General features: G+C 43.9%; 1 protein-coding gene across 1 annotated transcript; it reads left to right on the forward strand.

Moving 5' to 3' along the window:
* Window positions 1-3,294: 3,294 nt before the first annotated feature.
* Window positions 3,295-43,569, forward strand: LOC133411694 (uncharacterized; the record flags this gene model as incomplete). The annotated part of the gene is made up of 5 exons (XM_061694347.1): window positions 3,295-3,886; window positions 4,103-4,452; window positions 4,627-4,777; window positions 4,892-5,031; window positions 42,238-43,569. Coding segments are annotated over exons 1-5 (2,565 nt in total), but the record flags the coding sequence as incomplete, so codon positions are not given.
* Between the last annotated feature and the right edge of the window lie 28,520 nt (window positions 43,570-72,089).

The raw sequence follows: 72,089 nt of genomic DNA on the forward strand, positions 1-72,089 counted from the left end.
TGCGTTAACTTGTCCAACTCGTCAATTTTTTTTGTTTGTGTTGGCCTGCTACGCCATTGTGCGCATGCCGATAAGCATCTGCCATCATTCCAGCGTTTTTTTGCTTGAGGCCTAGAAGCTTCCTGTGTGTTTGAAGGTATTTCATGGGTGTGTGGTAGGGGGGGTGCAGAATGATATTCAAATTATTGATATTGATGATGACATTTTTCTCTGATTTTCCTAAATAGGTGATGCAAATGACAGCATAATTTTTCAAGTCATCAACCATTAGAGTATAAGTGAAATGTTTTTGAACAAAACTCCCAATTATATATTTTTTCAAAAATAAAAAAAATAAAATAAAACTGCACTGTTCCAAATTATTATGTACACCAGAGTTTCAATACATTTTATTGGTAGTAAAGAATTGAAAATGGTCATTTGTTGATTTTTCAGCATGAGGTCATATTCACCAGATGGGAGTAAATCACAAGTCTCAAGTCGTAACCTTCAAGTCTCAAGCAAGAGCCAAGTTACTGCAGGAAAAAAAAGTGAGTCACCACCAAATTTCAAACAAGTCAAGTCATTGCTTTTTACAAGCAAATCATAAGTAAAATTCAAGGCATACAATCTTGCTCAGTCACAACATATATTGAAGTCAAAATAAAATGTTTTTTCACTGATCATGACAGAAAAAAGTACATTGACACCTCAAAAATGGAATGAACACACAAAAAATACCTCACATTACAGTATAGCTCAAAATTAAATGAGCAACAAGAGTATGAAATAAATGTATATACTATTATTATTATTACGATTAAGGATGATTTTTTTTAACGTTTCCATGAGTGTTCACAGCTACCAATATATCTAATACTGTTACTGTGATGATAAATATTGTTTGGCTTTGTTTTGTTTTTGTCCTGTTCGGCTGTTAGGTCAAGCAGAAAGGAAGATCTGTATCCACTTTTATGCCGGAACAGTTTTACTGTGAAGTGGACTTTTTAAGCTGCCACTCTGGTTTCTTTGTATGCTGATGGATATTGATTGAGAATTAGAGTCGGTCAGTAAAAAAGAACAAAGTTTTTAAAGGGGAGTGACAGAAAAAACAAAGGAGAGAGAGTGAAACGGTATCGAAATAATATCGGAAAAGAAGACAACAAAAGACAAAGCACTAGCTGGAAACACGATGAGGAAAGTAAAGCATTATGCAACTAGTACAATGACACATTTGATTTGAGTGTTGTATGGGTCAGTTGTGCTACACCCTGTGAGGGAAGGATAGGACACTATAGGACAGGACTGGACGGGACAGGGACAGGAGAGGCATGCAGGACAGGGGTCGTGGACCCGGTTTTACACCTGCAGTGTGGTGGGAGTGCCGATGTAAATTATAAACATCTGTAGGACCTGAAGGGATAGCCAAGAAATTCACATCGTTATAAATTATTGGTCACAATGAGTAAATGGCCCCTCACCCAGCGAATAAGTCCCAGGGTTGTGTGTCTGCAGACACATGCAATTGAATTGACACTGTTTTGCATGCACAATAACTGTCAGAAGTGTCCTGTAATTGTTGTGCCTGCAACACAGGAGCTGAGGACCCCACCCCACCCAATCGAGAGGCGGGGTAAGGCCCAGGAGTCCACCTGAGAGCAGCCTGGTGGACTGGACACCTCCCACACCAAGGGATCCAGGTTGGGCCACTGACCCCTCTGAGGTGCCCCGAAAACCGACCACCCGGAGGAGGCCACAGGGACCCCCCGAGCCAACCCCACCCGCCTAAAGATAATCTGTGAATACAAATGCAATCATTCTAGCCGTTTCCTCCATGATCCTCATCAGTGGCCAGGCCAATGGGGGGACTAGGTTGCCAAATTGGTGGCATGCACGACACAAATAAAGAACAACTTTTTAAAAAAAGAAATTAAGGGCACATTATATTGATAGTATGATATGACAATTCACGTAGTTAAAGTCCAAGTCAAGTTGGGTTTCATGAATGCCAAGTCTAAATTAAGTCTTTCATAAATTAAAGCCAAGCAGTGTCATGGCCCTGTGTTTCAAGTTGTTTTTCTTTGTGTTGCAGTGTCTGGGTGGGCGTGGACATCGGTGACGCACCTGTCATGCATTGTAATCATCAGCCTTTTTAGGGGGCACCCTGACAGTGTGTGGGCGTCGGAATATTCACTCGTTTTTGCCGCCCTTCTGACCTCTGTCCAAATTTAGGCTCAATACGTTTATACCACACGGACCGTTTGTCGTGTCTCCCTGCGTTATCTGTTTTTGATTCTCTATGGTGGTGAGTTCCTTTAGTTTCGTATGTCTCGCCATCACATGCTCTGCCATTTAATTAAAATTGTTCTACAATTGCCGGGTGAAGTATCGGGATTTGGCGGCAGTGTGAAGGTTTCCGCGTTAATTGACTCCGGAGCTGATGAGTGTTTTGTGGACTCCTGTGTGATAGAGACTCTAAATTGTCCACTGTACAGACTTAGCAAACCGAGAAAAGTTATTGATTTGGTTGGGCGTCTCCTGGCGGTTACAACACACATTACGGCTCCACTGTGTTTAAAGCTTTCGGGTAACCACATCGAACCGTGGCGATTTTTTGTAATGCCCTGTCAATCTGCTCCAGTTGTGCTGGGATTAACGTGGTTAAAATTTCATAATCCAGATATTAATTGGGATCAACTACAGATTGTGAATTGGAGCCTATTTTGTCATTCTCATTGTCTGCAGTCTGCCATGTTGACTACCACCCCCCGTGTTCAAGACGAGCACATCGATTTGGGTAAAGTACCGGCTGAGTACCATGATTTGCAACTCGTGTTCAGTAAGGATCGCGCCCAGTCTTTGCCTCGGCATCGTCCATACGACTGTTCCGTAGAGTTGATTCCCGAGGCTCCACTACCATGTGCGAGGCTGTATCAGATTTCCAAGCCTGAGCAAGAGGCATTAAAGAATTATATTTCCACTTCGCCAGCTGCTGGGTTGATTCGTCGCCAGTGGACGCCAGATTTTTTTTTATCGATAAGAAGGACGGGACCCTGCGACCCTGTGTCGATTTGTCGAAATGCCTATCACCTGGTGAGGATGAAGGAGGGAGATGAGCGGAAGACTGCGTTCAATACTCCATTAGGTCATTTGGAGTACTTAGTCATGCCTTTTGGACTCACGAATGCACCCGCTGTGTTTCAGTGTCTTATTAATGATGTGCTCCGGGACATGATAAATGTATTCTGTTTTGTGTACTTGGACGACATCTTAATCTTTTCCCATGATCTACGTGAACATCGCCAACATGTCCGCATGGTGTTGCAGCGCTTGATGGAAAAGCGTCTTTACGTCAAGGCTGAGAAGTGTGAGTTCCATGCAGAGTCGGTACAGTTTTTGGGGTTCATTGTGGAGAAGGGCCAGCTTCGGGCCGATCCAGCCAAGATCCAGGCTATGGTTGATTGGTCCCCGGTCAACCAGAGGCTGCACCCCTGCGCCTTCTTCTCTAGACGCCTGAGCCCTGCAGAGGCCAATTACGATGTGGGAAATAGAGAGCTGCTGGCTATTGTCCTGGCGCTGCAGGAGTGGAGGCATTGGCTGGAGGGTACGAAGGAGCCTTTTCAAGTTTTCACCGACCACAAGAACCTGTCTTACCTCCGGACTGCTAAAAGACTCAACCCCCGTCAAGCACGTTGGGCCCTGTTCCTTACCCGTTTCGACTTCAACATCACTTACCGCCCTGGGTTGAAGAACGGCAAACCTGACGCCTTGTCTAGGCTGCATGGCCCGGCTGCTGTTCAGCCTGTTGTGGAGACCATTCTACCTGGGACCCGGGTGGTGGGAGTGCTTCAGTGTGAGGTTGAGAAGAAGGTGGAGGAGGCGGGGAGGGACGTCCAGGCCCCGGGAGGTGTTCCTGATGGCAAATTGTTTGTTCCGGTCGTTTTACGTCCAGAAGTGTTGAAGTGGGGACACATTTCGAGAGTCGCTTGCCATCCTGGGGTCAGTCGGACACTTTTCCTCATTTCCCAACGGTTCTGGTGGCGGGGACTACGCAGGGACGTTAAAGAATATGTTGCGGCATGCTCAGTGTGTGCCCGTAGCAAGATGTCCCATCGTCCTCCAGCTGGTCTTCTTCGTCCACTGCCCATTCCTTCCAGCCCCTGGTCCCACGTCCCCTTGGACTTCATCACGGGCCTTCCGCTGTCTGGAGGGAACTCAGTCATCCTGAGTGTTGTCGACAGATTTTCCAAGATGGCCCATTTCGTTGCTCTGCCGAAGCTGCCGTCCTCCTTTGAGACTGCTCTTCTCCCTGTCGACCATGTCTTCCGAGTTCATGGTATTCCTGCTGATCTGGTGTCTGACAGGGGGCCGCAGTTCGTCTCTTGGGTCTGGAGGTTGTTCTGCAAAGCGCTGGGGGCGTCCTCCAGTTGTACATCCGGTTTCCACCCGCAGACCAACGGCCAGGCTGAGAGGGTGAATAAAGATGTGGAGGCTGCTCTTCGCTGTGTTTGCCATCAGCACCCCTCCTCGTGGTCTTCTCACCTGCCTTGGGTGGAATATGCGTATAACACCCTCGTTTGCTCTGCTACTCGACGGTCGCCTTTCATGACTGCATACGGTTTCCAGCCGCCGTTGTTCCCTTCTCAGGAGAGGGAGGTGGTCGTCCCGTCTGGACAGGTCCATCTCCGAAGGGCTCATCGGGTGTGGCGGGATGCAAGGGCGGCCTTGTCCCGTACTGAGGCTCGCAACAGGCAGTTAGCTGATCGTCATCGGATCTCAGCTCCTCCCTACCGTCCTGGTGAGAAGGTCTGGTTGTCCACACGAGATTTGCATTTGGCTGGGGGTTCTAAAAAACTGGGTCCTCGGTATATTGGTCCTTTCGAAATTGACTCTGTTGTCAACCCGGTGGCAGTTAAACTTCGGCTCCCTCCCACCATGAAAGTTCACCCGGTATTCCATATCTCCTTGCTCAAACCGGTTTCCTCCAGCCCCCTGTGTCCTCCAGCGGGGCCTCCTCCTCCGCGGATGGTTGATGGTGAGCCAGTGTACACGGTGGGTGAACTATTGGATTCCAGAAGGGGCAGGGGTGTGCAGTATTTGGTCGACTGGTAGGGTTATCGCCCTGAGGAGCGTTCCTGGGTTCCCCGCTCTTGGATCCTAGATCCGTCCCTTCTCCGGGCCTTCCACTCTCTCCACCCGCAGAAGCCGGGTGGTCCGCCAGGAGGCGTCCTTTGGGGGGGGGGGATACTGTCATGGCCCTGTGTTTCAAGTTGTTTTTCTTTGTGTTGCAGTGTCTGGGTGGGCGTGGACATTGGTGACGCACCTGTCATGCATTGTAACCATCAGCCTTTTTAGGGGGCACCATGACAGTGTGTGGGCGTCGGAATATTCACTCGTTTTTGCCGCCGTTCTGACCGCTGTCCAAATTTAGGCTCAATACAATTATACCACACGGACCGTTTGTCATGTCTCCCTGCGTTATCTGTTCTTGAGTCTCTCTGGTTGTGAGTTCCTTTAGTTTCGTATGTCTCACCATCACATGCTCTGCCATTTAATTAAAATTGTTCGGACCTCTGACCTGGAGTCTATTTTTTGGGATCTGCCCTTACGGCATTGCCGATCGTGACAAGCAGTCTCAAGTCATAAAACCAGCGACTCGAATCAACTCGAGTCCAAGTCACATGACTTGAGTCCCCTACCTCTGATATTTATTGAAATCACAGGATATTTAAACCAAAAACATCTTAACAGGTCAACTTACATTTTATTATACAACCCCAATTCCAATGAAGTTGGGACGTTGTGTTAAACATCAATAAAAACAGAATACAATGATTTGCAAATCATGTTCAAACTATATTTAATTGAATACACTACAAAGACAATATATTTAATGTTCAAACTGATAAACTTTATTGTTTTTAGCATATAATCATTAACTTCGAATTTTATGGCTCCAATGCGTTCCAAAAAAGCTGGGACAGGTGGCAAAAAAGACTGAGAAAGTTGAGGAATGCTCATCAAACACCTGTTTGGAACATCCCACAGGTGAACAGGCTAATTGGGAACAGGTGAGTGCCATGATTGGGTATAAAGTGATCTTCCCTGAATTTCTCAGTTATTCACAAGCAAAGATGGGGCGAGGTTCACCTCTTTGTGAACACGTGCGTGAGAAAATAGTCGAACAGTTTAATGACAATGTTCCTCAACGTACAATTGCAAGGAATTTAGGGATTTCATCATCTACGGTCCATAATATCATCAAAAGGTTCAGAGAATCTGGTGAAAACGCTGCATGTAAGCGGCAAGGCCGAAAACCAACATTGAATACCCGTGACCTTCGATCCTTCAAGCGCAAAAACCGACATCCATGTGTAAAGTATATCACCACATGGGCTCAGGTACACTTCAGAAAACCAGATAAGGTGTTGAGGGGGTCCGGTTTGGCGACATCAATATTACGCCTCTGCTTTTGATGTGCAGATGATGTGGTTCTGATGGCTGCATTAAACCGCCATCTTCAGCTCTCACTGGAGCGGTTCGCAGCCAATTGTGAAGCAGCTGGGATAAAAATCAGCACCTCCAAATCTGAGACCATGATCCAGAGTCGGAAAATGGTGGAGTGCAATCTCCGGGTCGAGGAAGAGATGCTGCCCCAAGTGGAGGACTTCAAGTATCTTCGGGGTCTTGTTCACGAGTGAGTGAAAAATGGAGCGGGAGATCGACAAGCGGATCGGTGCGGTGTCTGCATTGATGCAGACTTTGTATCGGTCTGTCATGGTAAAGAGCCGAAAGGTAAAGCTCTCAATTTACCGGTCGATCTACGTTCCTAACCCTCACCTATGGTCACGAGCTGTGGGCTGTGACCGACAGAACAAGATCACAGATACAAGCGACCGAAATGACTTTCCCTTGCAGGGTGTCCGGGCTCTCTCTTAGAGATGTGGTGAGAACTTTGGTCATCCGGGAAGGGCTCAGAGTCAAGCCGCCGCTCCTCCTCATAGAGAGGAACCAGATAAGGTGGCTCAGGTATCTGGTTAGGAGGCCCCCACAGACGCCTCCCTGGTGTGGTGTTCCGGGCACATCTCACCTGGAGGAGGCCCCGGAGACAATCCAGGGTACGCTGGAGAGACGATGTCCCCCCAGAAAAGCTGGACGAAGTGGTGGGGGAGAGGCAAGTCTGGGCTTCCCTGCTTCAGCTGCTGCCCACACGACCCGACCCCGGATAAGCAGCAGTAAGATGGATGGATGGATGGTTACGTGTGTGTGTGTGTGTGTGTGTGCGTGCGTGTGTGTGTGTGTGTGTGTGTGTATATATACAGTGGGTACGGAAAGTTTTCAGACCCCCTTAAATTTTTCACTCTTTGTTATATTGCAGCCATTTGTTAAAATCATTTAAGTATTTTTCTCCCTCATTAGTGTACACACATCACCCCATATTTACAGAAAAGCAAATTTATTTCTGAAATTGTTGCTCCTTTATTAAAAAAGAAAAACAGGAATATCACACAGCCATAAGTATTCAGACCCTTTGCGATGACACGCAGCCTATCCCATCTATCTTTGGGCGGGAGGCGGGGTACACCCTGAACCAGTGCCAGCCAATCGCAGGGCACATAGAAACAAACAACTATTCACACTCACATTCACACCTACGGGCAATTTAGAGTCTTCAGTCAACCTACCACGCATGTTTTGGGGATGTGGGAGGAAACTGGAGTGACCAGAGAAAACCCACCCAGGCACGGTGTGAACATGCAAACGCCACACAGGCGGGGGCGGGATTTGAACCCCGGTCCTCAGAACTGTGAGGCAGATGTGCTAACCAGTCGCCCAACGTGCCGCCCACTTTATATCACTTACTTCTTATGACACATTTTTGTTCAAATGACATTTAATTGTCTGTATTACATTCTTTATTACACGTTACACATTTATTTCCACACGCCTTTCTTTATTCCTTATTACAGCCTTAGATCCTTTTGTATACTGCACATTACATCCTATATTCTGCATTACAGTGTAGAACCAGACGTGTCCCCCTGCTTAAGCCAGTACATGTCCAGGCCCGTCTGAAGTTTGCCAGAGAGCATTTGGATGATCCAGAAGAGGATGGGGAGAATGTCATATGGTCAGATGAAACCAAAATTGAACCTTTTGGTAAAAACTCAACTTGTTGTGTTTGGAGGCGAACGAATGATAGTTGCATCCAAAGAACACCATACCTACTGTGAAACATGGGCGTGGAAACATCATGCTTTGGGGCTATTTTTCTGCAAAGGGACCAGGACGACTGAGCCGTGTAAAGGAAAGAATGAATGGGGCAATGTATCGTGAGATTTTGAGTGAAAACTTCCTTCCATCAGCAAGGGCATTGAAGATGAAACGTGGCTGGGTCTATCAGCATGACAATGATCCCAAACACACCGCCCGGGTAATGAAGGAGTGGCGAAGTATTTCAAGGTCCTGGAGTGGCCTAGCCAGTCTCCAGCTCTCAACCCCAAAGAAAATCTTTGAAGGGAGTTGAAAGTCTGTGTCCAGCGACAGCCCCAAAACAGCTCACAAGGAACATACATGTTACATTGGACATAAACGATAGATATAACATTAAAAATCATTAGTGTTCTTCCTCAGGTTTTTTTCCCCCCTCGCTAAATGAAGGTTTATACCTAGGCAGATATTCAGTTGTTCAGTCCACAGTTTATAGCTTTAAGAAATCATTAAAAGTACAAAGTGCGTGTGTAAAGTTTGTATGTGACACCCAGATTGTGTGACCGTGTGCCTTTTGTCTACACTGCCATCCTGTTTATTTTCCAGTGTGCAAAACCTGTTGCATGCAGCTACCTAATTAGCCCGTGCCACTGTTGCCAGCTATTCGGGCGACAGATGTTTGGGCTGTGCAATGGCTAATGAACGTACGCTGGAAGGCGTCCACGCTCACTATCCTCCCAGGATTCATTACGCCGCCGCTCGCGTGCCAGAGGCCAACCGCATCCACATTATCAGCCCGGTGCAGAGCGGCTACAACCAGCTAAGGGGATCCTTTTTGAGACCGCCACTGTGTTATTGACATATTGTGTATTATCTGGAAGCGGTATTGCCATTTAATTTTCCACAAATTCTGTGTTGCGGGTATTTTTTACGCTAAACGCCCCATGGCACTTTAATGACATTCATCTGTGGCAGCAGATTTATTTCTAGCTGAAAAAAAATATGCAAATTATCCCTTCACTGCTTCGGACTAAATACAGCAAAAACACATACTCTGTAAAACACTTCAGTTTCCTTTCATCTGCTTTTTAGCTTCATCCCAAAGTTACCAAAGTTGGCAAACGACCGGTACTCATGAAGACAATAAATATTTCAGACTGATAAACTTTCAATTCAATTTTCACAGAGAAAAATACTGCAAAACATGACTTCACTGCTGTGGACTACATACGCCAACAGAGACCTTGTAACCACTTAAACTGTCCTTTGTCCGAACAGTTCTGTGGACCGGGGTTCCAATGCCGGCTCCGCCTGTGTGGAGTTTGCATGTTCTCCTGTGCTTGCGTTGGTTTTCTCCAGGTGCTCCGGTTTCCTCCCACATTCCCAAAACATGCGTGGTAGGTTAATTGAAGACTCTAAATTGCCCATAAGTGTGAATGTGAGTGTGAATGTTGTTTGTTTATATGTGCTCTGCAATTGGCTGGCGACCAGTTCAGGGTGTGCCCCGCCTCTCATCCGAAGATAGCTGGGATAGGCTCTAGCACGCCCGTGACTCTAGTGAGGATAAGCGGGACAGAACATGGATGAATTATTATTATTAACAACTTCCCAATAGTTACTACCAAAGTTGGCCAATTAATATCCATCCATCCATCCATTTTCTGAGCCGCTTCTCCTCACTAGGGTCACGGGCGTGCTGGAGCCTATCCCAGTTATCATTGGGCAGAACTGGTTGCCAGCCAATCGCAGGGCACATACTAACAAACAACCATTCGCACTCACATTCACACCTACGGGCAATTTAGATTCTCCAATTAATGCATGTTTTTGGGATGTGGGAGGAAACCGGAGTGCCCGGAGAAAACCCACGCAGGCACGGGAAGAACATGCAAACTCCACACAGGCGGGGCCGGGGATTGAACCCAGGTCCTCAGAACTGTGAGGCTGACGCTCCAACCAGTCGCCCACTGTGCCGCCCCAATTAATATCAAGACAATCAATTATTTCAGAAAGAAATAAACTTTTATCTTCATTTCTAGTAGACAAAACAAAGCAGGTCATTATTTTGCTGTGTATTGATTACACTAACAACATACACCCTGTAAAACACTTAAACTTCCATTTGTCCACTTTTTATGAATAATACTAAACTTTCCATTGATTATTGCCAAAGTTGGCAAATTACTCATTAATATAATTAATAAGTGATCATTTCAAGCACTAAAAGCTTTCACAATTACAATTTTTGCAGAAAAGTTATTGCAGTCATTACATTACAGTCAAGCTATGTTAACAGATATAGAGATGTTAAAATGTGCATGTGGAAGTTGCATTATTCGAACCAAAAAACTTATTGCAGGTACCAAACAGCGTGGTTTTATTGAGGAGCAATGGGGATTTTTGATTAGTCAAAATGTTGTCACTCATGTGGGATTCGATCAATTTTGTTTATGTCAAACTAGATATATATATATTCTTAAAACATAATGCAGGTCACTTCTTCTAAAACTACTACTACTACTACTACTACTACTTGTGTCTTGAAGTAAAAGGAGATAACGGACTTCACTGACAGCAACTGGCAAAGTGCTCTTAATTCAGACCTGACTCGATAAAAAAAAAAATTGCTCATTAAATATGGTACCAATTGGGGATTTAAACCTTTCTAACAATCATGTCAATATGGTCATGTTATGTTGTTACTTTGTCTTGAATCCAGGGAGGCATAATTATGTCAAATAAATTAATTCAGCTCCGAACAGTTTACGCCTTCAATGTTCTGCTGTAGAAATCCAAATTTCAGATGGCTATCGTTGCTTTAAAGCAACACCAAGGTTATGTTTTTTTTTTGTTACTGTTGTGACTGAACCAAAAGTGGGGCAATAATGTATTTCAGTTTAATAATTAATTAATGCCTGAATGCAGCCCTATGGGGGGAACAAGTGAATGCAAACTGTAGGCCGGTCCCAAGCCCGGGTAAATGCAGAGGGTTGCGTCAGGAAGGGCATCCGGCTTAAAACCTTGCCAAACAAATATGAGCGTTCATCCAAAGAATTCCATACCGGATCGGTCGTGGCCCGGGTTAACAACATCCGCGTCAATCTGCGGGGCGCCGTTGGAAATTCAGCTACTGTGGGTCGAAGTCAAAGGAGGTGGAAAGCAGGTTCTTCGGCAGAAAGAGAAGAGGAAAGCACAGAGCCGAGAACTGAATGTGGGGACTTTGAATGTTGGGACTATGACAGGAAAATCTCGGGAGTTGGTTGACATGATGATTAGGAGAAAGGTTGATATATTGTGTGACCAGGAGACCAGGTGGAAAGGCAGTCAGGCTAGAAGTTTAGGGGCAGGGTTTAAATTATTTTACCATGGTGTCGATGGGAAGAGAAATGGAGTCGGGGTTATTTTAAAAGAAGAGTTGGCTAAGAATGTCTTGGAGGTGAAAAGAGTATCAGATCCAGTGATGAGGCTGAAACTTGAAATTGAGGGTGTTATGTGTAATGTGATTAGTGGCTATGCCCCACAGGTAGGATGTGACCTAGAGGTGAAAGAGAAATTCTGGAAGGAGCTAGATGATGTAGTTCTGAGCATCCCAGACAGAGAGAGAGAGTCGTAATTGGTGCAGATTGTAATGGACATGTTGGTGAAGGTAATAGGGGTGATGAAGAAGTGATGGGTAAGTACGGCATCCAGGAAAGGAACTTGGAGGGACAGATGGTGGTAGACTTTGCAACAACGATGCAAATGGTTGTAGTGAACAATTTTTTCCAGAAGAGGCACTGACATAGGGTGACCTACAAGAGCAGAGGTAGAAGCACGCAGGTGGATTACATCTTGTGCAGACGATGTAATCTGAAGGAGGTTACCAACTGTAAGGTAGTGGTAGGGGAGAGTGTGGGTAGACAGCATAGGATGGTGGTGTGTAAGATGACTCTGGTGGTGGGGAGGAAGATTAGGAAGACATAGGCAGAGAAGAGAACCATGTGGTGGAAGTTGAGACAGGACAAGTGTTGTGCATCTTTTCGGGAAGAGGTGATACAGGCTCTCGGTGGACGGGAGGAGCTTCCAGAAGACTGGACCACTGCAGCCAAGGTGATCAGAAAGGCAGGCAGGAGAGTACTTGGTGTATCTTCTGGCAGGAAAGGAGAGAAGGAGAATTGGTGGTGGAACATCACAGTACAGGAAATCATACAAGGAAAAAGGTTAGCTAAGAAGAAGTGGGACACTGAGAGGACCGAGGAGAGGCGAAAGGAATACATTGAGATGCGACACAGGGCAAAGGTAGAGGTGGCAAAGGCCAAACAAGAGGCATATGATGACATGTATGGCAAGTTGGACACTAAAGAAGGAGAAAAGGATCTATACAGGCTGGCCAGACGGAGGGATAGAGATGGCAAGGATGTGCAGCAGGTTAGGGTGATTAAGGATAGCGATGGAAATATGTTGACTGGTGCCAGCAGTGTGCAGGCTAGATGGAAAGAATACTTCAAGGAGTTGATGAATGAGGAAAATGAGAGAGAAGGGAGAGTAGAAGAGGCAAGTGTGGTGGACCAGGAAGTGGCAATGATTAGTAAGGGGGAAGTTAGAAAGGCATTAAAGAGGACGACAAATGGAAAGGCAGTGGGTCCTGATGACATTCCTGTGGAGGTATGGAAGCATCTAGGAGAGGTGGCTGTGGAGTTTTTGACCAGCTTGTTCAATAGAATTCTAGTGCGTGAGAAGATGCCTGAGGAATGGAGGAAAAGTGTACTGGTGCCCATTTTTAAGAGCAAAGGTGATGTGCAGAGCTGTGGCAACTATAAAGGAATAAAGTTGATGAGCCACACAATGAAGTTATGGGAAAGAGTAATGGAGGCTTGACTCAGGACAGAAGTGAGTATTTGCGAGCAACAGTGTGGTTTCATGCCTAGAAAGAGTACCACAGATGCATTATTTGCCTTGAGGATGTTGATGGAAAAGTACAGAGAAGGTCAGCTGGAGCTACATTGTGTCTTTGTAGATCTAGAGAAAGCCTATGACAGAGTACCCAGAGAGGAACTGTGGTACACCATGCGGAATCTGGAGTGGCAGAGAAGTATGTTAGAATAATACAGGACATGTACGAGGGCAGCAGAACAGTGGTGAGGTGTGCTGTAGGTGTGACAGACGAATTTAAGGTGGACGTGGGACTGCATCAGGGATCAGCCCTGAGCCCCTTCCTTTTTGCAGTGGTGATGGATAGGCTGACAGATGAGGCTAGACTGGAATCCCCGTGGACCATGATGTTTGCAGATGACATTGTGAGCTGCAGTGAAAGAAGGGAGCAGATGGAGGAACAGTTAGAAAGATGGAGGCATGCACTGGAAAGAAGAGGAATGAAGATTAGCCGAAGTAAAACAGAATATATGTGCATGAATGAGAGGAGTGGTGGGGGAAGAGTGAGGCTACAGGGAGAAGAGATAGCAAGGGTGGAGGACTTTATATACTTGGGGTCAACCGTCCAGAGCAATGGTGAGTGTGGTCAGGAAGTGAGGACAAGGGTCCAAGCAGGTTGGAACGGGTGGAGGAAGGTGTCAGGTGTGTCATGTGACAGAAGAGTCTCTGCTAGGATGAAGGGCAAACTTTATAAAACAGTGGTGAGGCCAGCCATGATGTACGGATTAGAGACAGTGGCACTGAAGAGACAACAGGAAGCAGAGTTGGAGGTGGCGGAAATTAAGATGTTGAGGTTCGCTCTCGGAGTGTCCAGGTTGGATAAAATTAGAAATGAGCTCATCAGAGGGACAGCCGAGGTTCGATGTTTTGGAGACAAAGTTAGAGAGAGCAGACTTCGATGGTTTGGACACGTCCAGAGGAGAGAGAGTGAGTATATTGGTCGAAAGATGATGAGGATGGAGCTGCCAGGCAAGAGAGCTTGAGGAAGAACAAAGAGAAGGTTGATGGATGTCGTGAGGGAAGACATGATGGCAGTTGGTGTTCGAGAGGAGGATGCAGGAGATAGGCTTACATGGAAAAGGATGCCGCGCTGTGGCGACCCCTAACGGGACAAGCCGAAAGGAAAAGAAGAAGAATTAATTCATGCCTGACTTGTAGATTTTGTCGTTTTACATGTTTTACATCTGGGAGTTTAACAACTCTAACATTCATATAAAGAAGGTTATGTGCAAGCGTGTCTTAATAATTTGTTTCAATTAATCATTGTATTCAGGCTTGATCAATTGCCTTTCTAAACTGGCAACTATAGAAATCTCTTTATATTAAAACTTGTCAGTCGATGAATTTAACCAGTCTAACATCAACTAAGCTATGTGTAAGTTATTCTTTGAATTAGTAATTTAATTCAGTGAATTTGTCAGGTGTGCAAAATTAACATTTGCCTAAACAGGTAGCCGGAGATTTTTTATTATTATTATTATTTGTGAATGTTGTCAGTCTGGGAATTTTAACACTCTAACATTTGGATCAAAAAGGTTATGTGCAAATAAGTCAGAATGATTTTATTGAATTATTCATATAAGTCATCCCCGGTCTGTCAACTGCCTAAATAGGCTGAAATCCAAATTAGACAGGAAGAAAAAAAAATAATAACAATCACAAAATAAATATGCGGAGACACTAGCACAGAGCGATGATGTAAAGTGAATGGAGCAAGTGGCTCCTAAGTGGTCATTAATTTTGGTGGCCTTTTGTCAAAAAAGTCTTTGAAGGTGCCATTCGCCTTAAAAAATTCACAATTTCAGTGTAAAATTGAAGGTACGCTTATGACTTTCCAGGCGGTAATCATATTTTATGCAGTTTTTCCCCCCATTGCAAATCAGCTTACTCGGTGTAGGTCGGTGTCACACAGCCCCTCTTCTTTAGCCAGCTCATTAGCGCCGCTTATTATCGCTCGGCCACAAAAGCAACGCTAGCCCTTCCCTCACTCCGGACAGCTTCAATAAGTGTCAGCCCCCCGAGAGTGCGACGTGTATGCTAATCACCCCAGAGAATAAGGCCAATTGGTTAGCTTCCAATGGTAGACTGGACGGGCGGGGGTGGGCGGTCGGCGGCTAATCCGACACACAATGATGCATGTGGGACTGTAGTGAGGAAAAAGCTTCTCTTCACTGGAGGGTCGTGGCTTGAATAACTGGGGAGGGGGTACGGGGGGTACAAGAGGGTTCTGCATAATGGACGTGCCGCACTCCTGCTCTTGTGTGACTCATGAATGATTTTATGACACAAAGCTAGAAGAGTTTCAGTGTGTCGAAGGACAAAGCCATTAACTCGATGTTTTTTTTCTATGAGCAGCTGCTCCTCTGTTAGGTTTTGCTAACCTAGCGTTTGACCTGTAACGTGACACAATAACGCAACAAAGCTAATAATGTTCAGTTCGTTGAGCCTGCTGTCGAAATCAAATTTTCTTAATGTTTGTATCAAGGTCCACCTCCCACACTCGGGGGGGCGGTTAGTGGGTGCTGGCTGGAATGTGGGGGGATTCCCGGGGTCGGTGCTGCGAGGCTGGGTAGGGCATCTCTCTCTGTCTGTGGTTGTCCTGCCTGATCACACTCACACCCTCCATCCATCCATCCATTTTCTGAGCCGCTTCTCCTCACGAGGGTCGCGGGCATGCCGGAGCCTATCCCAAGGCAGGAGGCAGTGTACACCCTCTACTGTTTGCCAGCCAATTGCAGGGCACATACAAACAAACAACATTCACACTCATATTCACACCTACGGGCAATTTAGAGTCGTCAATTAACCTACCATGCATGTTTTTGGGATGTGGGAGGAAACCAGAGTGCCACGCAGGCATGGGGAGAACATGCAAACTCCACACAGGCGGGGATACTCTAACCAGTCGTCCAACGTGCCGCCCACACTCACACCACTCACTGTAAATATTATTTTCACTAGTCACATCTGGGCATACATATTCCGGGTTTCCCGAGGGGCGGGTGTTGGGTCGGGAGTGTGCGGGTGCCAAACCGGGTTTCAGTACGTCAGTGCTGTTTCCCGGTCCAGGTCCCTCTGCCCTGCCAGGCCCCTCTGCCCTGCCTGCCCCCTAGGATTTTAATGCATTACACCCAATCATCCCCCTTTCTTTTAAACCTCCACATACACCCATCTCTGGGGGACAATGGGTCTTGGGTGGGGGGGATTTGGCTGTTAGGTAGCAGTGCCTGGCAGTCGGGAACCTGGGAGTCATAGTAACAGTGGGGAAGGTGGGTTTTCACTAGCTTCACGGTGGTGCTCCTGAGGCCGGGCCCCCCGGGCTGGAGGGCTGCTAGGCGTGGGGGCTCCCCTCTCACGTCCCGCGGCTGCACCCTGGTCCAATATCCTTGTTGGTAGCCCCTATCCACCCTCCTTTCCAACAAACAAGGGACACCGTCTCACCCTCGGGCTGGGCAGGGACTGGCTGCATTGCAATCAATGGCAGGGCACATATAGATAGAAACAACACCTTAATGTTAATAATGGTTAACTTGTTTTTAACCTTGTATGTTAAAACATCTGTCTTAATCATAATTGTATGATGGCAACAGTTTGACCCTATTGACCCGCTATTGCCATTATTTCCTGTGGGAAGAAATGCACCGAATGTGTTGTGTTCCCACTCGCACTACAAGATATTCTATTAAGTGCACTGTTTCCGTAGCAACATCTCTCACTGTCCTGATCTGTCACATTGGCCTTGAAAAGTTGCTCAACACAAAAAGTCGGTGGGTACCAGAGTGAAGCATTTAAGAACATTTCCTCCACTCTTGTGTCCGTACAGAGTTTCAAGCAAAACCCACAAAGCCTTCATTCATGCCCAGAGCAAAAGAGAAGCAAAGTTGATCCCCAGAGTTTGTCCGAGAGTACTCACTCTCTTTCTCGGCGCTCTGGTTTCCTGCTTCCATTTGAGGCCCGTGTATTGGCTTTCAGCGGCCGAGGCGCAGGTGCCCCCCGGGTTCAATTTCAGGCTTCTTTTTTTTTTAAATGCGCACCACTTGCCATCTGCTTGATCTGGCCATGTATGATAGTCGTCAGTGGAAAGCCTCTGCTCCACTTTCAGCTGCTTTGTGTAAAAGCAGACAGAAGAGGGAAACATTCCCGGGAGAATGTGTTTTTACTGCGGGAGACTGTGTTCTCATGGACGGGTGCTTTGTAAAAAGTGTCCAGTGACACAAAAGCATCAGACAAGAGCTCAGAGGAACATTTTTCAACACTTGTTCTTAAAAATGTAGAGATTCAGACAATGGTGTGAAAAAAAAAACTGTTGGTATAACGTGCTTACTTTATACTAAATTGTGACTACAAAATAGCTATAACGTAAGCAAGAAATACTAATTTCCAGAGGCGTGGAGTTGGGGCCTTCAGACCCTTCTCTGCTAGCCTAACCCTTATCAAAAGCACTGACCTGCATTTAGAACTGACATTAAATTGTAGGAATCGATTTCCTTCAGTCTCGTATTTATTTAATGGCATGTGTCATGGCAGAGCAACCTCCAGTCGTTTAAGGGTTAATTTTTTGTGGTCCAGTCAGAATTCAGCTTTATATGGCTTGTGTTGCCATATGAATGTAATCTTCCAAAGGCCTTCAGATTTAAGATTGCTAGCCGATGCCAAATACACACAGCAGAAATGTCTTCTTTTTTTTTTTTTAACCAATCTGAAGCAATCAGATTTCAGACTGAATGAACAGCGGTATGTAGCGGGCCCCCGGTGACGGAACCTTTCTGTTCTCTGATTGGTTTAAAGCTACTTGAGTGGAATTTCTCTGCATTACGTAAAGCCAGTGGATGAGCAAGGTGACGAAAATGACGGAAATATTGCTGAAGAATTCATTTTCAATGTGGACCTTTCAAGACAAACTGGACATTGTAACAATAAGTCAGACAATGCTTGTAGCTGGCTGGCATGTTTCAACCTTTGTAAAGGATTTATTCGCCACTTCAACAATGACGTAGCTGCCTCGATCGGTTCCAACACGCACAGTTGGCAAAAGAGGATGGAGTTTGTCTATAAGTAATACCCATGTCTGGTGAGTACGATGTGTTTTATTGAACGTCCAAATTGCACCGCCCGCAACTGCTAATTAGGTATAATGTGTGCACTAAACATTAAATTGTGACTGCAAAATAGGTATAATGTGCACATTAAATATTAATCGTGGCCACGAAATAGGTATAATGTGTGCACAAAACACACATTTCTGGTCACAATATACTAGCTTGTGGGTTGTGAAATCGTTATAATAGGCTAAATACTAAATTGTGGCCAAAAAATAGGTATAACGTGCACATAACGTACTCATCATGGTCATGAAATAGGTATAACGAGCACAAAACGCACATTTTTGGCCACAATATACAAATTTTTGGGTGGTAAAATAGGCATAAAAGGTTAACCTCTAAATTGTGCCTTAAATGCTAATTTGTGGCCAAGACACAGGTATAAAGCGTGAATGAAATGATAATTTGTTGGGACCAAATAAGTATCGCACACACAAAAGACAAATTTATAGCCACAAAATACATACAACATGTGCACGAAATACAAATATAATTAAATATAATGCTAATTTGTGTTCACAAAATACAAAATTTTGGCCTTAATAGACTATACTACTTTGTGGCCACAAAATAGATATAACATGCGTAGGTAATGTTACTTTGTGGCCTTAATATAGATATAATGTACGCACTGAACGCTAATTTGTGGCCAAGGAATGCGAATTTGTAGCCAAAAAATAGTGATAAGCTGGGCACTAAATTTTGATTTGTGGCCTCAAAATACTAATTTGTGTCCTCGAAATAGATGTTGTGGGTGTAATATTATTCCCATGAATAACTTTTTTTTTGTCTGGGTAAGCAAATGGAGTGCACCTCTGCTACAAACTGCAGTACACTATGTCCTTTCGCTAAGTATCTTTGCTTATTCTCTTTTTGTCATTACTTTCAATGTGTGCGTGATTTGCTTACCCAGAAATCCAAATTATTCGTGGGAATAATATTGAACCCACAAATGGAGTATTTTGTCAGCACGCTAAAACTATTTCATGAGCACAAATGATCATTTTGTGTGAACGTTTTATCTACATGTATATTGTGGCCACAATCGATATTTTTATTCCTTATTTCATGTCTGGAAAGCTGTCAAAAAACATCTCTCACCGCTCCTGTAGAAGAAGACGTCAAGAATCCAAATCATTCTTTGCGGAGTGGGAGACGCCAAACTTTTTTCCCCTGCGCTGTCACGCTGTGCTCTCCTGAACACGAATGGTGATGCGTGGGTACCTCCTCACCGCAGGCCTTTGTAAACAGGATGCCCACCTGACTGACGCCAATGTGGTTTTCGCGGCGGCGGTGTCCTTGCTTGACTTATGACGTCCTTTCAGAGGATGGTGAGAACACAGCAGGCACGACAAGTAGACAAAGACTCAACAGTAATGTGTACACGGTAACAATTCTATGTAGTGACCTGTAAAAAATACTGTAAAAAAAACCTCCATCAAGCTTTCAGTATTCAATGAAAACTTCATCCATACTGGTTTCAAATTAGGGTTTGAAATTGGAGTTGGTGCTGAGAATTTGGGTTCCGAGCCTGGGTTAGGGTTTCAAGTTGTGTTTTCAAGCCAGAGTTAGGGTTTCAAATCAGAATCAGAATCATCTTTATTTGCCAAGTATGTCCAAAACACACAAGGAATTTGTCTCCGGTAGTTGGAGCCGCTCTAGTACAACAGACAGTCAATTTACAGAACACTTTGGAGACATAAAGACATTGACAAAAAAACAATTGTGCAAAAAGATGCAGAGTCCTCTAGCACTTAGAGCAGTTCGAATGACTAATATTGCAATAGTCCGGTGCAATGACCATTGTGCAAAGGGCGCTGAGACTTCAAGGAGTGTATGCGGTTTAAAGTGACGAGTAGTGCGATCATCTGGGACAATGTTGGTTGTGCAAATGTTACAGATACTCCTCAATCAGTGTGCAAATGGGGCAGATGCTACTCTGGCATGAGTGGCCATTATAAGCAAATAATGCAGCATGGCGAGACAACTACAGTGAGTGCACGAGTAATACATAATTGGCCCCACAGAAATGTGACAACGAACTAAAATCAAAAAATGTCCAGCTCGTTGTAATGGAATTATAGGCTAGGTGTTTAAGAAGTTGATCGCAAGAGGGAAGAAGCTGTTGGAATGTCTACTAGTTCTAGTTTCCGTTGATCGGTAGCGCCTACCTGAGGGAAGGAGCTGGAAGAGCTGGTGACCGGGGTGCAGACGGTCCGAGAGGATTTTGCACGCCCTTGTCTTAGTTCTGGCAGTGTGCAAGTCCTCAATGGTGGTACCGACAATCCTTTCAGCATTTTTGATTGTCCGTTGCAGTCGGAGTGTGTCCTTTTTTGTAGCAGCACCAAACCAGACTGTGATGGAAGAACTCAGGACTGATTCGATGACCGCTGTGTAGAACTGTCTCAGCAGCTCCGGTGGCAGGCCGTGCTTTCTCAGAAGCCGTAGGAAGTACATCCTCTGCTGGGCCTTTTTGAGGACGGAGTTGATGTTGGTCGCCCACTTCAGGTCCTGAGAGATTGTAATTCCCAGGAACTTGAAGGTCTCGACGGTTGACACAAGGCAGCTGGACAACGTGAGGGGCAGCTGTGGCGAAGGATGCCTCCTGAAGTCCACGATCATCTCTACAGTCTCGAGCGTGTTCAGCTCCAGGTTGTGTCGGCCGCACCACAGCTCCAGCCGCTCCGCTTCCTGGCAATGTTTCTTGCCAGGCTTAGTGATTCAAGTTAGCTAGGGTTTCAAGAAAGGTTTAGAGTTTCAAGTTAGGGTTTGAATCGTAGGTTAGACTTTTAAATTAGGGTCTGAAGACAAGTTCAGGCTTCAAATAAGGGATAACGCTACCACACACCAAGCGATGCGTCCGATTCTGACTGAACTCTCGCACAGTGTGCAGGGTTCGCCAAATACTATCTAGTTGTCCAGTTGCAATCGATTCAATGGCCTCAGAATGAAAAGACCTGGATGAATAAGAATGTTCATAGGCCAAGCCAAGGTTACGGTATACAGCCAAGGTTAGGGTTTATGATCCAAAGGTATTTGTTTCAAACAAGGGTAATAATTTCAAATGAGGGTTTCAAGACAAGATCACGGTTTCAAATGAGGGTTTCAAGCCAGAGTTAGGGTTCCAAATTAGGCTTTTAAACCAGGGTTAGGTTTTCAAATTAAGTTTTTTAGCCAGGGTTAGGTTTTGAAGTGAGGGGTTTTGAATTAGTCTTGAATGGGTTCAATAGTTGAATTATACTTGGGGTTTTAAATTAGGGTTTGAAGAAAACTTATGGATGGGCTTCAAGACAGGGTCAGTGTTTGTAAGTAGGGTTTCAAACTAAGATTAGGGTTTCAAATAAGGGCCCCAAGCCAGATTTTGTCTTTATTTATTGTAAGAAGTGAAATGACTCCCAGCGTTCTGAAATCTTGATCAAACTTTTGAGTTGAGCGTCTGTTTTGCCGCTTTTTTTTTTGCACGTGTGCTACCTGCTCAGTCACTTACCGTAGCAACCACGTGTCGTCCCGCTTGCTTCCCCGGCTTGCTCACTTATCAATGTGGCAGGCACCTGCCATAAAAACACCCTGTGGGAAAAACATCTCTGCTAACATACGTTCACACAAAAAAAAGTCAGCACTAGTGGCCTCTGTGCAGTGTGTAAATATTGAGATGTAAATTACAGCATTTTCCAAGCGGTTAAGGTTCAGGTTGGGTCCCGGAGCGAGGGAGGCCAAAGAAAACAGACGCCGTTCCCCGCAGAGACAGCTGGGAACACAAGAGCGGCAATTGCAGGCTGCTGGTAAGCGCCTCGCCAGAGCCAAACGGTTTCTCAGGCACTCGGCAGATGCCAAAACGCTCACGCAGGACCCTCAGGTGGATGCAAAACCAGAAGCGGGCTTCACACCACAGCCTGTGAGGAAACACCTCGAGAGCTGGCACCTCGGTTAGGGTTTCATGTTGGGGCTTCAAGTCTGTCTTTGTGTTACAAGTTAGGGTTTCAAAGAAGGCTCAGGATCTCCAAGGTTGAGCTTTCAAATTAGGGTTTTACGCCAGGGCTAGGATTTCAAGCCCTGGTTAGGTTTCAAACAAGGGTCATGGTTGCAAATTAGGGTTGAAACTAATGTTAAGGTTAGAGTTTCAAATTTGGGTTTCAATACAGGACTAAGGTTTAAACTAAGTTTCAAATTCAAGGGGTAGGGCTGCAAATGCTGGTTAGAAGTCAAAGTTCGGGTTTCAAGTTAGTTTTTCAGGTTAGTGTTTCAAATTAAGGGTTTCAAACCAAGGTTATGCTTCCAAGTTAGTATTTTGAAGTCGGGCTCCAAGTCTGGGTTTGGCTTGCAGGATAGGGTTTTCAAATCATGTTTCAAGGCTGGGTTAGGGTTTCAAACAAGTGTTAACTTTGAAATCAAGGTTTGGGTTTCAAGATGTGGTAAGGGTTTCACAGAAGTCTTATGATTACAAATTAGGATTAAATCAAGGTTAGGGTTTCAAATTTGGAATGCAGGAAGGGCATCCGGCTTAAAACTTTGCCAAACAAATATGAGTGTTCATCCAAAGAATTCCATATCTGATCGGTCGTGGCCAGGGTTAACAACGTCCGCCACCAGCTCCGTCAACCTGCAGGGCGCCGTTGGAAATTCAGCTACTGTGGGTCGAAGTCGAAGAGGTGGAAAGCGGGTTCTTCGGCAGAAAGAGAAGAGGAAAGCACAGAGCCTAGAACTGACTGTGGGGACTCTGAATGTTGGGACTATGACAGGAAAATCTCAGGAGGTGGTTGACATGATGATTAGGAGAAAGGTTGATATATTGTGTGTCCAGGAGACCGGGTGGAAAGGCAGTAAGGCTAGAAGTTTAGGGGCAGGGTTTAAATTATTTTACCATGGTGTAGATGGGAAGAGAAATGAAGTTGGGGTTATTTTAAAAGAAGAGTTGGCTAAGAATGTCTTGGAGGTGAAAAGAGTATCAGATCGAGTGATGAGGCTGAAACTTGAAATTGACGGTGTTATGTATAATGTGATTAGTGGCTATGCCCCACAAGTAGAATGTGACCTAGAGGTGAAAGAGAAATTCTGGAAGGAGCTAGACTAAGTAGTTCTGAGCATTACAGACAGAGAGAGAGTCGTGATTGGTGCATATATAATGGACATATTGGTGAAGGAAATAGGAAGATGTGATGGGTAAGTATGGCATCCAGGAAAGGAACTTGGAGGGACAGATGGTGGTAGACTTTGCAAAAAGTATGCAAATGGCTGTAGTGAACACTTTTTTTCAGAAGAGGCCGGAACATAGGGTGACCTACAAGGTAGAAGCACGCAGGTGGATTACATCCTGTGCAGACGATGTAAACTGAAGGAGGTTACCGACTGTAAGGTTGTGGTAGGGGAGAGTGTGGCAAGACAGCATAGGATGGTGGTGTGTAAGATGACTGGTGGTGGGGAGGAAGATTAGGAAGACAAAGGCAGAGCAGAGAACCATGTGGTGGAATCTGAGACAGGACGAGTTTTGCACAGCTTTTCGGGAAGAGGTGAGACAGGCTCTCGGTGGACAGGAGGAGCTTCCAGAAGACTGCACCACTGCAGCCAAGGTGATCAGAGAGGCAGGCAGGAGAGTATTTTGTGTATCTTCTGGCAGAAAAGGAGAGAAGGAGACTTGGTGGTGGAACCTTACAGTACAGGAAATCATGCAAGGAAAAAGGTTAGCTAAGAAGAAGTGGGACACTGAGATGACCGAGGAGAGGCGCAAGGAATACATTGAGATGCCACTCAGGGCAAAGGTAGAGGTGGCAAAGGCCAAACAAGAGGCATATGATGTGTGCTGATGCCCATTTTTAAGAAGAAGGGTGGTGTGCAGAGCTGTGGGAACTATAGAGGAATAAAGTTGATGAGCCACACAAGGAAGTTATGGGAAAGAGTAGTGGAGGCTAGACTCAGGACAGAAGTGAATATTTGCGAGCAACAGTATGGTTTCATGCCTAGAAAGAGTACCACAGATGCATTTTTTGCCTTGAGGATGTTGATGGAAACGTACAGAGAAGGTCAGAAGGAGCTACATTGTGTCTTTGTAGATCTAGAGAAAGACTATGACAGAGTACCCAGAGAGGAACTGTGGGACTGCATGCGGAAGTCTGGAGTGACAGAGAAGTATAATGATATGGGGCATGTATGAGGGCAGCAGAACAGTGGTGAGGTGTGCTGTAGGTGTGCCAGACGAATTAAAGGTGGAGGTGGGACTGCATCAGGGATCAGCCCTTAGCCACTTCCTTTTTGCAGTGGTGATGGATAGGCTGACAGATGAGGTTAGACTGGAATCCCCGTGGACCATGATGTTTGCAGATGACATTGTGAGCTGCAGTGAAAGAAGGGAGCAGCTGGAGGAACAGTTAGAAAGATGGAGGCATGCACTGGAAAGCAGAGGAATGAAGATTAGTAGTAAAAGTAAAACAGAATATATGTGCATGAATGAGAGGGGTGGTTGGAGAAGAGTGAGGCTACAGGGAGAAGAGATAGCAAGGGTGGATGACTTTAAATACTTGGGTTCACCTGTCCAGAGCAATGGTGAGTGTGGTCAGGAAGTGAAGAAACAGGTCCAAGCATGTTGGAACGGGTGGAGGAAGGTGTCAGGTGTGTTGTGTGACAGAAGAGTCTCTGCTAGGATGAAGGGCAAAGTTTATAAAACAGTGGTGAGGCCAGCCATGATGTACGGATTAGAGACGGTGGCACTGAAGATACAACAGGAAGCAGAGTTGGAGGTGGTGGAAATGAAGATGTTGAGGTTCGCTCTCGGAGTGAGCAGGTTGGATAAAATTAGAAATGAGCTCATCAGAGGGACAGCCAAGGTTCAGTGTTTTGGAGACAAAGTTAGAGAGAGCAGACTTTGATGGTTTGGACATGTCCAGAGGAGAAATAGTGAGTATATTGGTAAAAGGATGATGAGGATGGAGCTGCCAGGCAAGAGAGCTAGAGGAAGACCAAAGAGAAGGTTGATGGATGTCGTGAGGGAAGACATGATGGCAGTTGGTGTTCGAGAGGAGGATGCAGGAGACATGGAAAAGGATGACGCGCTGTGGCGCCCCCTAAAGGGACAAGCCGAAAGGAAAAGAAGAAGAAGAAGAAGATACAGTATATAACCCGTCAGCGAATGCAGGGGGCAATATTTTCATTAACTTAAAACAGACAAATGTGAAAGCAGCCAAATATAACAATTTAACAATATAATTTTTATTTTTAACTTACCTAATTAAGTTTACCATAATGATAGGATGATGATGGCCCATCATCATCCTATCATTTTGCACAGCTCCACATCATTGATGGGTAGTTGTGCAGGTATGCGCTGACATTTTTAGCCTCTTGTTGAAAACACCATTAGGGAAAGAAGTGTGGTCTGTGATGTGTGCTGGTGCGGGACCCCGAATGTAAGCCAGACAAAACATTTCCTATGAATGATCGCGTGTGTGCGTAAAAGCGTGCCTAAGTGGACCTCTGGAAGCTAGAGTGCACCAGGATGTACTTGAGACGCAGCAGAAAAGGAAAAATAAGTGCTGTGTTAAGTCCCGGAAAGCATCTACGGTGAATAACACACATTGGTCATTAGGTACACAAGGAAAAAAGCTAGAGCAAAAATGTTGTCTAATGTTTGTCAGTCCCCATCACCAGATTCACCAATTAACATCGCGAGATACGTTTTCAAAGCAGGATGCATGTAAAAGTATCCAGGGCCTATGCCCCAAATTTAACAGCAAGTCAGCCATTTTGGTTAGAAGTAGCCATTGTGGGGGTGAATTCCAAAGGTTGAAAGATTAGAAAATAAAAACAATTTGCCCCTGCCACCAGTTTTGTTGTTCGACAAGAATTTAGGTAGCATGTGTATCATAACAGGATGCATGAAAAAGTCTCAAGGAACTATCAGAATCAGAATAAGAATCATCTTTGTTTGCCAAAAACACACAAGGAATTTGTCTCTGGTCGTTGGAGCCGCTCTCGTACGACAAGACAGTCATTTGACAGAAATACTTTTGCGACATAAAAACACAATCTTTTTCGTACAACCTGTTGGTTTAAATTGAACAGGAAGTCTTTCATTTTGGTTTGAAGCGGCCTTTTTGAGGTGGATTCGAGATGTCGAAAGTTCGGAAGAATAAGCACTTGACACCAGTTTTATTGACTGAGCAGCATAGAAGTACAGTATGTATACGCTGATTTAGTGTGATGAAAACAGAAGTGATAAGACATTGATTATTACAGGAGCTTCTACTTACTAGTTACACTCGGGTGGCCATCGTTAAAAGCCAATTTGGGGGTTGTGAGAAATGTCTGACTTTGCGAATGGAACGCACCCCTGAAGTGATGTTTTTGGGAAACTACATTGAATTTGCAGCTGATGTTGAATTTTTGAAGCTGAAAAGTATATTGAATATTGTGATTGTAATTCAGATTCAAAATCTGATGGCACAGATATACTTCCATAGACATGTCTATCTTGACAAGACACAAGAAGAAGTCTCAAAGACCCTTGCCCAAGACGGAACAGGAAGTCAACCATTTTGGTTTGAAACAGCCCTTTGGCACTCCCAGTGACCGAGTAAAATTTGAAATAAATAAATAAATCAGATTGACATGACCTTCGTAGGATGTTTCTGTCATAACAGGACACACGAAAAAATCTCAAGGACCGATGCCTCAAATTGTACAAGAAGGTTCCAATTTGGTTTGAATCAGCCATTTCATACTCACACCCCATGGAATGTTGGAAAATGTTTTGCCTGTGAAGACACTATAGTCCAAATGTAAATCTCTGTACAGACCAGGCCTACAGGAGTCTCGACCGGAATGTTTTCCAAGCTGCTGATTCTTTTTTTTTTTTTTTTTTTTTTTTTTAATAACTTCAGACTAATCTTCTTCATTAACTATCTTCTATTTGTGTACGTTGAAACAGCTGAGGTGGCCGAGTCGGGATCTTTCTCCGTCATTTGCAGAGGTCAGATTAAGTCGGGAATAACGTTGCGCTGCGACTGTAATTTGGAGTTCGCAGTTCAGAGGAAGAGGTGAAAGGTTAAGAGGGAGACGCAGCAGGTGGCAGCCAGCAGCAGTATTATGCGAGACTGCATCTGTTCTCAAACATTTCAAAGGCCATCCGTGCTTCAAATAATATTTTGAAACCCTAACCTTGGCTTATAACCCAAACCAGAGCTCAAAACCCTTCATTGAAACCTTAGCCCTGGCTTGAAACCCAAATTTGAAGCCCTCTTCTTCTTTTCCTTTCGGCTTGTCCCTTTAGGGGTCGCCACAGCGCATCATCCTTTTCCATGTAAGCCTATCTCCTGCATCCTCCTCTCGAACACCACCTCCCTGTAGCCTCACTCTTCCACCACCACCCCTCTAATTCATGCACGTGTATTCTGTTTTACTTCGGCTAATCTTCATTCCTCTTCTTTCCAGTGCATGCCTCCATCTTTCTAACTGTTCCTCCAGCTGCTTCCTGCTTTCACTGCAGATCACAATGTCATCTGCAAACATCATAGTCCGTGGGGATTCCAGTCTAAGCTCATCTGTCATCACCACTGCAAAAAGGAAGGGGCTCAGGGCTGATCCCTGATGCAGTCCCACGTCCACCTTAAATTCTCACACCTAGAGCACACCTCACCGCTGTTCTGCTGCCCTCGTACATGTCCTGTATTATTCTAACATACTTCTCTGCCACTCCAGACTTCCGCATGCAGTACCACAGTTCCTCTCTGGGTACTCTGTCATAGGCTTTCTCTAGATCTACAAAGACACAATGTAGCTCCTTCTGACCTTCTCTGTACTTTTCCATCAACATCCTCAAGGCAAATAATGCATCTGTGGTACTCTTTCTAGGCATGAAACCATACTGTTGCTCGCAAATACTCACTCCTGTCCCACAGCTCTCTCTCTACACTTTTCCTCCATTCCTCAGGCATCTTCTCACGCATCAGAATTCTATTGAACAAGCTGGTCAAAAACTCCACACCCACCTCTCCTAGATGCTTCCATACCTCCACAGGAATATCATCAGGACCAACTGCCTTTCCATTTTTTTTTATTTTTTTTTTTCCATTGCCACTTCCTGGTCCACCACACTTGCCTCTTCTACTCTCCCTTCTCTCTCATTTTCCTCATTCATCAACTCCTCAAAGTATTCTTTCCATCTAGCGAGCACACTGCTGGCACCAGTCAACATATTTCCATCTCTATCCTTAATCACCCTAACCTGCTGCACATCCTTCCCATCTCTATCCCTCCATCTGGCCAGCCTGTATAGATCATTTTCTCCTTCTTTAGTGTCCAACTCGCCATACATGTCATCATATGCCTCTTGTTTGGCCTTTGCCACCTCTACCTTTGCCCTGTGTCGCATCTCAATGTATTCCTTTCGCGTCTCCTTGGTCCGCTCAGTGTCCCACTTCTTCTTAGCTAACCTTTTTCCTTGTATGATTTCCTGTACTCTGGGGTTCCACCACCAAGTCTCCTTCTCTCCTTTCCTGCCGGAAGATACACCAAGTACTATCCTGCCTGCCTCTCTGCTCACCTTGGCTGCAGTGGTCCAGTCTTCTGGGAGCTCCTCCCGTGCGCCGAGAGCCTGTCTCACCTCTTCCCGAAAAGCTACACAATACTCGTGCTGTCTCAGCTTCCACCACATGGTTCTCTTCTCTGCCTTTGTCTTCCTAATCTTCCTCCCCACCACCAGAGTCATCTTACACACCACCATCCTATGCTGTCTAGCCACACTCTCCCCTACCACTACCTTACAGTTGGTAACCTCCTTCAGATTATATCGTCTGCACAAGATGTAATCCACCTGTGTGCCTCTACTTCCGCTCTTGTAGGTCACCCTATGTTCGTGCCTCTTCTGGAAAAAAGTGTTCACTTCAGCCATTTGCATCCTTGTTGCAAAGTCTACCACCTTCTGTCCCTCCAAGTTCCTTTCCTGGATGCCATACTTACCCATCACTTCTTCATCACCCCTATTACCTTCACCGACATGCCCATTACAATTTGGATGAACGCTCATATTTGTTTGGCAAAGTTTTAAGTCGGATGCCCTTCCTGACACAACCCTCTGCATTTATCCGGGCTTGGGACCGGCCTACAGTTTGCACTGACTTGTGCCCCCCATAGGGCTGCATTGGTTATATACTGTATGTCTATCATAAAAGGACACACAGAAAAAGTCACACATGCTTGAAATTGAATAGGAAGTCGACCATTTGGGTTTGAAGTAGCCATTCTAGGCGAATTGCAGGAATCCTCCTCAGTTAAGAAAATTGCGCCACACGACACCAGTTTCACCAGTGGACACAAAATTGGGTGGAACTATCGATCATAACAGGTCGTACGAAAAAGACTCAAGGATCCATGTCCGAAATGGAACAGGAAGTCTGCCGTTTTGATTTGAAGTAACCATTTTGGCGAATTCGAGGAGTCTCGGAAAGTAAAAAAGAATCAGTCCCCAACACCAGTTTCACTGATGGACACGAAATTGGCCATATCTATCTAGCTAGTATCACAGGACACACAATAAAGTTTCAAGGACCCAGGTTCCAAATTGAACAGGATATTGGCAATTTTGGTCTGAGCAAGAAAGTTTGGGGCGAATTCTAGGATTCTTGGAAAGTAAAGCAAAAATTAATAAATAAATAAATAAATATACCCCTCAACACCAGTTTCACCGATAGACACAAAATTCGTTGAATACGTCTATCATTACAGGACACACAAAAAGGTTTCAAGGACACGTATGAAATTAAACAGATCAATTTGATCATTGAGACACCCCATCTAAATGAATCAAACACTAATGATTGATTGACATCTTGGCCCGGATGAGATTTGGTTAAACAATTTCGAAGTAGGCCGTGGAACTTAAAGGGTCAATTGTTCTGGTCAGAAGCTGTTGCCGGGCCAGCGCAGCCGTCAGTGTTTTATTGCTCGCACATACTTGTCATTCTCACACGGGCGGCCGGGGCCATAACTTCATTCTTGGTGGCGCTCCAATGCGTAGCGGGACCTCATGTATTCACTTAAAGCAATCAAAGCTTCATTCATTCCTCAGTCATCATAGTGCCCGATTCATTTGCAGCCCATAATAGAGAACCTGTTGTGGTTTTGGTGTAAAAGACCACCACGTATCTGCACCATCCACCCCCCACCACTAAATTCAGAGTGAAGAAAGGCAGCTTGTTTATTTTCGATGTGCAAAGACGACATTTATTGCAATTTGCAGATGAGCTGTTTTCTATTTTATCATGCATTGAGCGAAATTCTCTGACATTTAGAGAGAGGGAAAAGAACGATGCAATACACTGAGTTTTCATCTTCTTTTCAACCTTGGAACGACCTCCAGGAGCTCCCGGTAATGGCCATGGATTGTTTTATGTCCACGATATGCAAATGAGCAGACTGCTCTGTTAATGTAAATGGAGTAGCTTCACTTTCCCATTAAAAGATGATATCTCACATTGCGTTTTTTTTCGGTTTAAAAAAAAAAAAAAAACACAGCAAATTATTTTGTGATAAGACACCATGAACCACTTTTATTAGAAAGATAAAGAAAAGTACATAATTTCCAGATACAATATTGTACTGTTTGCGTATGTTTAATGTTTTAAGTCAACTTGCAATGCATTTCAAACGAGGCTTTTGAGCCTGGGTTGGTGTTTCAATTTGAAGTTTTAAAACAGGATTAGGGTTTAAACCCAAAGTTAAGGTTTCTAATTTAGGTTTGAACCCAGAGTTACAGTTACAAATTAGGGTTTTAAACCAGAGTTGAGGGTTTAAAATTGGGTTTTATGCCAGGTTATGGTTTTAAGTTTGGGTTAACATTTTAAACAAGGAATGAAGGGTTTGAATTTAGGGGGGGGATTCAGGTAATATTTTCATGTTTGAGTTAGTGTTTCAAATAAGGTTTTAAGACACAGGAAGGGTTCCAAATTATTGTTTGAAGCCACGGTTATTGTTTCAAACAAGGCTAGTTTTTACAGTTATGCTTAGGGTTTCAATTTAGGGTTTTAAGGATGGGTTAGGGTTTCAAGTTAAGATTTTGAGCCACGGAAAAGGCACCAAATTATTGTTTAAACCCATGGTTAGGGTTTTAAACTAAGATTACGGTTTCAGATTAGGGTTTCAAACCAGGGTAAGGGTTGCAGGTTACAGTTTAAAGCTTGGGTTAACATGTTTGGAGGGTTCCGAGCCAAGGTTAGGATTTCAATTCATATTTCCAAACTAGGGTTAGTGTTTCATAGTAGAGTTTGAAACCAGGCTTTTTTTTTTTCAAATTAATATTTTAAACAAGGGATTAGGGTTTAAAATTAGGATTTTGAATTTAGGTTAGGGTTTAGAATCACGGTTTTAAACCATCCGAAAAGTTCAAAATTAGGGTTTGAAGCCAAGTTTAGGGTTTCAAACAAGTGTTAGTGTTTCCAATTAGGGTTTCAAGCCAAGGTTAGGGTTTCAAATCAATATTTTAAGTATCAACTAGGGTTTCAAATTAGTGTTTTAAATATAGGTTACGGTTTCAATTTAGGGTGTCAAACCTGTGTTAGGGTTTCTAGTTCATGTTTGCATTTAGGATGTGAAGCCAAGGTTAGGATAACAACATGGTTTGAAACCATGGTTGGGGTTTCATGTTAGGGTTTGAACCCAACATAATAACAGTTGAAAAACTGGGTTGTCTTTCAAGCTCTCACACGTGTTCGATTCTGGGTTGACTTTCAGAACATGTTGGAGATCCTGCCAGATTTGTGTTGTCTTTGTGACGAAAGTTGATATTTCGCAGGGATGTAACGGTGTCTTCTTTCAGTTTGATTGTGTTCAGCACTCACACAGTCCGGCCGGTTCTGCTCCACGTAGTGGTCCGGGTGTATGAACAGATATTGTAACATTCCTCCTGGACCTCAAACAGTCACAGTCACTCACTTTTAACCACATTTGCTGCATTCATTCACTGGATTATCTTAATAGTAACGATAATATCAACGTGGCTGTGGTCCATCCCGGAGGATTTGTTTCTTTTTCCTTGGAATGACTTGGACTGCCGGTTTTCATCAGCTCCCGTGTTTTTTTGTAAGATCTACTTTTTGTAAGATGCAGTTTTCAATGTTTTGTCCAAGTTTTCGTACAACTGGTCAGTTTTCGTACAAAAAAAAAAGTGCATGACTTGGCCATTCATTTCCCGGAATCAATGTACGTTCATCCGAAGCAATTCCCAAGTTGGTTAAAAAGGCTTCAACTGACCACAACTCAAAGTAATAACCCTCCCGGTCTGCTCTGCAACACTCAGGCAACATCTGCGTAGCTTGTCAACAAAAACAAAACAAAAGCATGCAGTATAATAACACCGTTTCCGACACTTTCTTCACCGTTTCTTACTTTCTTTTTTTTTTTTAACAGTATGGACTCAATAAACAAGCACAACGCAGTTTGAGTGTGACTGCTAAATGAACTACCACAGAGCCAAATAAAATGTGGTGAAACTATTACAGTGGCGAGTTTTTATTTTGAAGTTCTGACTTTTGAAAGGATGTGCTATGCCGATGTGGCCCGACTTGTCGAAGTGTTACATGAATAAATAACAAACAAAATATGATTCCAAAGAGGTTGAACAACTTTAGATTTTTTGCAGTCGACTACAATGTGATGAAAGTCCAGTTGAAGTCGATTAATCGATAAAGTCATAGATATTTTTTCAGCACAGAACGAGGTTCCCAACCAGTTTTGCAATATGGACCCATTTCACGTAAAGACATATTTTGACGAACCGACATCGAAACAGATGAACACAAGTTCCGCATTGTGTGTGTGATCACATGCACAGCAGCAATAATAGTCAGCAATATTATACATGACAGCTATACATGAATGAATAGCCTATATAAGCCATGTATTATGAATAGATCCTATTTTACTGAATTGAATGTGAACCGCAGCAAAAGTACTCCGCAACAATGTATGTAGCAAAAAACGAATAAAATTGAGAGACAACTAAACATTAGTAAATAACGTTAACGGAATACTTTGCCCACTATGTATAGATGTGAAAAAAGGCAGCAAGAATAGTCAGCAGCATTTTACGTAATACACATGTATCAATACGTGTATAAACAGTATATTATAAGTAGGTACTGATGAATGTATCCAATGTATAAGCCGTCTATAATAACTAACTAGGTAACATATATATATATATATATATATATATATATAAACACACACACACATAATTGAATGCAAACAGTAGCAAGAATAGTCAGCAGCATTATGTGTCGCACGAGTGGAGAAAAAAGCAATAGTGGAGAGAAAATTCTACATGAAAAAAAATTAAACAGAATTGTATAGTGTGCATACTGTAGATACAGATGAAACAAAAGTAGCAATAATAGTCAGCAGCGTTACCCGTCGCTCAAACTATACATTAGTCTATATATAAGCAGTATAGAGTATATCGATATTCCACATACAGAAGTGTGAACACCAGCAAGAATAGTCGGGAGCATTATATGTAGCAAAAAGCTATACGTTTGTCAATAAGTAGTCTATGTAAGGGGTATGTAAGAAATACTGTACATACCATATATAAAGAAGTGAATGTGAACAAAAAGCAGCATTAATAGTCAGCAGCATTGTATAAAGCAAGAAGTGGCTAGTGAAATTAACAACTGTATATAAATAATATATTTATACAAACGCAGCAAGAATAGTCAGCAGCATTGTTTGTGACAACAATGCACGAAAAGGTCATATATAAACAATTGTGTTCAGGCAATTGAGAGCACATTTAAAAGTAATATTACGGAAGTCTGCATGGAAAACACATTGTCGGCCATCAGGCTTCCGGAGACAAACCCAGAACAAGCTCAAATAAACAACCGAATAATGTAATGGGACAAACATCTGGAGCGGTCGCCGCAGGAGCCGAGCAGGAAGTCTTGGCGAGAGCTCGCTGATGGACGGTAATTGATGAGCAGGGGGAAGCGTCGCCATCCCAGAGGACGCACTGACCTCCAGTAATCATGATTAATCCGCGCCGTGCTCAATAGCTTCCAAATGGCAGCAGGAATAATAAAGGCACTTTTCAGCGTGGCGTGGAATGTGGAAGCGCCGCGCTCTGCTTATTTATTCGCCTCTGCCCCCGAAAGTGGAGGCACTTGTGTTTCCTGGGGGTTCTCCTTCACGACTTGTCAGCAGAAAACATTCTAATATTCTTGTCTTGGATCTCTTCCAAATGCTGCTGTTTTGGAGAGAATTCTTAATTTTTCTGTCCGACGACAGTTTTTCAATGCCAACCAATTTCCCCAGAGCGAAGGAAACAGATTGTAAAAGCTATTATGAGTCCATCAAACAGTGTGAGGTCAGAGGGGAAAAGGAAACTGCCTTGCATTCATTCAGTCATGCATTCATGTAGCAACTAGATAACTCACGGTTATCATGCCAAGGCGGGTTTTCTCCGGGCTCTCCGGTTTCCTCCCACATCCCAAAAACATGCATGGTAGGTTAATTGAAGCCTCTAAATTGCCCCTAGGTGCGAATGTGAGTGTGAATGGTTGTTTGTTTATGTGTGCCCTGTGATTGGCTGGCAACCAGTTCAGGGTGTACCCCGCCTCCTGCCCGATGATAGCTGGGATAGGATCCAGCACTCCCGCGACCCTTGTGAGGATAGGCGGCTCAGAAAATGGATGGATGGATGGATGGATGGATGGATGGATGGGTTATCATGCCGTCGGAATCTGATACTAGCCTATGCCTAACCGTCCCAGTAATTTGATTCCGAGGAACTGTTTGTTTGTTAGGAACCTGTGCTCTGACCGGGGGTCGGCTGCCAGTGAGGGCACTTAAAGTGCCTCGTTGTTGGCCGAATCGCACATTCACAGCAGAGGGGAAAGTAGGAAGTGCGAGGAGGAGATATGGAAAAGGAGGAGATATGGAAAAAAAAAATAATTCTCCAGGGTTTAGCCACCATTGAGGCTGCTAAAAGTGTCTCGTTTTCTGCCGTGATTAGCTCACGACACAGCAAAAATGACAGAAGAGCAAGAAGAAGAAAATCCAAAAGTTGAGAACCGGCCATCACTTTCCAAAAGTGGATTTCTGTACAAATGCAAATGGTGCAGTATTTTGCAAAACCAGGTCAAATATGTTCTTTTTTACATAACAATTCTTGTTTTATGTCTGAATTAATTTTACCTCTATTTTCTATTTTATTTGTGCTGCTTTATTCATGTATCACTCGCTAGTCCATAGAGCAAACCTTCTCCCTGTTGACCTTTTTGTGACCAATAAGAGATAAGATCCACGTCAAATGGGATGTCATTTTGAGTGCACAAAAGTCCAGTTTGTTTTGGCAATACAATGAACCGTCTAACTACTCGCATTTATTGTTTGTTAAACCTAATCGACAACTATTTGGTGAAACCCCCTGGCATCTGGATTTTAGCCTGTCTTACTACTGCTTCTCCACCCCACCCCACCTTTTTTTAGGGGGTTGTCCATTATTCTGAAATTTTTAGAGTTCACATTGCAGTTTGATCACTAACCACCCCTGTTGCACCTAATCAACAAATAGTTGCTGAAAGCCCCGGGCACAATGATTTTGGTCTGTTTTACTGGTGCTCCACCCCTCCACAAACATGAATGAAGATGTTTGTAGAAATACAACGTACAACCAATATTCCCGTTGGATTGTCGACGAAAAATGTGCCGATGGAACTGGGGAAACAGGGACAGGAAGCCGCCGCCCACTCCGGCTGGCACATGTGGCGCAATTGCACCACGACGCAAGAATTCACACTCGCACGTCGACAGCTGCACTTTTAATAAGAGTGACGGGATTAAATTACCAGACCCGGGCTGCTCCCAAACCTCATCAGATGGGACGCACAGGAAATTGCCTTTCGTCGAGTTTAAAAAGAAAAAAAAAAGGCGCTAAATGGATTGCTCAACTAGCAAGGAACACGCACACACATTGTGTTCTTTTTTTTTAGGGGGGAGGGTTGATTACGTTTAGACTTTTTTGCCAGAGCGATGATGTTGGGGGAAGTTTTGTGTTTAAAACAAGCAATCCATCTTCATTAGTGCCATCGGCGTGGCATCACAACAATCCAGCACTTATGTGGTCACCACAATTCGATTTCCCCTCAGCTGCCATTTTTCTTTTCCGATGACGCTAAAATTTTCTTTCAGCATTAATTGTCGTAATTTGTTCACTGACTTGCCAAAAATAAATCTTGGCAAAATTGATACAAAAGTAATATGTCACCTTCAAGAAGTGAAAACATGTAGAAAATATGGACTTTGGACCAAAGTTCTTGGACAACTACAGGAAATAAAAAGGTAAATAAACTGCCCTAAAGTATTGAGACACCAAGAGATAATGAAAATATGAACAAATGTATTGGGACGCCTACATGAAGTCATAAAATGAAGAGTATGTCGAGTTTGGACAAATATACTGGGGCAACTACTGAAAGTGAAAATTAAAGAAAACATTGACAAAAGTATTGGAACCTCAACAGAGGGAAAAAGTGAAGAAAATGTGGATAAATATATTGGGAGTTCTGCAGGAAGTGAAAAGTCAAGAAAATGTGGCTTTCGGACAAATGCTTTGGGATATCTACTGAAAATGTAATAGTGAAAAAAGATGGGATGTTTTACAGGGCAAAAATAAATATCCATCCATTTTCTGAGCCGCTTCTCCTCACTTGGGTCGCGGGCGTGCTGGAGCCTATCCCAGCTGTCATCAGGCAGGAGGCGGGGCACACCCTGAACTGGTTGCCAGCCAATCGCAGGACACATAGAAACAGACAACCATTCGCGCTCACAGTCATGCCTTCGGGTAATTTAGAGTCTCCAATTAATGCATGTTTTTGGAATGTGGGAGGAAACCGGAGTGCCCAGAGAAAACCCACGCAGGCACGGGGAGAACATGCAAACTCCACACAGGCGGGGACGGGGATTGAACCCCGCACCTCAGAGCTGTGAGGCTGACGCTCTAACCAGTCAATCCACCGTGCCACCACAAAAATGAATATATATGAAAATGTGGCCAAAAGCATGAGGAAACCTACAGTAAGTGACAACCTGAAGAAAAGGTGGACACATGTTTTGGGACACATGCAGTAAACGTAGAAGTTTGCTAACAAGTATTGGCACACCTACAGTACGTGAAAACGTGAAGAAAAGGAAATTTGGACAAAGGTATTGAGACACCAACAGGAAGTGGAAAAGGGGAAGAACGTTTGGACAAATGTATTGGGACACCTGAAAATGTGAAGTGAGGAACAATGCTTTTGTTCAAACTTCACATTTTCTTTCAATTTGAATTGGTTGTAATTCAATCGCGTACCTAATAAAATGTCCAGTGAGGGCACGTCGACGTGACAGGAAGTCAACATGAAGTTACAGGATGAGCCGCACAAATAAAAGCTCTGTTAGACAAATAAATGTTTCGGCAGACGTTATAATACAGTCTGTGCGTGCGTGTGTGTGTGTGCGTGTGTGTGTGTGTGTGTGTGTGAGTCTGTCGCCACGGCGCACTCATGTATGAGAGCGACATGACCTTTGAGGAATCTGGAGAGTGGTGAGGAGCATGAGGGAAAACGGGGTGATGGGTGTTTTCTTTGTGTGTGTGTGTGTGTGTGTGTGTGTGTGTGTGTGTGTGTGGCAGTGACAAGCAGTCACGGAGGTCCACTTGGCCATGAAACAAGAAAGAAAATGCAAGACGATACATAGAAAACAAACAGGCCGGCGAAGCCTCCCTGCGCGCGTCTAAACAGGCTGAGGTGATTATTGAATTGTGTTGATTGTTTCCTGGCTCGCGCGCACACACACAAACACACACACACACACACACACACACATACACTTGTCGACGTGCTAGTAACAATTAATTTAATTGAGTATTTTTTTAAAGGTTTCAAGATTTGAAAACTGAGACATTTTGATTGACGGACGAACTCACAGAGCTCATGGAGCACGTTTACTGTTCTCTTACTTTTACTTCCATGGGCGCGTTGGAAGTCGAAGGATTGGATGGATATCAGCGCTTGCCGCAGCACACATCACTGACTGTGAAGCAGGACCATTGAACTACATGCAGATACTGCTATTATTTAAGCAGCCAAATATTCAACTTTTCACCACATTTTGTCAAGGAGTACCACTTGAGGGAATCGTGACCATTTTATACACAACTGTCACCAGCTTCATTTTCATAGGTTGGATCCTGGTCAGTATCATGTACGTTGCCTGCAAGGAAAACAAACTGGCATTAGAGCAGAAACGTGTGCAATAGTGGTTTAAGTCCAAAGAGCTGTCAAATTAATCAATATTTGATAAAAGATGATACATAAAATTCATTATACTAACATGCAGATGCACTGGCACCCAAGCTAAGGCACTACTTACTTTCTGAGTCTTCAATCAATCTTTAAACCACATGTTCTGGGATGTTGGCCCAGTGTTGCTGAGTGCAGTAATTGGAAAAAAAACCAAAAAAACAACCTGATTTAGACCAGTATTCATCAGGAAAATATGCCTTTTTTTTAATTTTGTTTTTTTTTATTTCTGCACTTAACTCAAGTGAACTTGCGAATGACAAAAATAGTGTTAGCCCACTCTAATTTTCACTGGCTGATTTGAACTAAATCTCGATGTAGACCAGCAATCATCTGGGAAATATGCCTCTTATCTATTCATTTCTGTACTTGAATAAACTTGAAAATGACATCAATGGAATTAGCCCACTCTAGTTCTCAGTGGCTCATTTGATACATTTATCGCTTTTTTCAGGGATACGTGTTAAGGCTTTACTCGCTATTTTAAACACACTGCTATGATTTCGAACCCCATTGATACCGATTTGTTGTTTTTATAATGTTACTTCGATTGGTCCAAACAAAATAAAAGTCACTGATAAACAATTTTGTAATGGAGGCGAGCGGGATAATGACGGTTAGTGGATTGCCTATTTCCTGTTCTGCTCACCGTGTGACCTGGGGGCCCCGGACCCCTGACCGCCTGCCTGTCATTCTCATTCATTCCCATGCCCTATGCTCCTGCACACACCCTCAAATTCAAGTCAAATTGAGGTCCCTTTGAAGGCATCATGTGACAAACTGATGAAAAAAAAGTAGATATCCCAAGCTTGGTGCTTGTACCTAAAATCTTGATTTTATGGTGTTGTATGTCCTACACTTTGTTTCCATAGCTGTTTTCAGGATATGTTTTACTAAAAAAAAAAAAAAAGTACACTTTACTCAAACTCCCAATACGGAAGATAACGGGAAGCGGATCTATGAAAATTATAGTTGAACAAAAGTATTGGGACACACCTACAGGAAGTGGAACTACAAATAAAATGTGGACAAAAAAAGTATTGGGACATGTGCAGGGTGGAGTTTGCGCTGCATTTTATGGCCATTTCCGGTAGCCTTTCCGGAACAAGGAACAAAGCAACAACAATGGCAACCGTGGAACAGTGCCTCCTCGAACAAATGGACATAGATGACCAGATGATGCGTTTAATTATATATTGCAAAATACAGTTGTGATTCTTACTTCTGTCTCCTGCCTTGGTGTGAACGTGTTGGTTAATATAACCCTGACAACGGCGGCGTAGCTGGTATGTGCGGCTGAGTAGCTGAGTAGGTCATCATAGCATGCGATTCAAACGGACCAATCACAAGGGATGATCTCCGCGGCATTCCGCGCACGGTGACAGTTTGTTCAATGCGTCGGTCACGTGGTGCAATGCGGGTGCTGTCGCCCGCACGAGTGCGGGAGTTTCAAGAGGCCTTTAGGAAAAAAGTACTTGGACACCTGGTGAAAGTAAAATAGTGAATGAAATGTGGGCAATATTATTGGGACACATACTAGAATTGAGAAGTGGAAGAAAAACTCGAAGTTGAGTGGAGTTTGGACAAAAACATTGGGACACCTACTAGAAGTACAAGAAAGAAAGAAAGAAAGAAAGTGAAGAAAGTGTGGCATTTGAACAAGAATTGGGGCACCTAAAAGAATGTGGACAAATATATTGGTGTCATGTGTGTGTGTGTGTGTGTGTGTGTGTGCGTGTGTGTTCCAGGTTTTGTCTTCCTCTCTCTCGTTGCTCACACACCTGCTCCTGTGAGCATCTTCACCACCTGTGCCTCGTTCATACCTAATTACAGATTGTATTTAACCTCGTGTCTCATTCCCACTCGTTGCCAGTTCGTTGTACCTTGTCGTCACGTTCCAGCATTCCTTGTCACAGACTCACAGTAAGACTTTGACCCTGTTCCGATTATCGACCTTGCCTCTTTGCCTCATGTTCTTGGATACTGTTGCCCTTCTTGGATTGCCTGCCCGTGTACCGACCTATGCCCGTCTATTAAACCTCTCTTTTTGGAAACTGTCCATTTGTTTTGGAGTCTTGCATTTTTGGGTCCTAGCCTCTGTTCCGTTCATGACAGAACGAACTGGCCATAACATGGACCCAGCAGACTCAGACCCGGTGCGCAAAGCCCTTCAAGCGCAGGGTCAACGCCTCTCGAAGCAGGATGAGCAGCTTGCTGCCCTCCACCTTCATCTAGAGGGACTGTCAAGGCATCAGGACAATATGATGAGACAGGTGGCCTCACAGTTTGAACTTCTTATGAAAATTATCCAAGACAAGGAACCAGTTGGCACCACACCCAATACCGCCACGGTATTTCCATGTCAAACAGTCAACATGCAGCCACCTGCCACCTCCGCTGCTGTCTGCCCACAGCTCTCTCGACCGGAGAGGTTCTCGGGAAATTCTGGGAACATTAAGCCGTTCATCACGCAGTGCGAACTCCACTTTGAGCTCCAGGCAGCTGCCTTCCCCACCGAGCGGGCAAAGATCGCTTTCGTCATTTCCCACCTGACTGGTCGTGCGGAGGCGTGGGCTACTGCTGAATGGAGCCGCAATTCCGCCACGTGTCATTCATGGGCTTTTTTCGTAAAGACTATGGAGCAAATTTTTCAATTTTCCACTCCTGATCGTGAGGCAGCTCGCTCCCTTGTCACCTTACGACAAGGCATGCGCAGGGTGTCAGATTACGCGATTGAGTTTCGCATTCTAGCAGCTGAGAGTCATTGGAATAATCGGGCGCTACTCGATGCCTTTTTTCAAGGACTATCCCCCGCCGTCAAGGATCATTTAGTGCCGCTAGACCTGCCGACCGACTTGGACACTCTCATCGCTCTCGCCGTAAAAATCGACAGGAGGCTTTTGGATCGCGAGCTGGATGGAGATCGGCGGAAGGCTGCGTCACCGCGCACTTTGAGGACAAGCCTCGGTGACCAGCCAAACCAAGACAGATCCCCTGGTTCCGGTCTCAGCCCACTGGCTAACGTCCCCACGGAGGAACCCATGCAACTGGGCAGGTTCCGTCTCTCCCCTGAGGAACGTCAACGCCGGCTGAGGGAAGGGCGGTGCTTCTACTGCGGTCAGTTGGGTCATTCCGTGAGCAACTGTCACGTCAAAGTTGCCGGTGCCGGTAGCAAGGGCACGGGAGAGGTGAGTCTGAATTTGATGAAGGAAGACCCTACACGGGTTCTTCCTAAAGTGACACTATGCTCTCCTGATCAAGAAATTCATACACCTGTATTAATTGACTCTGGTTCTGACGCAAACTTACTCAACTCCATCCTCGTTAAACGTATGCACCTTAGAACCTTTGAAATAAAACGCCACCGCAACACCTATGCTGCAGACGGCAGTTTTATGGGCAAAATCACTCACCGCACTCAAACACTCACATTGACATTTCCCGATTCTCACTCGGAACGCATTAGTTTTCATGTTTTTGACGCCATGAATCAGGACCTTATCTTAGGGAACCCATGGTTGAGATTACATAACCCCCACATTGACTGGTCCTCTGGGCAGGTTATGTCATGGGGCAGCAATTGCGCCCGGAACTGTTTCAAGCCGCCATGTGATGTTCAGGGTCATGTTTCTAAGGACAATCCACAGACCCCATCTGGGGATCCTGATTTATCTCAAGTGCCCACCTGTTACCAGGATATTAAAGACGTTTTTTCCAAGTCCAAGGCCAAATCCCTTCCACCCCACAGACCTTATGACTGTGCTATTGACTTGCTGCCTGGAACCACACCCCCACGAGGCAGGTTGTTCTCTCTTTCAGGGCCGGAACACAAGGCCATGAAGGAGTACGTGGAGGAATCACTGGCAGCCGGCCTCATTCGCCCATCTTCATCCCCTGCGGGAGCAGGATTTTTCTTTGTGGACAAGAAAGACAAGACCCTGCGACCCTGTATCGATTACCGGGGTCTCAACGATATCACTGTAAAAAACAGGTACCCTCTTCCTCTCATCTCCACCGCCTTTGAGTTCCTGGAGGGAGCCAAGGTTTTCACCAAACTGGACTTAAGAAATGCATATCATCTAGTCAGAATAAGGGAGGGGGATGAATGGAAAACAGCATTTAACACACCAACAGGACATTATGAATATTTGGTAATGCCTTTTGGGCTTACTAACGCTCCAGCTGTTTTCCAGAACCTCGTCAATGATGTCCTGCGTGACATGCTGAATGTTTATGTTTTTGTTTATTTGGATGACATTTTGATTTTCTCCCCAGATGAGGAGACTCACATTATTCATGTCCGCTCTGTTTTGCAGCAGTTACTGCAGAACCAACTATATGTTAAGGCTGAGAAATGTGAGTTCCACAGGGCGTCAGTTTCTTTTCTGGGTTTTGTCCTGGCTCAAGGTGAAGTCAAAATGGACCCTTGCAAAGTCGATGCAGTAATTAATTGGCCTACTCCCACGTCACGCAAAGATGTACAAAGGTTCTTAGGGTTTGCAAACTTCTACAGAAAATTCATCAGGAATTTCAGTTCTATAGCCTCTCCTTTGCATGATCTTACCTCGCCACACAAACATTTTGCATGGAACCCGCTTTGTCAGGCAGCGTTTCAAAAACTTAAGTCGAGCTTTACCTCCGCTCCCATCCTTACTTTGCCAGATCTCCAACAGCAGTTTGTGGTAGAAGTCGATGCGTCTGATGCCGGAATAGGAGCAGTGCTCTCCCAGAAATCTCTCAAGGATGATAAATTACATCCTTGTGCTTTTCTCTCCAAAAAACTGACCCCAGCTGAGAAAAATTATGACATTGGTGACCGTGAACTGCTGGCAGTCAAGGTGGCCTTGATGGAGTGGAGGCACTGGCTAGAGGGGGCACAGACTCCGTTTTTAGTATGGACAGATCACAAGAACCTTGAGTATATTAAGACTGCTAAAAGATTAAATGCGAGGCAGGCTAGATGGGCTCTGTTCTTTACTAGATTTAATTTCACGCTATCCTACCGACCCGGTTCTAAAAATGGTAAGCCAGATGCTTTGTCACGCATTTTCTCCAAAGAGAATTCTTTGTCCAACCCAAAGACTATTTTGCCCAAGTCATGTTTTATTTCCGCTTTTGTTTGGGACATTGAAACGGCGGTTAAAGGGGCTCTGAAAGACACTCCTAGCCCTGACGATTGCCCTGAAAACAGGCTTTATGTGGTTCCGACCTTAAGGGGAAGAGTCATCCACTGGGCTCACACGAACCGCACTGTATGTCACCCAGGCATTGCCAAGACTCAATCAGTGGTCGAACAGCGCTTTTGGTGGCCTAATATTAGGAGGGATGTTATTGATTATGTCAATGCTTGCCAGGTATGTGCTGCCAACAAGCCCTCTCATCAACGTCCTTCTGGGGAGTTGCGACCCCTGCCAATACCACTACGTCCTTGGTCAGACATTTCCGTAGACTTTGTGACAGGATTACCGGCCTCTAAAGGCAATACCACCATTCTTACAGTTGTTGACAGGTTCTCTAAGATGGCACACTTCATTGCACTTCCAAAACTCCCCTCAGCTAAAGACACTGCCGAGCTGATGATTAATCAGGTTTTTAAGTTCCATGGTTTCCCCAAGAATGTGGTGTCTGATAGGGGTCCCCAATTCATTTCGCAATTTTGGAAGGAGTTTTGCAATCTCATAGGTGCTACCGTCAGTCTGTCATCTGGGTTTCATCCTGAAACCAACGGCCAAACCGAGAGGCTGAACCAGGACCTGGAGACGGGGCTCCGATGTCTCGCTTCACAGGATCCGCGATCCTGGTCTCAGAAATTGGTTTGGGTCGAATTCTCCCACAATTCCCTCCCCTCTGCATCCACTGGTCTATCGCCTTTTCACGTTGTGCATGGTTACCAACCATCTCTGTTTCCTGCCATAGCCCCTGAGTCCACAGTTCCAGCGGCATTAACCTTGGTGAGACGCTGCAGGAGGACCTGGGAGCGAGCCCGACAGATGCTGCTGCGCCAGGGACGGTCCTACAAAGCCGCTGCTGACCGTCGGAGGACACCGGCCCCGAACTACAAAGTGGGTCAGCGAGTTTGGCTCTCGACCAAACATATTCCACTCCGGGTGGAGTCCAAGAAGCTCGCTCCCAGGTTCGTTGGGCCCTTCCCCATCACAAAGATCATCAACCCTGTCACCGTGAAGCTGAGGCTCCCAAGGTCGATGCGGGTCCACCCTGCTTTTCATGTCAGCCTACTCAAACCAGCCCGGGACTCCCCTCTGGTCCCGCCTTCCAGGCCCCCTCCTCCCCCCCGGTTTGTGGATGGGGGCCCTGTCTTCGCTGTGAAGCGGCTGTTGTCGTCTCGTCGGAGGGGGAGGGGGTTTCAATATCTGGTGGACTGGGAGGGCTATGGGCCTGAGGAACGTTCATGGGTACCGTCTGCGTTTATCATGGATGATTCGCTCATTCGGGACTTCCACGTTGCGCATCCAGGGTCCCCAGGGCCGTCTGGGGCCGGCCGTTAAGGGGGGGGTACTGTCGTGTGTGTGTGTGTGTGTGTGTGTGTGCGTGTGTGTTCCAGGTTTTGTCTTCCTCTCTCTCGTTGCTCACACACCTGCTCCTGTGAGCATCTTCACCACCTGTGCCTCGTTCATACCTAATTACAGATTGTATTTAACCTCGTGTCTCATTCCCACTCGTTGCCAGTTCGTTGTACCTTTTCGTCACGTTCCAGCATTCCTTGTCACAGACTCACAGTAAGACTTTGACCCTGTTCCGATTATCGACCTTGCCTCTTTGCCTCATGTTCTTGGATACTGTTGCCTTTCTTGGATTGCCTGCCCGTGTACCGACCTATGCCCGTCTATTAAACCTCTCTTTTTGGAAACTGTCCATTTGTTTTGGAGTCTTGCATTTTTGGGTCCTAGCCTCTGTTCCGTTCATGACAATTGGGGCTTGTACAGGGAGTACGATATGAAGTTTGGACAAAGGTATTAGGACACCTACTGGAAAGGAAAAATGGGAAAAAATGTTGAGTTTGGACAAAACTATTCAGATACCTACAGGAAGTAAAAAAGTCAAGAAAGTGGGGACACAAGTATAGGGACACTTACAGGAAGGGGGAAGAATAGAAACAAATGTGGACAAAAGTGTTGGGACACGTAGAGGAAGTAAAAGTGGAGTTCGGACAATATTAGAAAGTGAAGAATAATGTGGACATAAGTATCGGGACATGTACAGGGAGTGAAACGTGGAATTCAGACAAAAGGCTCACGACGCCTAGTCTGTTGTGTCCTAAATTGTGTTTTACCAGTCCCCTGGTCTGATGGTTGGGCAGTGCACACCTGCTGTGCATCATCATTCGTAAGGTTCTTCAGCACTGGATAGACGGGAGCCAGTTGCCGGAATATGCTTCACTCCTTGTTGTTTTCCTTGAGTCAACTGTGTGCCTTTTCTCTGCCATGTTCCACGTTGTACCCGTTTCTCTTTTCCTACACGTAAGTAATTCTGGTTTTCCTATCTCTGGGATTTGTTTCTACTCATGTGCAGTTTCTTGTTTGTTCCCGCTTTTTCACTCATTTCTTGTTTCTTAGCCTGTGTGGGTGAGATTCTCTTTCTTAGTTTTTTTTTTCTCCTAATTCCCGACTTGTGTGTGGTGACGACTCTTTCTGTTAGTGTCATCCAGTTGTAGTCTATGGCTGAGTATTTTTCTTGCTTTTTGCTGCTCTTACGTTTTAATTTTTCATTAAGTTCCTCTTTTCTATAATTCTATTTGGCACCTAGGTCCGATCGTGCTTCGCCAATCCACCTTAGTTTATTTAGTTTTCGCTGTCTTTAGTATATTGCTTCAACCTTTTTGGACGTATTTTGTTGTTCTTTGTTAATTAGTCTTGCTCGTTGTCGTTCTCCCTTGTTTAAATGAGTCGTTTGTTTGTTCGCTCAATATTTGTGTTGGCTCTGTTTTGAGGATCTCTATTTTCGGAACACCTACAGGATGTGAAAAGAGCAGACATCTGGACAAAGGTTTTGGGACACCTACAGGAAGTTAGAAGTGATGAAAATGTAGCGTTTGGACTAAGTATCGGGAAATGTACTGGAAGCAGAAATTGAAGAAACTTGAAGCAAAAAGTATTTCGAAAGCTACAGGAAGTGAAAAATGAAGAAAGTGTAGACAAAACATTCTTATAAGTTTGAATTCAGTGGAGTTCATCTGTGCAGTTTCGTTGCAGGAAATGTGACACAAAAAGGGAAACAAATCACCTTTGAGTGTCAGCTGAAGTGAGACAGCTGTCAATCACTTGCACACGTGCGCTCTGCAGGGTGCAGCCCACACACACACACACACACACACACACACACGTACACACGTGTTTGTTTGTGTGATTGACAGCTGACATGTTTATGTGCTCCGTCATCTTCAAATGTGAACATTTGTCTGCGGTTACAAAGTTCACATGCATCTGTACTTCTACACCTGTACTGCTACTGTCAACAAGTATCAAAAGATGTTAAAAACAACAGCCTGCTTTACACATCTCCCTCACTGGACACATCATTAGGTACACAATCTAATCACATCCAATACAGGGCAACAGAAACAACCAAAATCAAAGGTACAATGTAAGATACTGGGACACCTACAAGGAGTGAAAAGTGAATAAATTATGGATGGACAAAGGTTTTGGGACATCCACTGGGACAGAACTCTTGAGTTAGACAAAAGAGTTGGGACACTAACAGGAAGTGAAAAAGGAAGAAGATTTAGACACAAAAAAAAGAAGATTTTAGTCGAACAGATTTTGGGGCATCCACAGGAATCGAAATATTAAATTGGAGAAATGTATGAAATGTAGATAGAAATGTATATTAGAGCACCGACAAGAAAAAATATAGAGTTGGAGAGAAGTATGACAACTTCTACAGGAAGTAATAAGTGTAGAAAATGGGATTTGGGTATTTGTTAGGAAGTAAAAATAAATGTTTTGAAATATTCAATATACTCAAGTATTGTATGTATTACCTCGTGCATGAGCTACTTGCTGGCTAACTTGCTGGCATGTGATGTGTTGGCACATGCTGTACACTCACTGACATTATTACAAATGACACCAACACCGTGTGTGTTTAGGTGTGTTATAGATAAAGTGAGTCACGAGGATATTTGAAAACGTGTCCATAAAAGCCTTTGCACAAATGAAATGTGGATTTAGTGAGGCATGGCATGAACCCGCCCATATGCTGCACCATCTGTCCTCCCAATGCACAATATGGCAACCTCACAAGTCCAAATTCATGTTTTCACGGGAAATTGTGTGTGTGTGTGTGTGTGTGTGTCTTGGCTGAGTGTTAGTGTGCCATTAGTAGAGCTGAAGTGCACGTTTGGGTCTCAGCGATGGTCCACTTAGAGAGGACGCTCCCGGAGGAGAGCGTCTGTGCTTGTGTTGGCTCGAAACTCCGGCCTCCTCCTCCCACACACACACACACACACACACACACACACACACACACACACACACACACACACATTCGCACACACTCGACCTTTTTCCAGATGGGTTCACCAACAAAGCAAAAGCAGCATCCACACGTTATTTTTATACAAAGTTACACAATGTTAACATGCTTCATGAGAGCATAGGAGAAGAATGTACAGTACACTCACGTTTGCGATCGCAAGGTCACAAAATGTGAAAAGGTTCCACGGGTATGAATACTTCTTCAGGGCTCTGCAGATCCCTCGACAAAGAATTTGGGTTAGATGACATGGCGCTGATCAGTGTCAAAAGTCGACAGCGTTGCTCATAGTAAATGTAAACAAAAGCGGTAAGAATAGTCAGGAGCATTGTCTATAGCACAATAAAACGAAAAATAAATACATTGACTATAGATACGCAGTATATAATGGATACTATATAGCAATGGGAATGTGGACAAGAAGCAACAACAATAGTCAGCAGTGTGATATGGAGCGAAAAAACTGTACAAATAAATCCAGTCTAAATCAGAAGTTTGAAATAAATTGGCTCAATGTACAGGACATATAATGGCAGCATTTGAGGAAAAAGTATGTGAACCCTTTGGAATCTCTTACATTTCGGAATAAATTGGTGATAAAATGTAGTCTGATCTTCATCTAAATGACAAGAATAAACAGTCTGCTTTAAACAAACACCCACACACACACACACACTGTTACAGATTAGGTTCCCGTCAATCAAAAATAATCACACCATTGTTTCGTTACATTTTTAATGTCTTAGTGATAAAGAACTCAACATTAGTATTTCTTAAGACAAACGAATAGCTCCTATGATAAAATATTGTTTTTAGAGATTTGTGTCTGAAGTGGAGGAGGGGGCGGGGACCTAATCTGGAGCCTCAAGATTCACTTACTTTTTCCTCCCTCTTCTGTGAATGTCTCCATATTATTTTCAATCAAAAAAATATGAAAACACAATTGTTTGTATGGCATGAGTTTGTTTATTCTTGTGATTTAGATGAAGAACACACCATATTTTATGACCAATTTATACAGAAATGTTAAAACTTCCAAAGGGTTCCTCATGCTGTACAGAAGCGAATGCACGCAAAAGCAGCAAGAATAGTTAGCAGCATTTTCTCCAACAAAAAATACACACACTGTTTGCTACAGTATACACCGTACATTCCTGCTGTTAAGTACCTATTTATCATATACTGCTTATTGATAGACCATTTATTGATTCATGCAAAGATTTTTTCATCTATTGATACTATATATATATATATACATATATATAGTAGCTGTTTATTATATGCTGCTTATAAAGAGAGAGCGAGAGTATAATACACATATAGTTTTCTAGTCTATTCTCACTTCGCTTCACATGCAAATGTACGACTGTAGTAGTATCTCAATTAAAGCAAGCTGTAGCAAGAAACTTCATCCGGACGAAGCTTTAAATGCAGAGAACAGTCTAAAAGTTGACACCTGTCAATCACGTTGTTAATGAGAGTAAATGTAAGACAGCGAAGGTGTTAGCCGAGGGAACAAGGGGATGGCGAGTGGGCGAAGAGGAGGAAGCTAAAGAGATCTGTCTGGTAAGATGTCAGATAAGGGGAACTGCAACGGTACCCGACTTCTTCAAGATCACACGAAGCAGCGGAGGAGGCAAAGATGATGACACACATGGTGTCTTTTTTTGTGTGTGTCTAATCCTACTGAGCTTTAGCAACGTGTGAATAAGGCACATGGTGACTTTTATTATTAGCACTGACATTTTTTGAAGAAGGGATCCATGTGACCATCAAAATGTCATTGGAATTTTAAGTCACAAAACTACCAGGTAGAATTTGGAATTAAAAGTTATAGTCAAATATTTGTTCACAATGAAAACTGTCATGATTTTTGAATGGCAAATAAATCATCGTTTCACTGTTGAATATGTCAATATATGAAGAGTTCAAATGCAAACATCTCCATTTTATGTGAATTGAGTAATTCTTATTATTTTATTTTTTTTCACTAGTTCCAGGATATATTTTGTATTTAGGGTGTTCTAGGATCACTTACATGAACCATCTAGAAGGCAAATTTGTAAATAAAATATTTGTACATGCATCCCAAAACCAGACAAATCTGAGATTTGAGATCGCTTTTATGCTCAGTTAATAAAGCATTAATAACAGGTGAGTGCCAAGACAAGAATTACAGTCTCTTGTACTCGCCATTAACTTTAATTTAAATGAATTTAAATCAATCCTTAACCCTAACCCTTCAAAGGGAGACACAAGTCACATTAACTGGACAGTCATTTATGTTCTTTGCAGCTCCTATCCTCCAGACCCTGTTGTCCCACACGATTGCGAGTGATAGATTTGCCCCAATTTTTGTCTCAATGGTCACTTGATGGCTTTTGAGTTTGAACTCTTCATATATTATACTCCATGTTTATTTTTTGGAATGGTGTCTTCACTTGTTGAATCCCTTTGACACGTTTGAATCCTTCACCAAAGTCCTTATGAGTCAGGATAAGGTGGAGGGTTTGGGGGTGGTGGGGGTGGTGGGTTGATGGTTTTAAAATCTCTCTGAGAAGGCCAGCATCCAGAAACTCACTGACAACAGCAACAATGTCAAGGCCGACAATAAAACTCTGTCTGCTCATTCAAAGACTTTTACGGCCTCGCAATTTATCCCGAAAGTGACTTCTCAGAAGTCCTCAAGAGTCCCTCACAGCTGCCCTGTGTCCCTAAAACTGTCAATATCATCACGGTCATTTATTTGTTAAATGACGTGTACACCTGTCGAAAACACTAAACCCACAAACGAACTGACAGATCTACTACACGACTGAAAGACGTGAGACGATGCGAGGAGATACTCCAGATTTTTAAATTACGACGAAGCTCTTTTGTACGTTGCATTCGCTAAATATTGTACGTACATGTTCTGCCTTTGTTTCCTGTGTATTTCGGTCCCTCTCCTGGAAGTTTACAAACTAAATGCTGACAATGTTTCCCAGAGGACTGTAATTTATTTGCGGTGGTGGGGAGGGGGAAGGTTGCATCACAGCAGTTCGATTTGGATTTTAAAACGGGTCATTTCTTTTGTAGAATTCTAAAAGAAGACATAACGAAAACATTTTCATATAAAAGTACAAGTACCAAGATTAATAATTCCTGGAACTTGATGTGGAGCAGTGACAAACGTTTGGACAATTTTCCAAATTGAGTTCTAGGCCGGAAAGAAGACCAAATTAAGTGGGGAATACTTTCAAGAGGTCTATGAATCTTTGTAGGAAAATCTGAAACAGTGACCATGTCTGATTGGAACATTTCAGTTCCAGGAACTACAAGTAAACATGGTTTATAAGTGGTTTCCTCTATATGAGTAGCAAATAATGTTGAATTACACCTCACTTTTTCCTGAATGTGCTGCACTGTATCTTTAAAGTGCCCGTGCCCGGCCAGAGTTGTGTCAGGTCTTAAAGGCTCCTGTGTTACACTCACAGCATGGAAAGTATACATTAAAAAGACCATTACGCGGAGGGAAAATAAACATTCAAACGTGAGGCTCAGTGGGAGGAAGGGGGTCCGGACATGTCGGACATGACTTCCCCTGGTGCCGCGACAAAGCCCCCTCCTGTTAGAGCAGGGCCAGCAATTGACTTTGTCGATTCATTCAGGTTTATTTGTCATTGAAGCATGTGAACATAGTTACGATATATTCTTTCTACTTTTTATCTTTATATTTAATATTTTGAATTTTGGGTTTGTTCAAATATGTTTACGATGTGCTTAAAAAGTGTGTGTGAATTAAATTAAATTTTTCCATTATTTCGGTTATCCTAATTTATTTCAGAGTGTGGCTAAAACGAGGCCCAATGATACACTTTGGAGTCCGGCATGCGTCGCCCCTGCCCCACAATATAACAATCTGAGCACCTTTGTTCGCATCAGAGCGGCACGGTGGACAACTGGTTAGAACGTCTGCCTCACAGTTCTGAAGACTGGGGTTCAACCCCTGGTCCCGCCAGTGTGGAGTTTGCATGTTCTCCCCGTGCCTGCGTGGGTTTTCTCCGGGCACTCTGGTTTCCTCCCACCTCCCAAAAACATGCATTGTAGGTTAATTGACAACTCTAAATTGCCCGTAAGTGTGAATGTGAGTGTGAATTGTTGTTTGTTTGTATGTTCCCTGCGATTCGCTGGCAACCAGTTCAGGGTGTACCCCGCCTCCTGCCCAATGATAGCTGGGATAGGCTCCAGCACGCCCGCGACCCTAGTGAGGAGAAGCGGCTCAGAAAATGGATGAATGTTCGCATCAGCCGTTATCCGGCACAGTTACGAGCTGCAGTTAACAAACTATTAGCTAGCTACAGTAGCTACAGTATGCCTACACCCTGAAAATACATTAGAGCACCTCATTGTCAGCCCTGAGTGCATGCACTTCATGGAGAGAAAGAATAAGAGCAATGCAAAAAAAACTGGACTTGACAGCCGGCGGCACGGTAGAGGATTGGTTAGCACATCTGCCTCACAGTTCTGAGGACCTGGTTTAAAATCCGGCCTCGCCTGTGTGAAGTTTGCATGTTCTCCCCGTGCCTGTGTGGGTTTTCTCCAGGTACTCCGGTTTACTCCCAGATTCCCAAAAGATGCATGGTAGGTTCATTGAAGACTTGCCGGTAGGTGTAAATGTGAGTACGAATAGTTGTTTGTTTCTATGTGCCCTGCGATTGGCTGGCGACCAGTTCAGGGTGTACCCCGCCTCTCGCCCGAAGATAGCTGGGATAGGCTCCAGCACGCCCGCGACCCTAGTGAGGATAAGCGGCACAGAAAATGGATGGATGGGACTTGACAGCCACCGTGTGGACAGTAGCTTTGGGTGGGCGTGGCCACTATAGAGCGCCTCGTTGTCGCGGCATGGAAAAGCCCCACAACAGCGCAGTGTGATATACTGTACAGTATTCTTTAGGCGGATATATTTTTGCAACTCAAACATGTAGGATGTGTAGGCATAAGGAAGATGCTAAACGAAGTAGCATTTTTTTTTAAATATTGTAGTAGTGGTATTTGATTGACTGTTTGAGCAGGGTGTTGTTTCGTGACTTTCACATTCAGTGGACACGCCCACACAATTCGAGAGCAGAGCCAACATTTGGATTTTTCATGATTTTGATTTTGATTTTTTTAATGGTGCCTTTCATCAAAATCCCTTTAATTTGTTTACTCTTTTATGCATAACGTAGGTCAAAATTAGTCTGTGACCTGGTTTAAATTTGACATCTTTACGGTTTGTCAATTGAATGTAAAAGACAATCAGCGGCATAAGGGTTGCAAAAAGATGGGTTAAAATTTCTGTGTATTTAGGACGTAGATCAATTAGTAATTATTCAAGTATCTGCCCACTTTGTGGTTGCTACACACCCACTCATCTCGGGAAAATTGGCTGAGCGACAATGCGACTGTGTCATGCACAAAGCTTTGCATCACCTGCCAAACTCAGATGAATTGATAAATTAAAAAAACAATTATGAGCAAGATGAGCAATCCAATCAGAGCAAATATACATACAAATATAAAGCAAAGGAGGGGGGAACAAATATTCAAATCGAAAATTGGATTTTGGGAAAAAGAAGAATTTTATTTTCTGGCCCTATCGCCCAGCCCTGGTCGAAGAGAACACAGTGAGGGCATTCGGGTGAGCTTAGGCTTGCAAGGGGGGGATGGGTTGTGAGTGTATGGGGTTTGATTGATGGATGGGGTGTGTGTGGGAACCGGGACACCCGCAGACCCCCACCTTGTCCACTTGCCCAGTGCCAATTTGCAATGCAGATAATATGCCGGCTTGCTCTAGGAAAAGGCACATTGACAAAGAACACTCCACGGATGGCAAATGTCATTCCCATTTTAATTCTTGACCCCCCCCCCCAAACTCGGACCTCCTCGGCCCATTAGCAGCAAAACATAACAAAAAGTTCCTTTCACGATTGTCGTTCACACGGACGGAACATCGGGATAAGAAAGACAGAAAAGGAGCGTTGGAAATTCCCTCCAATGTTGGCTAAGAAGCGAGCGTTGTTAAGCACGCTTGCCTTTGTCACCGTGGCGCTCCAATTTGTCACAGTAGAGCTGGTGGTGGCTAAATAAATACAATAAATGACAACAACAGATAAAGAAATGACTGGGGCAAACTTGTTCGCTGCAACGTGAACAACACGAGAATGCCACACCCATGTTTGGATTCGGCATCTTGGTAAGTTTCCAGAATGTAACATTTAAAGTTGACTTTGTTTCATGACCACGCTCAGAACACAAAACACTCATGTCTTAAATCATATCCCCATTTAAATGAATGAAAATGCCATTAATCCATTGCAGCCTCCCCAAAAAAAAAACAACAAGAATGTTTGTTACCTGTTTTTTAATAAGGAAAATAGCGCCACATAAAATTGATTTTATGAAAACTTATAGAAATAACATAATTACATCAAATGTAAAGAGAAAACATTTCATGCATCCTGATTTCATGCTTTAATGCCTATTAACATAGTACTCCTTTTGGAGTGTGCGACTTGGCCACTCTACAATGGCACTACAATGCCATCATAAAGACATAAACGAAGAAAAGTTTCACAACCAGTGTTAGTGTCTCAATAAGCCCCAATAATATTAGTCTGTTAACTTACAGGATAAAGAGTATATTTCTGAGAGTATTGTTCAATGGTCTGTCTACATGTTGTTGCACCCTTTGTGTTCAAATATCTCTTCCTCAAAGCATTAGAATACTGCCACATAGATGCTATCCATTAGCCCATCTATGGCGTTTCCCATTATCTGTTAGTATTAAGCTAGCAGACTTTAAAGCAAAGTAATGTGGTCGTTTCAAATACACAACATGTAATTATCTTTGGTTTATGTTAAGTTTGATAGTAAACTTCAACTGGGAGTCTGGGCGTGACAATAAAGAGCTTGAAGCCTCTTTTTTGAACTATTGTTCATTATCTGCCAAACAGCTGCTTGTTGTGAAGTGAGTTGATTTCCCTGCCACCTGACAAAACCCATATTTCAAGTTTTTGCACGCAAGTCAAAGCACAAACTCGGCCCAACGTCAGCTGTTATTTCGTCGGGGCACTCATATCTCAAGGCGCCACTGTGTAACATCCCCTTAAAATAAATAAATGCCAGAAAATGACATTTCAATTTCAAAAAGTTCTTATTTTTAAAATGAAGCCTGGCATTTGACACACAATAGTTGTACTTTTTGACTAGCTGTTTGGAACCCAATTTTGGATCGGAAATGTCGTTCAAAACGTTACCAAAACAAATTCGTACGAAAGATGTTTTTATTTAATTTGGCAAACCAACCAACCCTACAACTCATTTACTGCTCTTATAGGGCCAAGAGTGTCCATAAGTTTCAAATAAAACATGCATAACACATATCTTTGTATGCTGTCTGTGTCATATTTTCATAATGTGAGCAGGCGGCCAAACAATGATTTATTTAATCAGCTATATGAGAACACTGCTGGCCATTGTATCGGCCAAACAGCGGCTCCATGCAAGTGGCCCAGTTACCCCGGGAAAACCTTACTTTTCCCAGGGACCCGAGGTTTGTTTTCATTTCATAGTCTGGATGAATTCCTGCAGGAGACGGCGGGATGAGGTCAATGTTCGGCGTCACGAATGAAAAAGAAAATAATGTAAAGATTAACTTGTAATGGAATGGTCAGATCTCGAGGTCGAGAGATGCTCAGCATTCCGTCGGCGTGATCGTCGCTCCCATGCCGGCTTGAAATATGCCGCAAGAGGTCGTGAGAGATGATTGACAGCTTGAGTTTATTAAAGAGATCTGACGAAGGCTTTCACTCATTCATCAACTCCCTCGCCGCCTCCGTTCGGTCAAACCAAGTTCACGTCACAAGTCACTGACAACTTTGTCAAACTGCATTTTCTTGTCTCCAAACATTTCTAGTGAGGCAGTTTCAAACAGCAATATAAATAGATTTAATTTTAAACTTGGCATTTCTTGTGAGTATCAAAAACATAAGGCAATTTTAAAAAAAGACGAACACAAGTTTGTCATGTTGTTATAAAGGCACAATTTTATCGAATTGTGGTATCTCAGTTGTAACACTAGGGGGCACTACGTAAAATATTATATCAAAAAGAGGCGAAGAACGAAAGGACACAAAGAAAAATATAGTTTCATGTCGAATGGATGCTAGCTGTGTGCTGATCGATCGATAAATAAAGTGAATGCAAAAATAAATACAGGACTGATTCTTGAGAACACTGACTAAACCAGACTGTAATGCACAGGGAACTCAGACAGCGTGATCTATTTGCGTGATCGTTCTCAAAGCTAGCTGCTAATGCTAACGAAAAAAAACCCCGCATATATGACATCAAGTCGCGCGATTCCCAACAATGCAATATGTTTTTTATTTATTAACGTCCTTATTGTTACGCCAATTGTCGTTGTCATTTCTGTGTATGTTAACAGTGATTCTTGGAATGTATACCTTATTTAACGGTCACAGTTATTGCTGATTTATGTTGTCCGGGTTTTTTTTTGTTGTTGTTTTTTTACATAAAACTATTACTTTAGGTAGTGTGTGAAAGAATGACCTCTTGGTCAATTCCTTTAAAAGAGCGTGCCCAACAGGGCGTTAACTGTCTAAAGATAATATGAACTAACTATAGCAATAACAGCATGGTACAGTTTGACTTAATAATCTGTAAGATCCGCAGCATTATGTTGTCACTTTTCATTTCTTTTCCTGTAGTATAATAATAAGTCCAAGTGAAGTCATGAGTCATTGGTGTTCAAGTCCAAGTCAAGTTGTCTCTTGTAACATATTATCAAGCCGAGTCTAAAGTCATCAAATTTATGGCTTGAGTCCAAGTCATGTGACTCGAGTCCACAACTCTGACTCCTGCTTCCCCGACAATTTCCTGTTCAATTAAGGGAATGACCTCAAGAAACTCTCATGAATCCTGTTCTGATGGACGTGCATTCAATTTTCATGTCGAAAAGCGAAACTGGTGTTGTGTGCTAATTTTTGGGTAACTTTCCAGTGATGCATGAATCGCTGATTCAAATCAAAATGACTGATTTCCTTATATATGGGGCCTCAAGACTATTTTGTTCGTCCTGTTATGATAGCTATGCACATCAGTTTTTCAGGTTGATCAGTGAAACTGGTGTTGGGAGCTGCTTTTTATGTTTGTTTTTTAACTTTCCTTGGGGGATCAACTGAGTATGAAATGTCTACTTTAAACCAAAATTGCTGGCTTCCTCTTCAATTTCAGTTATTTGTCCTTGAGACTTTTTCATGCATCCTGTGGGTGTTGGTGTTAGTGTTGGTGGGAGACATCCATCCATCCATCCATTTTCTGAGCCGCTTCTCCTCACTAGGGTCGCAGGCGTGCTGGAGCCTATCCCAGCTATCATCTGGCAGGAGGCGGGGTACACCCTGAACTGGTTGCCAGCCAATCGCAGGGCACATACAAACAAACAACCATTCGCACTCACGGTCACACCAACGGGCAATTTTTAGAGTCACCAATCAATGCATGTTTTTGGGATGTGGGAAGAAACCGGAGTGCCCGGAGAAAACCCACACAGGCACGGGGAGAACATGCAAACTCCACACAGGCGGGACCGGGGGTTGAACCCAGGTCCTCAGAACTGTGAGGCTAACGCTCTAACCAGTCAGCCACCGTGCCGCCGGTGGTAGACATGTTCACCCAATTTCATGTGAATAGGAGAAAGAGTTGAAAGAGGCTGATTTTTTTCTTCTTCTAACTTTACAATGCCACAATTGGGTGCAAAATGCCTGCTTCAAACCAGAATGACTGACCTCCTGTTCATTTTGGGGCATGGGTCCTTGAGACTTTTTCTTGCATCCTGTTGTGATAGACATGAACTATGAATTTAGTGTCGATCAGTGAAACTGGTGTTGTGGGGTAATTTTTTCTAACTTTCGACCTCTGGAATTCACCCCAAAATGACTGCTTCAAACCAAAATGGCTGACTTCCTGTTCAATTTAAAGAATGGTTCATTGAGCCTTTTTCATGCGTCCTGTTACGATAGACACATCCATGCAATTTTGCTTATTAGTTAAACTAAAATATTAACTTTTAAAACTTTCTTTCTTGTTTATTTATTTATTTAATTGATTTATTTTTTAAAAAATCCATTTATATTGATTTATAATATATATATATATATATAAAATATATACATATATCTTTTTATATATATAAAAAAATATATATATATTTGCTTCATATTAGCTAAGCTTGCGAGTATGCTTGTTGCTTGTACGCAAAAGGTAAAGTACATTGGTGTTTGTACTTCATGAAGTGTCCATTGAGTGGCTTCCTGTTTCTGCCACTCGACACCTCAAAATGTCAGATTCAGTTGACGGTTGCAGTGGGATTTGGACCGGGACCGACGATGTGTCCGGCATGTCGACAGCTTGGTTGGCAGGAAACGAGGAGCGCCCCAGGGCTCGCTTCCTGGCCCGGGAGCTCTGACGCTGCCTCGTCTGGAAAAAGAATTTTCCGGGCCAAGAGAAATACGAGCAGAAGCAGAATGGAAGCTCGCCATCGTTTACAGTGATGAATGAGATCCAAAACATACATGTTATGGGTATCTACCTGGATATATTGTACAGGCTGGGCCAATAGTGGGTTCCAAATAGGTTTTTAAAGCAAGGGTTAGGGTTTCATGGAAGGTTTGAAAGAAAGGTTTTAGGACAGGATTAGGGGATTAAATAGGGGTTCTAGCATGGCTTTGTAGTCAGGATTTCAAATCATGGTTTCAAGCCAGGGTTAGGTTTACAAACAAGGGTTAAGGTTTTAAATACACGTCCAAGGCACATGTTAGGGTTTCAAGTCATTCATTGACCTGGTGAAGTCCATGTAACTGGCAATGAGAATCTTCCTTCCTTCCTTCCTTCCTTCCTTCCTTCCTTCCTTCCTTCCTTCCTTCCTTCCTTCTATTCTTCCCACTTCCATCCTTTCAGTCTACCTTCCATCAATTTCCCCTTACTTTCTTCCTTCTTCTTTCTAGCCTTCTTTTTTCCTTCCTTCCTTCCTTCCTACCCTCTTTCCATCCCTCCAACATCCATCCTTCCAGCCTACTCACCATCATTCTTTTTCTCCTTCCTTCCATTTTTCCTTCCATCCATATTTCTTTCCTTTCTTCCTTGCATCTTTCCTTTGTTCATCCATCATTCCTTCCATCCTACCACATGGTCTTCTTTCCTTCCTTATTCCCTTTTTCCTTCTTTCCACCCTTCTTTCCTTTGTTCAAATCTTCCTTCCTTCCCACCTTCCATCATCATTTCCTACCATCATTCATTCTACCCTCCCTTCCTTCTTTCATTCTTTTCTCCCTTTCTTCCTTGAGTAAGTTAGTTTAAAAAGTGTCTCCCTACTTCTGATCCAGCCTGTGTTTACCTTTTCTTTACCTAGATCACAATTAGAGTTTGTTTGACAACTTGCCTTAAAGGGGAAAAGTTAGGGGAAAGGTGAAACTAGTAGGATAAAGCAAGGATTCATATCACAAAAGTGAAGATCACAACCTTCTTTTTGTAGTCATTGTTTTTTTTTTTTACAGATGAAGAATTTTACCTTGGTGATGCCTGGAAAGTGACTTTGTGTGATTGCATGAGCAAATGTCTGCACGCATCATTGTGTGTGTGTGTGTAGGTGTGTGTGTGTGTCTGTGTGTATGTGTGTGTGTGTGTGTGTGTGTGTGTGTGTGTGTGTGTGTGTGTGCCATGTAATTATGAAAACAGTCTAACGTGCGGGAAAATATTCCATAGTGGAGAACAATGAAATGTAATAGGAATGGTGACACGGTAAGAAAGGGGTTAATGACTTTTTTTAAGACTTCACTTAAAAGCATGCAAGCTTGTGTGCGTGTATGTGTGTGTGCGTGTGTGTGTTCGCGCGCGTGCGGTAACCCTAAGCCACTCTAAATGTAAATAAGTGAGGTCACGCCCCTAATTATCCCCCAGGGGGCGACGTCATTTCGTCACACAGCATGAAGAGGGAGAAGAAGAAGAGAGTAGATGATGACGATGATTGGCTGATAACAAAAGTGAAGTAAAAGTAGTGGAGTGGCCTGAAAAGTGGTTGTTAACGCTTGAAAGTCAGACAGAACGAGTCGATCGCAGATAAGACCTGACGCAAGCTCCTCATTTTCATCATCATCATCATCATTATCCCACTGCTCCTCTTCTTCCTCCTCCTACTCATCTTCATCCTTGTCACCGTTCTCCTCCTCATCATCGTCATCCTACTCAGCGTCTTCATCCTCATCATTATGCTCATATTATCATCCGCTTCAAACTCCTTGTCTTCCTCATCCTCATCATCTTCATCCTCACCCAATCCTCGTCTTCCTCACCTTCCTCTTCATCCTCTTCATCTTCAGTCCTCATTGCAATCCTCATCTTCCTCATCCTCTTCACCTTCCGTTTCATCACCCTGCTCTCTCTGCTCTTCTCAGGTTCCTACTTGTTCTCATCATCTTCATTATCGTCACCCCACCCTCCTCTTCCTCATCCTCAAACACCTTCTCTTTATCATCATCCTCTTCTTCTTCGCCCATCCTTCTCTCCTCCTCTTCCTCCTCCTTATCATCATCATCAACATCATCATCATTTTCCTCATTATCATCCTCTTCCTGATTCTTCTCTTTATCTTTACCCTCCTCATTGTTCTTATCACCCTCTTCATCATCATCCGACCCATCATCATCATTATTCTCCTCATCCTCCTCACTATCATCATCCTCTTCCTCCTCATTATCATCATCATCATACTCACCCCCTTTTTCACATCCTCATCTTCCTCCTCATCAACATTGTCAACTCCTCCTCTTGCTCACCTTTCGTCATCATCATTTAAATAATTGAAAATCAATAGGATTCGTGCTGTCACATAGGCAGTCATGCCTCTAAGCTTGAAGAAGATAGTTTGAGGATTTAAACTTAAAAAATAAATATAGAAGAAATGCATGTCATTAGAGTGATGGATTTGGTTTAAGTTTTAAACAAAAATAAAAGTAAAATTAGTTCATCAAAAAGTCAAGTGTTTTTTTTTTTTTGTTGTTTTTTTTTTTTGCAGTTTGACACGTCTAATGAGGCCAGAAATGTCAGCACCTGTCAATCATCCTTGTGCTTCGCACCAGGAGATCATCTTCCAACAACATTCCACACTAAGGTCGACTGTCATGAGCGCAAGTGCAATTTATTTTCTTCCATTTCAAGTTCTCTCTCTCGCTCTCTCTCTCTCTCACACACACACACAAACACACAATCACACAAGCACACACTTGTGGTGGACGTTCCTCTCAGCAGGGTTCTGCCTCATTTTGATGGCGCCATGCTGGCGTTGTTTATTTTGGTGCCTGCATGTCGGATACGAGTGATCTCTCCACGCTGACAAATTGAACATCTTTACCTCGTTTTGACTCCACTGTCATACAAGTGGAAAAATAAGCCAAGACTCTTTAGCATAAACCATGAGTGATAAAGGCATAATGTGAAGGTGAGCAGCTTCTCAGCCTGTTTTGAGGAGGTGGTCCTGTCTCAAATGCGGGGCCAATGGGTTTCGTCACATGACGACCAAGGTTGGAGCCAGGGGGTTCTACTTGCGGAAGCAAAGCTCAAAATGTGGAGACCAAAAAAAAACTGAGCGCCCGTAAAGGCAATATGATTTTCACTGGTGGAGGCAGCAGTTCAGACACTTTAGTTTAGTGTAGCGGAGCTATGTATGTGGCGATTGCAGCGGCCATAAAGACACATAAAAATATCACCCCGACTCCACGTCGGCACTAATATGCGCATATAACAGGACTCAATCCATCTTACCTTTTGGCTTGTTAGTGTTTCACACGGTGTTCTAGCTGTGGCTTGAAAGTGGCTTTGGATCTAGATCAGCCAGTCTACGTGCCAAATCATAGGGGGTGTTTCTCAGTATGGGTGAGGGATTATGAAATGTATATTAGCCAACATTTTAACAACACAATCGGGCAAAATTGAGACTGGCTCCGTCATAGACACTTTTTAAGAACTAGCCAGATAACGTAGAATGTACTTGATTGTTTCATTTCATGCTTGATGGTTGGGCAGGCACTTCAGATGCCCAATAATTTTGATACAAGACATTAAAAAGTCACTTTTACATAATATGTCCCTTTCAAATGTCAAAACTATAAAACATTCTAAACAGTCTTGACTTTTGGTGACTAATTCAATTCACTTTGATTCCATTGTTTATTTCAAACTCATGGTTCACAGAAGAAGCACAGTTTAAGTTAAGAAAATAAATACAAATATAGGTATAGAGTACAAAATACTCCCTCACTAACAATACAACAACTGATGAGGATGTGTTATAAATGGAGATATTATATAGCATGACATAAATACCACATTCACAAGACTTTTCAGAGAGGATTCAAATTTACGGAAAAACAGTCACCAAAAGATAAAATAGAAACATCCGACTGGCACTGTGGCCGTAAGGTTGTCGATGCACAGTGGGTACGGAAAGTATTCAGACCCCCTGAAATTTTTCACTCTTTGTTATATTGCAGCCATTTGCTAAAACCATTTCAGTTAATTTTTTCCTCATTAATTTACCGAAAGCACCCCATATTGACAGAAAAAAACAGAATTGTTGAAATCTTTGCAGATTTATTCAAAAAGAAAAACTGAAATATCACACAGCCATAAGTATTTAGACCCTTTGCTCAGTATTTAGCAGAAGCGCCCTTTTGAGCTAATACAGCCATGAGTCTTTTTTGGGAATGATGCAAGTAGTCTCTCCAGCGTGTCCTGGGTCATCCCCGGGGTTAGGTTAGTTTTTCACACCTGGATTTGGGGATCATCTGCCATTCCTCCTTGCAGATCCTCTCCAGTTCTGTCAGGTTGGAGGGTGAACATTGGTGGGCAGCCATTTTCAGGTCTTTCCAGAGATGCTCAATTGGGTTTAAGTCAGGGCTCTGGCTGGGCCATTCAAAAACAGTCACTGAGTTGTTCTGAAGCCACTCCTTCGGTATTTTAGCTGTGTGCTTAGGGTCATTGTCTTTTTTGAAGGTGACCCTTCGGCCCAGTCTTTATATTCTGAGCACTCTGGAGAAGGTTTTTGTCCAGGATATCCCTGTACTTGGCCGCATTCATCTTTTTTTCAATTGCAACCAGTCGTCCTGTCCCTGCAGCTGAAAAACACCCCCACAGCATGAGGCTGCCACCACCATGCTTCACTGTTGGGACTGTATTGGACTGATGATGAGCAGTGCCTGGTTTTCTCCACACATGCCACTTAGAATTAAGGCCAACAATCTTGGTCTCATCAAACCAGATAATCTTATATCTCACCATCTTGGAGTCCTTCAAGTGTTTTTTAGCAAACTCCATGCGGGCTTTCATGTGTCTTGCACTGAGGAGAGGCTTCCATCGGGCCACTCTGCCATAAAGCCCCGACTGGTGAAGGGATGGAGTGATGGTTGACTTTCTAGAACTTCCTCCCATCTCCCGACTGCATCTCTGGAGCTCAGCCGCAGTGATCTTTGCATTCTTCTTTACCTCTCTCACCAAGGCTCTTCTCCCCCGATTGCTCAGTTTGGCCGGACGGCCAGCTCCAGGAAGGGTTCTGGTTGTCCCAAACATCTTCCATTTCAGGATTATGGAGGCCACCGTGCTCTTAGGGAACTTTAAGTGCAGCAGAATTTGTTTTGTAACCTTGGCCAGATCTGTGCCTTGCCACAATTCTGTCTCTGAGCTCTTCAGACAGTTCCCTTGACCTCATGATTCTCATTTGCTCTGACATGCACTGTGAGCTGTAAGGTCTTATATAGACAGGGGTGTGGCTTTCCTAATCAAGTCCAATCAGTATAATCAAACACAGCTGAACTCCAATGAAGGTGCAGAACCATCTCAAGGATGATCAGAAGAAATGGACAGCACCCGAGTTACATATATGAGTGTCACAATAAAGGGTTTGAATATATGTGTGATATTTCAGTTTTCCTTTTTTAATAAATCAGCAAAAATTTCAACAATTAAGGTTTTTTTTCTGTCAATATGGGGAGCTGTGTGTACATTAATAAGGACAAAAAATGAACTTTAATGATTTTAACAAATGGCTGCAATATAACAAAGACTGCAAAATTTAAGGGGGTCTGAAAACTTTCCGTACCCACTGTCTTGGCGGCAATCCCTGAACCCGTTGGTGGACACCAGCAGTAATCAGAATCAGAATCAGAATCAGAATCATCTTTATTTGCCAAGTATGTCCAAAACACACAAGGAATTTGTCTCCGGTAGTTGGAGCCGCTCTAGTACAACAGACAGTCAATTTACAGAACACTTTGGAGACATAAAGACATTGACAAAAACAATTGTGCAAAAAGATGCCGAGTCCTCTAGCACTTAGAGCAGTTCGAATGACTAATATTGCAATAGTCCGGTGCAATGACCATTGTGCAAAGGGCGCTGAGACTTCAAGGAGTGTATGCGGTTTAAAGTGACGAGTAGTGCGATAATCTGGGACAATGTTGGTTGTGCAAATGTTACAGATACTCCTCAATCAGTGTGCAAATGGAGCAGATGCTACTCTGGCATGAGTGGCCAGTGTATGCAAATAGTGCAGCATGGCGAGACAACTACAGTGAGTGCACGAGTAGTACATAATTGGCCCCACAGAAATGTGACAACGAACTCAAGTCAAAAAAATTGGGATGCCGTCAAGTTGAAGGAGAGTCCTATCAAGCCTTTTTGGCCGATGGGACTCCGGAGCTGATGGGTACCTGCTGGCCAAACGGAACGCAGCTTTGGTAGTCCCTGAGGCAAAAAGAGTTCGGTGAGGCCATGGAGAATGATTTCCGGACGGCTTCGAGAAAATTCGGGTCCATCATCCGACATCTAAAGAGAGGGAAGCAGTGCACTGTCAACACTGTGTATAGTGGGGACGGTGTGCTGCTGACCTCAACTCGGGACGTTGTGAGTCGTTGAGCCGAATACTTCGAAGACCTCCTCAATTCCACCGACACGCTTTCCCAGGAGGAAGCAGGGTCTGGGGACTCTTAGGTGGGTTCCCCTATGTCTGGGGTGGAAGTGACGAAGGTTGTTAAAAAGCTCCTCGTTGGAAAGGCCCCAGGGGTAGATGAGCACCGCCCTGAGTTCCGAATGGCTCTGGATGTTTTGGTGCTGTCCTGGTTGACACGCCTCTGCTCATCGCATGGGTCCCCCTTTTTAAAACGGGGAACCCAAGGGTGTGTTCCAACTATATGGGGATCACACTCCTCATCCTCGCTGGTAAGGTCTATTCAGGGGTTCTGGAGAGGAGGGTCCAACAGGAATTTGAATCTCAGATTCAGGAGGGGCAGTGCGGTTTTCGTCCTGGCCGTGGAACAGTGGATCAGCTCTACAACCTCAGCAGCACCCTTGAGGGTACATGGGTGTTCGCCTACCAGTCTACATGAGTTTTGTGGACATGGAGAAAGTTGTTCCACCTTGTCCCTCAGGTAGTCCTGTGAGGGGTGCTCAGGGAGTATGGGATACCGGAATCCCTGATAAGGCTGTTCTGTCCCCGTATGACCAGTGTCAGAGTTTGGTCCGCATTGCCAGCAGCAAGTTGGATTCCTTTCCAGTGAGAGTTGGACTCCTCCAAGGCTGCCCTTTGTCACCGATTCTGTTCATTACCTTTATAGACAGAATTTCTAGGTGCAGCCGGGGTGTTGAGGTGTTCCAGTTTGATGACATCAGTATCGCGATCCTGCTTTTTGCAGATGATGTGGTTCTGATGGGTTCATCAAGCTATGATGTCAAACTCTCGCTGGAAAGGTTTGCAGCTGATTGTGAGGTGTCTGGGATGAAAATTAGCACCTCCAAATCTGAGGCCATGGTTGGAAAAGGGTGGAGTGCCTTCTTTGGGTCAGGGAGGAGATCCTGCCCCAAGTGGAGGACTTCAAGTATCTTAGGGTCTTGTTCACGAGTGAGAGAAGAATGGAGGGGAGCTCGACAGGCATATCAGTGCAGCACCTGCAGTGATGCGGACGCTCTATCGATCTGTCATGTTGAAGAAGGAGCTGAGCCAAAAGGCAAAGCTCTCAATTTACCGGTCAATTTACATTTCTACCCTCACCTATGGTCACGAGCTGTGGGTTGTGACCAAAACAATTAGATCGCAGATACAAGCGTTGAGAATGAGTTTTCTTCGTAGGGTGCCCATGCTCTCCCTTAGAGATAGGGTGAGAAGCTCGGTCATCCAGAAGGGGCTCAGAGTTGAGCCTCTGCTCCTCCACATTAAGAGGAGCCAAATAAGATGGCTCGGGCAGCTGGTTAGGATGATTCCCGGACGCCTCTCTGGTGAGGTGTTCCAAGCACGTCCAACCGGGAGGAAACCCCGGGGATGACCCAGGACACACACTTCTCACCCTATCTCTAAGGGAGAGCATGGGCACCCTACGAAGAAAACTCACTTGCAAAAGTGGTCTCTCCAGAAAGTCTCATGGCTACATTAGCTCAAAAGGGTGGTTCTACTAAATACTGAGCAAAGGATCTTAATACTTATGGCTGTCTGATATTTCAGTTTTTCTTTTTTAATAAATATGAAAGAAAATTCAACAATTCTGTGTTTTTTCTGTCAATATGGGGTGCTGTGTGTACATTAATGAGGGAAAAAAATGAACCTAAATGATTTTAGCAAATGGCTGCAATATAACAAAGAGTAAAAAATTTAATGGGGTCTGAATACTTTCCGTTCCCACTGTAAACGTTCCTTCTAATATGCCACCGCCACCTCGTGATTATTAAAAAGGTGTAGCCTACACTTCCAATATGACAGGGGTACATACGTCCATCCATCCATCTATCCATTTTCTGAGCCGGGAGCGCTGGAGCCTATCCCAGCTATCAACGGGAAGGAGGCGGGGTACACCCTGAACTGGTTGCCAGCCAATCGCAGGGCACACATAAACAAACAACCATTTGCACTCACATTCACACCTAGGGACAATTTAGAGACTTCAATTAACCTACCATGCCTGTTTTGGGGATGTGGGAGGAAACCGGAGTGCCTGTAGAAAACCCACGCAGGCACGGGGAGAGCATGCAAACTCCACACAGGTGGGGCCGGGGATTGAACCCCGGTCCTCAGAACTGTGAGGCAGATGCTCTAACCAGTCGATTACCGTGCCGCAGGTACATACATATGTCTGCATATATGTACATATGTCATATTCATCATATGTACTACATATGATGACTGGATAACAACCATCATTAATTTATTTAAAAATCTGCAATATAGCATAATATAGTGTAGGATTATTGTATCTGTATTCTGTGATGATAAGTTGCAGGGACTCATTGTTCCAGGGCTGAGACTTATTGTTTCCAGACATGAGCATCCTGGGACTCACATAGTTTCAAGTGTAAAATGATCTATGCATGACCATAGAAGAGAAGAATACAGTTGTGCGCAAAAAGCTTTAAATAATTTAACAGATTCACAGCAGCATCTAAACTGAGCAGACCAGAGACTTTCCTCTGGCTAACTGTAATGAGACATACACTTAAATTTTTAACTTAAATTTTTTTGTTAGCTCTGGTAAAAAAGTAATATAACTTAATTTTTTTTTTTCTTTTTTTTTTTAAGTTAAATTGTAAGTCATCCTTTCCTCCAACACTTCGCCAGCAGCGGAACTTCCAAGGCTGCCGAAGATGTAACATTTTCATCCTGCAGAGCTGAAGTTGGGCGCAGATAACGGAATGAGACGGACTGTCCGAACATTTTCTTCCAGCACAAAGTGCCCCTGTGAGGTTAACTTCGTGTGGGCTTCATCAAGAGGAATTCTTAAAAAAGATGTGTTGTGTCACCGCAGAATTTTTTTCCCTCACTTCCTCTTTCACGTCGCATGGAAAAATTCCTGAATGGATATATGGAGTTCTCTTCTGGTTAACAAAAAGATCCTGAGCTTGAGAATTCTGCAAAATGCATTTAGTGGAACTCCAACAGTGGTCGCAGAACACTGCCGCACTTCTCCGTTAATCGCATTAAGCGTCCCATCTTACCAATTATATTCGTGGAATGTGCCGCCGCATCTCCCGGGAGCGGTCGCTCCTGGTCAATGCCGTGTTTGTTTCTGCTTGTTTGTTTTCTTGCGGAGGAACGTTGAGGAAATGTTCCGTGTGGGACGGTGGCTGCTGCACATGCAGATGTTCATGTCATCATCTTGAGTTTCATCGGAAGCAGGAAGGATGGGTCGCCAGCAGTTCAATCAAGTGTTTATGAGCTCCTTGACACTTTTACCAAACAAATAATAATAATAATAATAGTAATTTATTTACAGATATACAATTTTTTTTTAAAAACACACCGTAAGCTGTGCTGACGCACCACATCCTTTGAGGTGAACATCAGTGGCTTTTTTACAAGGACTTCGTCATTCACTCCATGGACTGCATCATGTTTTTTCATGATCCCAACACACACTTTGTACTACCTGCTGCGACACATACTCTGTTTATACCATACATATAAATACTCTGTACTAGTGTCAGGTGCCTTAACATGCCGACTTCAAATGTGTTGGTACATCTTTCCCTTGTAAACGACATGTAATCTTTATCTTCTACTAAAAAGCTTTGTTGATCTCAAATCTGAAGCACTGCAACACCGCCATCTACAGGGATCTGTTAGTTATGATAGTGGTTTACAACCCATTCTGAATCCATATGGTTTAATATGATGTTGGTCTAACCTTTGCAGCTATAAAAGCTTCAACTCTTGTGGAAAGGCTTTCAACAAGGTTTAGGAGTGGGTTTATGGGAATTTTGCCCATTCTTCCTGGAGCCTATTTGTGAGGTCACATGCTGATGGTGGACAAGAAGGCCTGGCTCTCAGTCGCCGCTCTAATTCATCCCAAAGGTATTCTATCGGCTTGAGGGCAGGACTCTGTGCAGGCCATTCAAGTTCATCCATGTCAAATTCTCTCATCCATGTCTTTTTGGACCATGTTTTTTGCACCGGTGCACAGGCATGTTGGAACAGGAAGGGTAACCCTCATACTGTTTGACTGTCCAAAATCTCTTTATATTCTGAAGTATTCAGAGTTCCGTTCTCTGGAGCTCAGGGGCTAAACTTTTGGACATTTCCAACTTTGTGGGAACAGTTTGGAGATGGAACATTCCTGTTTTAAAATTATTGTGCATCAGTGCACAAATCAAGGTTTATAAAGTTATGGATGGAGAAGTTGATGTGGATGAACTTGACTGGCCTGCATAATCCTGACCTCAACCCTACAGAACACTTTTGGATGAATTACAGTGGATACTGAGAGCCAGGCCATCAGTGTGAAATCTCACAAATGGGCGTCTGGAAAAATTGTCATAAATTCCCATGAACCCACTCCTAAACTTTGTGGAAAACCTTCCCAGAGGAGCACGTGAAACATGCCTTCCAACAACAAAAGATCAACAAAGCGGCAGGCCAAGACAGTGTGTCCCACTCCTGTTTGAAAGTCTGCGTGGACCAGCTCGCCCTGTTTTCACACAGATCTTCAATAGATCTTTGGAAATGTGTGAAGCCCAATCCTGCCTCAAACACTCCACAATCATCCCAGTCCCCAAGAAACCCGCAATTTCAGGACTGAATGACTACAGACCTGTTGCCCTGACATCTGTGGGCATGGAGTATTTTGAGCACCACATTCTGCACCATCAAAGAGCATCACAGGACCCCTGCTGGGTTCCTGATGGGCAGGACACAGGACATGAGGCTGGGGGACACTACCTCATCCACACGTACCATCAGCACCGGGGCGCCCCAACGATGTGTCTTCTCTCCACTGCTCTTCTCGCTCTACACGAACGACTGCACCTCAACCCACCCGGCTGTCAAACTCCTGAAGTTTGCAGACGACACTAGAGTCATTGGCCTCATCAAAGACGGTGACGTGTCTGCGTATCAACATTAAATGGAGCGGCTGGAGAGGAACACGCTCAAAATGGTAGAGATGATCGTAGACTTCAGGAAACATCCTTCTCCACAGCTGCCCCTCACGCTGTCCAACTGCCCTGTGTCAACCGTCGAGACCTTCAGGTTCCTGTGAATTACAATTTTTCAGGACCTGGAGTGGAGACCAACATCAACTCCATCCTTAAAAATGCCCAGCTTCCTATGGCTTCTGAGGAAGTACGGCCTGCCACAGAAGCGGCTGAGGTATTTCTACACAACAGTAATTGAATCGGTTCTGTGTTCAGCCATCACAGTCTGGTTTGGTGCTACCACTAAGAAGGATAAAATGGGACAAAAAAAAACAAAAAAATTATCGGTACCCACCTACTCACTCTTGAGGACTTGCACGCTGCCAAGAGTAAGACAAGGGCACGCAAAATCCTCTTGAAAACTCCCCATCCTGGTCACCACCTACTCCAGCCCCTTCCCTCAGGTAGGCGCTATTAAACAATGCAAACTAAAACCAGCAGACATTCCAACAGCTTCTTCCCTCTTGCCATTAACTTCTTAAATGGTTAACTTACAATTTCATTGCAACATGCTGCCAATTATGCACATCTCTGTCGGGACACAACATTATTTGGTCACTGTATCAGATCATTGCACTAGTAGTCACTTTAAACTGCTCTAAATTGCTTGAGGACTCTGCATCATTTGCACAATTGCCCTTATATCAGTATCACCACACTTTCATTGCTCAAAGACTCTCCACACTCATGTTTTTTATTGTCCTAAATGTATATTTCGTCATAGTGGGTGCTTATTGTTATACTACATTGTCTCCAGCTACCGGGGACAAATTCCTTGTTTGTCTAGTAATATACCTTGCCAATAAAGCTGATTCTGATTCTTGATTAAGAAAGAGATGTCACTTAAACTGGTAGGTTAATTGAAGTCTCTAAATTGCCCGTAGGTGTGAATGTGAGTGTGAATGATTGTTTGTTTATATGTGCCCTGCAATTGACTGGCAACCAGTTCAGGGTGTACCCCGCCGCCTGCCCGTTGATAGCTGGGATAGGCTCCAGCACTCCCGCGAACCTTGTGAGGATAAGCAGTTCAGAAAATGGATGGATGTCACTTAAACTAATATCCCAGGTCCCAGCCTGAGTAAATAATATTGCTTTTATACAGGCCTATACAAGTCTTTTTGTAGCCTGCCTCCCAATAAGAAGGAGAGCCAGAGAGGGCCATCACACACAGATTTCTTCCAAAACCAATTTTCCTGCCAGCCGGTCTTAAAGTGTCCTCACAAGATCTCAGGTGGTGATTAAACGTGTTTTTGATGGCTCACTCCGGCGTCTGCCTGCGACCAGATCCTCGACCGTGTAATTATGCCGCCAAGAGGCGGAGGAGGTCTGGGTGGTCTCCTCCTCCACCGCCAAGCCCATCACTCTTTCCAGCGGATTAACGGGCGGGATGACAGTGAGACACCACCGTTAGATCTAAACGTCAACATTAGTTTTCTTCGTACAGTCCTGCCTCCAAGTGCCAGCTTTCCAATTTGGTCCACTTTCAAAGCAAACCAGTCCATTGTTTGTCTACTGTATATGTGCTCTGGGGTTGACTGCCGACCTGTCCTTGGAATCAGTTATATTTGGACAAATTCATCTTAAACTCATGTTTAAAGTAACATTTAAAGTACTTGGACACCATTGCAATCTTTTAGTGGTTAATCGTTGCATGATGGCTGAAGTGAGGTCTAGTGAGGTGACTACATTCTGGGGAATTCTGTCTTGTGTGTCGCTGGTTATGGGGCTGTAGTGGAAAACAGAAGCAGCTTCTGTTTTCATCTATAATGGAAAAGCGAGATGCTTTAGCCCCAAGCCACTCCTGCTGCCAGAGGCGCTAATCATGCAGACCGCCAGGTCTGGACGGCTGGCTCCTGATTGGATGCCACCGGGGCGAAAAACTGAAAACCGAGCCACCCTGAGATGCTGGAGGCCATGTTGTTGTTGTGCTCCTGTTAGTTCTGCTGCTGTTTTTCATCAATGATTGCTGATTTACAACCTTGTTAAATAAATCACGTTTACAGTATATCATTTATCCCCT

Source organism: Phycodurus eques, chromosome 13 (genome assembly GCF_024500275.1).
Source record: "Phycodurus eques isolate BA_2022a chromosome 13, UOR_Pequ_1.1, whole genome shotgun sequence".
Classification (NCBI taxonomy): domain Eukaryota; kingdom Metazoa; phylum Chordata; class Actinopteri; order Syngnathiformes; family Syngnathidae; genus Phycodurus; species Phycodurus eques.